Raw genomic sequence first — 72089 nt, 5'->3', positions numbered from 1 at the left:
CTTTCATTAACTGGAATCAGTGGTGGGTCAGACTTTTGGATAAATCAAGAAGTTTTGAACACTTTTTGGAAATTTATATCATCTTATTAAAAAAAAATGGGATAAACAAGATTTGAACAGAAACCTTACTGGAAGTTACCCTTTACTGCAAATACATAGTCTTTTTGTCTAATGTCACATACTATGAAGATAAGAACTTTCTAGTATGGATTTGTGCTACTGGAATGCAAGAACCAACCACCACTAATGATTTAAAACCTAATCTAAAAATAGAAAAAAAAATCTAATACATCTGCAAATAAGATAAAGGTCTCTAAGAGAGAAACATGCTATTCTAACAGGTCTGAGTTTATTGTTAACTGTTGGTAGGACTATGTCCTATTTTTGAGATAGAGGAGATAATACAATATCCTGTGCAAGTGCATGCTGCCATGTACTAATTTAGATTTAAAGGATTTACTTGATATGCTGACCTCTCAGAAATGTGCTGTCATTCCTGTTTGTTTAGGTGTATTTTGAAAATGGTTAAAATCCTATTGAATAATAGCTTGAACCACCTCCTCTTAAAATATTTCATGACTGCTTATTTTTTCCCAGTTTTCACTCAACAAATACACAAATATATGCATTAAAAAGTAGTTGCTATTTTATATATATATTTATTCATTGAATATGAACTTATGTCTTATAAATCTTAAGTAAATGTCTTATAAATTATGTCTTATGTCTTATAAATCTTAAACATAAGGCTGTTATGAAAGCCATTCCACTTGGTGTTCTATTGTGTATTTCTTGGAGTGGAGATTTGAACCAGAGTATCCTGTAAACAACACAAATCTAGTCCCTTTTGTTATCCCGTACTGATCTGTGAGAAAGTTTTCCATCATCTTCAGTAATTCCTAGCTTACTCACTGCTATTATACGAAAAATGGTGGTGACTCCCAGGATATTGCTGTGTCCACATCTGTTTTAAACTCTTCTCATCGTTCTTTCTTCCATGTGCCCTTCTTCAGAGAAAGAAAGGTTTTTTATATGAATGTTTGTGGTTAATTGTGAGGAGGACTGGAACCACCTCATACATTTGTATAATTAATAGTTTTGACGTAACCGTGACTTCCAAAGTGCTTTGTGATTTTTGAGCCTGCTCAAGAACGCAACTTATTTAGCAGACTCCAGCCACAAAACCACCCTCACACACACTGAACTACTGTTACCTGTATTCTGCCATCATAGGCAATGGGATGGTCAGTGCTCTTCAACCTAAATGCATGTTAGCGCTCTTTATAAGGTCTAGGAGAAGGTGGCAAAAATGACGCTCTGGACCTGTGTCAATAACTAAGCATTAATGGCAGTTAAGAAAACCCCAAACAACAAAAACCAGAAAAGGGACTGCCAAAGAACTGATAAAGAAGGCAACAAAAATTTCCAAAATTTCATGTATAAGAAGCGCACTAAAACCAGCTTGCTCATACTTTCAACCAGGAATGGCAACCTATAAACAAAAACGTTTAGAGACAATTTAACGTTACAAAATGTGTGAAAGCACATTGAAATAATCAATGTTATCCAGTAGTCATCATCTCAGAACAACTTCTCATCAGCACAGGTACAGCAGCACGTGGTGCGGTTCTTCCATCAGTACCTCCCATCCCCTTTATCATGCCTTTTATACATGGGTGCTGTTGCACAGCGTAACTTGGGAAACTACAGCAGCTATTTTTACACCAGGCAGAAATAACAACAATATATGTTCTGCTGCCTTTACTGCTGGATAAACAGGTGACAGAATGTGACATATATGCTGACGGTAGCAGTTAAATGCAATTTTGAGTCCATTTGCAAGACTGTTGTCACTCTCTTCCATCCACTTTCTGTGGCTGGAGCTGCAGGCGTATGGAGGGAGCAGGACTAAAGCCATCCCAAGGGCTTGGTGTGTGCCTGGTTGTGACTCGTCTGTTTTGGACGGATTGGATACCAGTGCAGGTGAGCAGGCTGCCTGCGACACAGCTTGCTTCTGTCAGACCATGGTGTGGGCACTGGTACCCCAACATACAGCCTGAGCTATAACCTGTTGCATAGATAGGTGGTTTTTAATTTCACTTTTATGTGTGTTCTTCACGCCGCATTATAGACCAGCCAGCGTTGGTTAGCTCGCTGCCAAGTGCCCTTGGATTTCCAGCAGTTCTAAGGTGTCAGCCTGGCTGAAATGAATTTCTGTGTAAAGTGAGTATATTGCTGCTTTGCAAAGCAGGTGGGCAAGGTCCAAGGGATTGGCCTTTAAAAGGTGAGCATTGACTCTCAGAGCCAGTGTTTGTTACGCTTCCCTCTCCCTCTCTCTTCTCCCTTCCTACTCACCCTCACATTTTGACTAGTTTATGCTGAATCTATTGATCTGCTAAGTCATGGTATACCTAGTCTTCTAGGATTTCAAGGAGAGGGAAAAGGAGTGCGTGTATTTCTGTATTAAATAATGTAGTAATCAGAATTAAACATTTTGGAACCTTCAGGAATGTCTTGTGATAGGTTAAATGCTGTTTTTGAGTGAAGGAAGATAACGTCAGATTATACCTGCAAGTATTTTTACCTAATCTAATAGTTTCTTAGAGATTTATCCTAAAATTGAACAGGATTTTGAGCCATAAAATGGCAGTGTTAGTTCCTTGAGTGTGGCACAGGCAATCACAATGAGAAGGAGCTCTGTTTCTTTCTTTCTCCCTTCGTCTATTTTTCACTCTGTCATATCACATTACAGCAGTACACAGGAGAACTTATTCAGACTCTGTTCCAGCTTCTTTGGCCACTTGAATACTCCAAATATATTTTACCATTGGTGAGTCCGAGTAGTAAAAGTATTTGATTTCACCTACTTTGCACTTCAAATCCAGTTGAATAGGGGACTAGAAGAATACAGACATTAAAAAAATCGGCCGTTTAGATCCAAATCCTCTGTTCTGAGATTGGTACAGGTTACTTTTTAAATTCACTTTTTTCATCAGATATTTTTACAACCTGTTCAGACACACTTTAAATACCATCAGTCAATCTATGTACTTGGTAAGTGTTTAACTAACACCATGCAGTTAGCATGCTGTGCTGGTGTTTAACGTGCCAAAAATCACCTCTTTGCCATCCTACCAGATCCTGATCAGTCATTAGAATAGACAATGTAGGAAACAAGAATAGAATGAACCAAAAAAAAAAAATCCATATGAGAAGAGACCACATGCAAATAAGCTAATAGCAAGTTTGCCTTCTGTTTTCTAGCGTGCATCTTCCACGCGTTACACACGTGTGTTAAAACTGTTATAATATTTCAGGCTTGGTCTCCTCTCTTTATGTTAAGGAGGCGTTATCAGAGAGTGATTCTGTGCTTCAGCTCTCTCCATGCACAGCTTAGTCTGAGCACCGGTCATTGTTGTCCTCCTCTGGGAACAGAAGTCAGAGATTCTGGATGACAAGTAGGGAAAGAGACTCCTCCGTAAGCAGCATCTGGCTCTTTGGCAGATTTGTCAAGCACTTCTGCTAATGGGTTTGGATTTGCCCAGGGGTCTTTTATGTGGTTACACTGCAGATGGTCTGTCTGTTCTATCTTCTCCTTTTGAATGCTTTTATTAAAAAAAAAAAAAAAAAAAAAGGCAAAAAACTTTCATCTGATTCTCAGAATTTACACACTCCTTTCCAGCTGATAAGGTTCTTTATGAGTCTCATAAGATGCCTGTGCAGGCTCCGTTCTTTTAGAAATCGCAAAGCCTTCCATATATCCAAATGTGTTTCTTGAGTTTTGTTGGCAATTCTGGACTTAGTTCTCCAGGTTAGCTGCCAAGTGATATAATTTACCGTGACCTGAGTCCATATTATTGTCAAATTTCTTTGGGAATTACTTTATGTCATTTGTAGAGCACAGGTAACTTTACCTCCCCTTGAAGCATAAAATACACTTGCCTTCCACTAGGCCTCCACCTTTGATAACCAAAGTTCAAATCTGGATTTGTTTAAATGTGAAAATGAGTATGATGGTCTCAGTCTAATTCATCGGGGATTCTTGTCTGCCATTTAAGAGAGGCCCAGGACTGAAGCAGCAAGTCTGTGGGAAGGTATGTTTGGCAGACCTATAGAGAAAGGCGTACACGGTGTCCAAATGAGTAAAGCAATTCCACAGATCAACTTTTTCACAGAATTATTTATTGTGTGGCACAAGCACAGAAGAGGGAGGAGAGGGAGAACGTCCTGTTTGATTAATTTAATTTTAGTTCCGTTTCGATTTACAGCTGAATCTCTGTCACTTTAATTTTTAAGGGTTCTGGGGATTTTGTTTGCTTTTCAGTGTAGAAGTAATTGGCAGGTGACTAGATGTAAGATCATGTTTTATTCGTGTGTTATTTCAGGCTTATGTCTTATTTTCCTTCTAATTATGTAGATTAAATTAAACAAAAAAACCCCGCTGTGCTCTCAAATATGCAGTGCTTTTTGTGACTGTCTCAAAACAGTGCTAGAGAAGGATATTCATCCCCCTTAGCGTTTTATTATTATACTGTATTTCACAACAGTAATATTTTAAAATTTGCTGAGAAACAAAAAGGATTGGTTTATAAAAAGCAGTCGTTATCATTAACATCTCCCACCTTAGCACCCTGTCTCACAAACCAGGTTCCTAAGCCCTGGGGAACCCGTGCTAAATGCGGTGAAGTTTCAGCCTTAAGACTACAACGTAGACATGTGTGAACTTAAAAACCGGCGACGCTTTAGGGTTTGTTTCCTCCTGCCCTGCTTTTTCCTCAGGACTTTGGAGGAAGTGGATATTTGATGATTTTTAAAGGCTCGGTGGTCTGTCAGAAGTCAGAGCGAGGTCAGATTGTTTGCTTTAAGCTGGGCTGTTAGCAGGGGGAGCTATAAAGGAGAGTTTCCACCAGCGAGACAGGTTCCCAGTGCTGCCATGTGCATGCGGGGGGCAGCGAGGGGCTGGAGCCACGGCTCTGCCCGTGCCCCCCTTCCAGGCAGATATCCCCCCGCCGCAGCTGGGGTGTCAGCACGCAGCCTGGGCTGGGACTGGAGGTGTGACAGGTTTGCAGCTGGTACCTGTCCCTTCTTGTGGCTCGAGGGGATATTTCAGTGGGGATTGTGCCCTAGAGTCCTCAGTGACACGTTATTTATTGACTCTTAGAAAAATCACCTACTTCACCCCAAATTAAAACGGTACGTAAAAACCGGTGTGTATGCTTTAAGTCTCAAATTATAAAATGACTCGGGGAAATCAAAGAGCGAAGCAAAATGAAATGTAATCACTTGATACCAGTTGTAAAGGTCGGCCAGCACGAGCACATTTATCAGGGCATCATTCTCTCTGTTGCTCAGAATAATAGAAATTGTTCTGAATGTACTCATTATTAAAAGTAAATGCAATAATCTCCCTGTTCTTTCAGGTGTACAGGTAATAAGGTCTCCTGGACAAAACGAAAAGGGATGTGTGTGACACATCCAACGTCCCTTGCATAACCAGAATGGTTGTGCCCAGCTGCACCTTATTACTTAACAGGAATGATCAGATGCTGAAGCAGTTAAAGCATCAGGCAGTCAGAAAGTTGCATATATTTATTTTATATTTTAAACCTAGCTCGTTGTTGTGACTGCGATTAGAGAGCAGAAATAATTGCTTTTGACACAAACTGTTTTGGAGCCAAACATAATGTGCTCCACATGAGGTAAACTACAGAATATTTGTCTTGGGAGCCAAAGTTCAGATCAGGTTTAACTTTTAAGGGGAACTTCGCTGTTAAAAGTGAGATGCGTTAATGTTTCCCATGTTAAGACTGATTGCCAGTAACTCTCTGTATTTTATATTTACAAAAAAAAAAAAAATCCAACAAACCACAACCAAAAAAAACAACAGAGAAAAGTCAGAATGTTTGCATTAAAACACAAAGTTTGAATGGAGCATGGGCTACAAGTTTTTGGCAACTCCTATATTCTGCCCAGTCTGTCATCATAGCTTAGCTCATCCTTTCTGGAGATGGATGAAGTTCTTGCAGGCCCCTATACTGGTGGCTAAAGAAATTACATTGAGATGAGGTATGATTACTCTAATACAGCACACCTGAAAGAGCTTATTTTCTCTTGGGCAATCCCTGACGAAGAAGAACCACGTTTCAATAAATAATTTCAAGTTTAACAGACATTTCGATTCAGAATAAGTCAGACACAACGCACCCTCTGCTCCCTTGTTATGAAAATGTGAATTCGTACTTACATCACGAAGTCTGGACTCCCTTGAAGCCAACAGCAAAATTCCCAGCTTTTCATCCTTGATTTCCCAGTTTTCGGTTTGCTTAAATATTGCCTTACATGAATAAAGTTGGCATTATTAAATTACGATTAATAATGTTATTACTATATGGAAATTAATAAATGCAGATGCAGATCAAGCACCAATGTCTGGTCCCAGTTGTCCCATCTCCACTGGTGGTGGTGTTTATGGAGCAGGTCAAGGGAATGAAATACATTCTGCCTTGGTGAAAATTAACCTCTACCTATTGCACAGATATGCCCAGAATGAAGGGTACTGGAAAGGTCTGTCAGATCTAAAGGTAAGAGCTCCTCCATTGCAAAAGCAGGTCTCCAGCATGCTAGAAAAGAGTATGAGGAATTATATCACTTTCTCTCTGAACAAGGTGGTTGGAAGATAAGATAGTGATGAAGTTATCCCTAGAAACTCCTCTTTCTCAGGTGTGGGTGAGTACCAGGGATTTGGAGGACCTTCTGTGCTTTGATGCTTCTTTCTATCTGAGCCTGCTGTAAACATGTGGTTTGGAAGAGAGCATTTCCTCCCGTTCAAGGGCAAAGGTGCTAGAGCACCCCAAACTCATTGTCCATAGGAAGTCAGGGTTTCAAACAGCCCTTTCAAAAATCCTCGCATCATTCCACTTAAAATCATGCCATGGGGAACACTGCTTTGTGTTTCCCCGGAGATGCTTTGAAATTCTGTGCAGTAAGAAGCGTGTCTTTGAAGGCTGCGTCTTACAAAGGACAGATTAGCAACAGGCTAGTAACTGGCAGAGCTGATCATCTCCACGTTCCTCTGTATATGGGAGAAATAGTCTTTGCTGCTCAAATTAGGCTTAAAAACACCAAAGACAGATTTAGATTCTCCAGTCATTGGATATGATACCTGTTCCTTACCTCTGACCAGGTTGCCTGTCAGAGATGCAGAAAGGACTCTGAAATTCCCAGCAGATTTTTCGTCTGGGACTCTGACCAGTTGTTCTGCAGAAGTTGTGGCGTGGGAGGGAAAGGCTGCAGGCTGGCTGTTGGCATTTCAGCCATCTCCACAGAAGTGTTTGTTATTTGTTTATGACACAGCTCATCATGTTGTAAGAACCACAGGCTTTGCAAGTGCTGATCACATCTGGAAGTGATCAGAAGTGGAAATGGGAGCAGTTGGGTGAACTACTCTTGGAAAATGTGGCCCTGTGATCCAAAGACCTGCATTTAGATCTTACGTATCTGTGAAGCAGTAGTCTGTATTTCATGTAAGTTGGATTCTTGACAGCTCCCCGTGGAACTGCAGTGTCATTATCGCTTTTGATTTATTTAAACACTCACATAATGACTTCAAAACCTCTTTAGTCACCTTTTTTTAAGTAGCAGCTTAAACACGAGTTTAACCTCCTGCGTACCTTTACGTGTTTTCTGTTCACACCAGGACTAGGAACCACGTACCGCAGGACTGCTGGGCTTGTGGCAGCGTGTGAAACATGCCCCTGCCAGAGCTGGAGCCACGGCACGGGATCGCTGCTGCCCTTGGCTCTGTGCTAGCCACGGGCTTGGTGCGTGCCAGTTGGCGCTGAGCCCTCCTCATGGACAGCCCAGGTGCAGGATGGGCCAGAGAGAATGGAGCTCCCCACCGTTCTCTCTGCTATTCCATCAGTCCCTAGTCCTCGCTGCTTATTACTTTAGATGGTTCCTGGAGTGGTTTTCTCCAACCAGTTTCCTTTTTCTTTGAGAAGATGGGAAATAATCAGTTCAGACACCACATCACCTGTTTCCAGAGACTTCCTCCAGTGCCTGGAGCATAGACCCTGAGCTAAAATCCTATCACATCGAACCTGTGGCTGTCACATTCAGATAGCCCAGAAAAGAGACCTCAAAGGCTGGGATCCAGCTGGCCAGAAGGTATCGCTCTGCCTGGCTTTGCTTTTTGTGTGTGCATCCATTTATTACATCAATATAATAGTTTCCCATATAAAACTATCATTTGCCTTTGTGAAATCAAACCGACCCCAAACTGCAGGATGGAGAGGTGAGGTGGAAGGGGAGCCATATGGAAAAAAAGGCTTCCTGTTATCTACCTTTCCAGTGACAGCCTGCCCGTCTCACTAGTGTAGACCGGTGTTTTGTAACTGAAGAAATCTCCTGAGCATAGAGAGGGTGAGCTGGAAGTTTATGCTGAAGTAAATAATTTAATAAGTTCCTCTCTTACCCCTCCCTCACCCCAATTTGTCTTGATTTTTATCAATTCATTTTAATACTTTCAGCTTTGGACAGACGGGCTACATGTCCAACAGACAAATCCAGAAACGGTTCCTAGAAATTATTCTGTGTTTTATCCGCAAGCGTGGAAGTCCAAATTAATTTTACACAATTAAAAAATTGTGTCAGGGAAATGACATTCATTCCTAATAAAAGTCAGAAAGCAATGCGAAAGTAACTTAATGTGAATTCGTGGCCGACTGAACTGCATTAGAATAGACAGTTTTCTGTGGTTTTCTGGAAACCACATTAAATGACATTAAACTGAAATAAAATGTCTCAGTCAGTCAGAAACCAGGGAAACCATACAGTTACTGACTTTTAAGCAAATAATAGTTTTCAGCAATTATACAGCTCAACAATCCAAGACTTCTAAATTCATTGCTGTGTTGAGTCATCACCAGAGCAAACCTAACCTTTTCACCTTCATTTTATTCCTCAGGCAGGAAAAGAAAACGTCGGGTTTTCTTTTCCAACAAAAATAAACTTGAATTTGTAAGCAATTATTTTTCACAGTATTTAGTCATATTTTCTCACTAGACCCATAATATCCCTTTCAGTAAGGCAATACCTGCTTATTGTTATAGCAATAGCCGTATGCTGGATTAACAAAAGTTAGGGCCTTTGCCATTTGCTCATGCAGTGAGAAAAGAGAGAAGCAGACATTTAACGAAGACAAAATGGTCTGACACTTGTTAGGAAGCACAGAGAATCTCAAGGTGGCACAGAGTCGAAAAGGGAGGGCGATAGCAGAAGTTTACCTGGGGAAAAGAGAGGTGGGGGCTTGGGCAGAAGCTGCAGTGCTGTTAAAAGAGACATCCTTTTTCTCTAGCTGTGAGCGGCGCGGGGAGCCCCAGTACAATGCTGGCCTTTGTCACCCAACCTGTTTGCTCAGGTTCTCAGCCCAGCCCTGTGCGGCCCCAGCGCAGCCCCAGCACTGACACTGGCTGCCTGTCAGACAGCTCCTGTAAAGTAATCCTGTCTCTGCATGAGGGTTTTTTCTCCTGGAATTAGAGCTTGAATGGCCAAGAGAAAGACAATAGACATGGAAGCAAAACTAGGATACGATCACAACCGGTGCCGCTTCATGCCCTTAAGCATCACCTGAGGAGTCCCATCCTCTGCGAGATAAGCAGTATTGTTGAGATCGAAAAGGCATATTAAACAAAATCAGGCAGTTTTGAGTTATCCTTAAGTTATTGTCACTGTGTACTAGAAGGATCCTCTCCACAGGGCAGTTATTGCAGTCCCTGGGTAGAGGTTATTTCCCTGTGAGCTTGAACTCGTACACTGGGGAGCTGCTTGATGATGCACAAGATTGTAGTGAATCATCCGTGTTCATAAGGAGTCTACTACTGTCTTTACTGTACACTTACAGTTCTAAAAAACTGAACCTCATGATGTTTTTATTATTTATTACCTATGTGGTATTTTTAACATGATAGAAAAACTTCAGTGTTTTAATTCCTTGTTTCACTAAGGTTCCTTGCCTTTGATACCATCTGACATTGGATGTAGATTGACAGAGGAGAAGTATTTTTTGGGAACATCAATGTGGCATTAGTTTTGTGTCTTTCTCTTTTTTAATATGAGAGTTGACACCTTACTTACAAAACCATGAGAAATAGAAATTATACAGCTAGAATCCACCTTCCATCCCCAAATGGTTGCAAAAAGTTTAGCACTCGTTTTCTGAGTTGTTTAAAAAAAAAGTAATAAAAAAAAACCCTGAAGAGCATTTGCTGGTTTTATCCCTATAACATTACATTTTTTACTGCTCCTTAGCACTGTATCAGATCACTTTACAAGTTAAGAAATGAGGCCTCAAGGAGATTGAAAAGGAGGTCTTGCTAGTGTCCAGCAGTAGTATTTGGGTTTAACTCTCCGACAAGCTCCAGGACTCGCATGACGGAGGGGTATGCCTTTGCGAGATTGCGCATGATCCAGAATCCGTCTCTGTCCACCTTCTTTCTTACTGCCCACTGTGGTCTTTGAGGACTTCTAAAGGACTGATGTAACTGCTTTTTAATTGTACTATTTACAGTTTGTGTAGGTGTAAGTAAACATGAATAATCCTGGGCTTAACTGTGAATGTAATGTGTAAGACAGTTTTCTAACGAAAATAGAAAAACTTCTATAAATATGATATATCTCTTGTTATTGATTATTTTAAACTTTGTTGCAGATTTTATTGGACTAATGACATTTGTGTATGTGCATCCATCCTGAATTTTTTGTCGCAGTGAAAGGCTTGTATGAGCTAGTTCAGACTGCATATGGAAAAGAGGTGGGTTCGCTAGTCATGTCCAGAACATGGCTGAAAGATCTGGCTAAAAAAATTTCTGCGGGAAATGGAAGAAAAAACACCCCACTTTTCTTTAAAACTGTGTAGTTGGTCAGAGAGCTGAACTGACAGCAGTGGGAAACAGAATTAGCTGAGTCTGAACAGATCTGTTACTCAACTTTCATATTGCTCTCAACGTTAATTTTAAATAAAGGGAAATTCCCTGTTCATTTAATTTCAGAAGCTCCAAGGTAGCTAACATCTTAATTGAACAAGACTCCAGGTTTCTGTTGGAAGGTCTGGGATATGTAAGAACTGGGATAACAACAGGAGGGATGTAAGAAAAGCCAGGGAAAACTAACTAAACAAAATCCCAGATAATGTGGATTTTTGCCACAGTGAAGTTTAGTAAAGATTCTGCTAGGGAAAATTATGTAGAGAATTTCCTTCTAAATAATTTTAAAAAGAAAAATCCTTTAAAGAACTTTGTTCTGATTAATTTATAAACCAAATGAAATTATTCCATTCATGTCTGTGTTCCGCAGGGCTCAGTGTTGGGGCCTGTTCTCTTTAACATCTTTATCAATGATCTGGATGAGGGGATCGAGTGCATCCTCAGCAAGTTTGCAGATGACACTAAATTGAGAGGTCGTGTTGATCTGCCTGAGGGTCGGGAGGCTCTGCAGAGGGACCTGGACAGACTGGATCAATGGGCCGAGGCCAACTGTATGAAATTCAACAAGACCAAGTGCTGGGTCCTGCACTTGGGCCACAACAACCCCCTGCAGCGTTCCAGTCTTGGGGAAGTGTGGCTGGAAAGCTGCACAGCAGAGAAGGACCTGGGGGTGCTGGTCGACAGCCGATTGAACATGAGCCAGCAGTGTGCCCAAGCAGCCAAGAAAGCCAACAAAATCCTGGCATGGATCAGAAACAGTGTGGCCAGCAGGAGCAGGGAAGTGATTGTCCCCCTGTACTCAGCACTGGTGAGGCCACACCTGAGTACTGTGTCCAGTTTTGGGCCCCTCACTTCAAGAAGGACGTTGAGGTGCTGGAGCGGGTTCAGAGAAGAACAATGAAACTAGCAAAGGGTTTAGAGAACTTGTCCTATGAGGAGCGGCTGAGGGAGCTGGGACTGTTTAGTCTGGAGAAGAGGAGGCTCAGGGGGGACCTTATCGCTCTCTACAATTAACTGAAAGAAAGTTGCAGGGAAATGGGGGTTGGTCTCTTCTCCCACATTAGGAATGACAGGACGAGAGGGAATGGCCTCAAGTTACGCCAGGGGAAGTTTAGGTTAGATATCAGGGAAAATGTCTTTAGAGAGAGGGTTGTGAAGTATTGGAACAGGCTGCCCAGGGAGGTGGTGGAGTCCCCATCCCTGCAGGTGTTTAAAAAACGTGTGGATTTGGTGTTGAGGAACATGGTTTAGGGACCCTGACAGTGCAGGATGAATGGTTGGACTCGATGAACTTGAGGGTCTCTTCCAACCAAATGATTCTATGATTCTAATTTTAAACAAATTTAGCCAGTCCTTTCAATTCCCTTTTTTTTTAGATTTGTTGCAAATGCTGCACAGTGAGAAATCAGTATTTGTAAAAAGTTCTCTTTAGACTAGGATTTAAAGTACTTAGTTTTCACATTAGAATATTTTTTTAATAAATCTTTAATAAATGATTTCATACTTTCAAACTTGTTAGTAAAAAAGGTTGAAATATAGTAAAAGTAGATAATGTAGCAAAAAGATAACGTTTTAAAACATGATCTCTTTAAACAAGGAAATTATCTAAATATGACCTACTTATAGAATTCATGAATACTCAATGGAGTTTTGAGTTCTGGAAGGACCTACCTCTTAGTCCACATTTATAGTATTTTAATTAGAAAGGTTAACCCTTGAAAAGATGTCGCTTCAAGCCAGGGAACAAAATGTGAAAGGCCCAGGATTCACACACAGCCATTTTTTTGGTACAAACCTGCTTCAGTTTGTTGGGGTTGTCCGCATCCAGGTTGGAGTTGAAGCCCACGAGGATCTGGGAGGCTGTTCTGTGCAAATGGGATGTTTTAAAGACTTTTCCAGTAAGCCTCTAAAATGATCCACTAAGCATGTGCAAATACCAATTTTCAAAGACTTAAAGCATAGCCAAAGCAGAATAAAAGACAAATCTATCTTGCCAGGTTTCAGGTTTTCACTCAGGACCTTGGAATCACACTAACATTCTTGAAACAGTCAAGAGAAAATTAAAAGATCTTCTTCCCAAGTATTATATAAAAATTATGATACATATGATTTATATGATATAAAAGATCTTCCCTCAGAATTTGTATTTTGATACAATTTAGCACTTTATTTATTCTAAAAGGTAGCTCGAGACAATGCAAGAGGGGGAAGATTAAAGCTCAAATAGATATGTGCTTGGCAGAGAAACTAAAAAATGGAAAATAAAGTGTTATGACAGTTTTTTAAGCAGCTTTAACAACAGGCTTTATTCTGTCTAAATCAAAACACACTGCATTTACTAGAAAACAGTCTTTAGTAAGTAACTGCATAAACTTAGAAGTATTAATTGGTCCTTCAGAGATCACTCTTTTTTACTTTTTTTAGTGCAGGAAAACACATACTGAATGCAAACCTGCTTCTAATTAAGTCAGTGAAAGCAGGACTCTGATAAACATTTAGTTTGACAAAATGAATTCAAGATGTTGGAATTATTTCATCCATTTTATTAAGCATTTTTCCTGAATCCTCCATTCACTGAAATGGCAAGATTTTAGTAGGTCTGTTAAATCTTCCAGATAATTCTTTAGGCTAAAGGTAAAATAAATGCATCCAGAAAGGTGAATTGAATGACATCTGTTACACAGAAGCTAACACGTGCTCTTGAATAAACATATCACATAGGGATATATTAAAATAATCCCTTTACTTGTTCACACAGGGTAGAGCACCCAGGATAAGTATAATGCATACACATGGTTTTGTGGAACTTTTTATTGGTTTGGTTATCCTTTTTATCCTTAATAGACTATCAATAAGTGCAATATGTCTTTTACTCACCAAAAGAAAATGTCTATTTGTAAACGTACTACTTTTGAAATAGTATTAGTGAAATAGCTTGTTGCCATGTCTGTGGACCAGGATGCTGTTTGCTATAGAAAACAAATATAAAGCAAATATAATACTGTTCTGCACAAAAGATTTCATACTTGCATGGATCAAAACCTACTTCTTTTACAAAGTCAGATTGTTTATATTCTTTCCCAAGCAAAGCAAAAGCAGTGGACTTAGATATCTGATTAAGAAAATCTGGTTCAGTTGAATGTGAAAAGTACTTAAGATGGATACTTCTTAAATACACCAGGTAAATCAATGATTTTGCTTATGAAATATCGCAGAAGCATTTACATCTATGGCCATGATACATGCCTGTGTGAAACAAAATTATTGCAATATTTATGAAAAAAAAAAAAGCACACGTGAACTGTGTAATCTAGAACTGCCCACTAAGTGTCTCTGGGCTGATCGTGCTTGAACAGGAGATCATGACACTTAAACTGCTAAGTGAACACATGGGGAGTGTTACACTGTATGATGCAATGAAACATACGTTGTTTATTTTGCATGGCATTCCCCGGCTCCCTTAAACACATACAAGATGGAAACTTAGACTTTTTTAACCTTTAGCTTCTATCCTTGTAGAGAAACTGCTAAGCAAAAACGATGGACTAGTAATCCACTTGAGTTCGTTTTATTTCGTCTTAACACCGATCACATTTCCAGTAGACAGTAAATATAATGCGCTGCTGATGGATGTGTGGATATGTATATACAATTAGATGATGAAATCCGGGTCACGGCAATTCAAATCTCAGTTTATGCCTTTGCATTTCCTTGAATATGGCTATAAAATTCTTACCTGCTGATGCATGGCCTCCTGCCATATCAGCTTTCCTCTGCTCATCCAGACTGCTGCTGGGAAGGCTGCCCTGCCAGTGGAGTATTGGTGCATCTCAGGCTTGATGTGAGCATTTGCTGGAGTAAATTAACATTCTTTGCCTGGGCTTCATGTGCCTTTGGGTGAGGTGCATTTTCTCAGTTGATATGTAGTACTTCCCACATTTCCTGGAAGATAGATATTCAAGACATGAAGGCTCTAAATCTGTGTCTTGGGTTAAATGAATGCAATGAGTGGCAAGCTAAAGCATCGAGGACATCAATGGAGTTAGGAGTACGAAACTGGAGACATTTTTGTTCTGTGGGGTTTTATTTTCTTTCCCTTTTCTTGAAGAAAAAAAATGGGAGCAGACCGATATTTGATGGAAAGATGATGGGGTTTTTTTCAGGCTTTTTTTTCCACCAGAGGAGGATGCGTGGAGCACAGAAGATAGGCGATTTCAAAGTGAAACTTGCTATAAATACGATGCTGGGTGTTGCCGTAACAATTTACCACTGATTTTCCTGGTCAGAATATGAATATATGGAAGTGGTTATTCTCACTGAACTATCTCAACTGGTCATCTCTTTCCTAGCCATATCAGTCTTCTACAATGTAATTGGACTTTTACAGCTCTATAATCGTTCTGTTGGCCTTTGTAGTACACATATGGTAAATGATTCTCCTGTCACAGATGGGCTGGCAACTTTGCTTATACATAGCAAAAATGTTTCTTTGGGGGAAAAGTCTGTGTAATTAATTTATAAATGAAGCAAGGAAAAGGCGAGCACACACTGCAAATAGGATTGCAATTACTGGTCTAACAAGAAATGCTACTTGTCTTCATTGTCTACTTTGTCTGAGGAAGGCAAATCTGTTGTCACTGAATGAAAACTGTCCACAGTCCCCCAGTGTAGCTGTGACACAGTTACATTTAGACGTTGCAGTCTAAATCCACTTGAAATTTTGCAAGTTTCCTAGAAATGACTCAGAAGAAAAAAAAGTACCAAGTGAGCTAGTAAGAATATATGCATTTGTAAGAGTGAAGAATCTTCCAGATGTATGTGAAAGTTCTGTTCATTCACCTGTATGTTCTGTTCCTATGATTTAGTGTGGATGCAGTGACTGCTGGTGGTTGGAATACAGATAATGGGAGGCAGAAGATCCTGTTCTGACTTTTTGTGTAATTACTGCCTTTTCACTTAATTTCTCTGTTTTATTCTGAGAAATACCTATATATGTGCATTTACTTATCCATTTATCCCTCCATCTGTGCATTCCCTCATGCTCATCTTCTACAAGCTCTTTGAGCAGTTTCATAAGCCAATGTCATTTACTTCGTAACGCCTAAAGGAAAAGTGAAAAATACTGGCCTTGTTGCTGTTCACATCAAATTATTAGCTGCTTTCTTAGTTTTGGTAAAAAGCAAAGACAACCTTGAAGGAACCTGTATTGATTTGTTAATCTGGATGCATTACAAACTCTCCATGTAAAAAAAGTTATTATAGAAAAAGCAGATTATTACAGATAGCACCACAATGCATTTAAATACTGTCATCTTCTTCTTTAATAGGTCTATGGAAATGCAAGATCTAGCCAGTCCTCATAATATTGTTGGAAGTAGTGATGCGCCGGGTAGTTCCAAACTGGATAAACCTAATCTCAGTAGCACATCAGTTACAACAAATGGAACAGGAGGTAAGTATAAAACACTGCTGGCACATAGAGAGCTTTGGCTAGCTTTTGGTCATACGCATTTTTTAACATAATTTCAAGGATGACCATAAACCCATTTATAAATCCCTTTATAAACTTAGCAAGAATTATGAAAAAACGGCAGTTGTACCAGTATAAATCTACTAATTCCAACAGCACTTCTTCGATTTGCACCAATTGAAGTAAGAGGCAGAACTGTGCGAAAGTGAAACAAGGAGAATCTCAGAATGGTTGATTTGAACAAAGTGTTGAAGGTTTGGTTATACCTGTTGATAACTTGAAATAGATTGCATTTTCTGCATCATACTTCATTGCTGAGTAATAATTTACTCTCATACACTGAGCTACACACACTTAGGTTAATTTAAAATCTCTGTCGAAAGAAGTGCATCAAAATTAGGCTTACTTAACTTTTTTACATGATGAACATGCTAATTCTATTTTTGCCATAAAGAGATTTTTAGATTTTCCTCAAAAGTAACTGGTGATTACTGCTGTATCTATTACTGTAGAGACAGCACTACAACACAGATCTTTCAGTGTTTTCAGATAATAGATTTTGCCATAGCTGAATTGGAGCAGTGGGAGGCAGGGTACCCCATTCTGAGATGGAGTCTTGCTCCCATTAGTGGCCATGAGAGTGACACCATGGATATAAGTCCAGCTACAGTTTCAGTCTTCTTTTTTGACATCAAGAAATTTTTTTTGGTTTGTTCTTTCTAGCCTCAATATAAAGTATTTTATTTGCTTATCCCTATTTAAAAAAAAATCTGTCAATGTCAATAAAAGGTGTACATGTCCATGTGGGTAACACAGCTCTGCAGAGAAGAGTTGAACCCCTTAAGGTTCATCCTATTTGTATTTTTAAATAGAATCCTTATTCCAGCATAAAGAGAAGGGAAAACTTTAAGCATACTATTAAAGAACACTAATAACTAGATGACTCTGTTATACTTGCATGAATAAACCAGTTAAAATACTACTCAGAAAAACAATACAATGCAGTAAAGAGACTTGGCTCAAAGTGCAAAAACACTTACTTGCCTTGAAGATGATTCAGGTACGCTGAACAGACACTGGGAGAATGAACCATTATACCATTCCTGTTCTCAGGAGACAACATGACGGTGTTAAATACTGCAGACTGGTTGCTGAGTTGCAGTACTCCCTCTTCTGCAACAAGTATGAGAGACCCTGGTACAGTGCATGTGTGTGGTGGTGTGTCTCCGTGACTGCTGTGTAACATCTCTCTTGGTTTGCTCTGTTCTTTTGTCATGCGGTTTGAACATTTTCATGGGGTTTTTTTCCACTCCTTTTTTTCCACCCCTTTCAGAGGCCTTTCCCACAGCTGGAAAACTGATAGGAAGTTGCAATAAGTAGTTATCTTAACATACTTTGAAAATCATTTGATGAACAAAGAGAATTTAACCCACTTAAAATTAGCTTAACTATCTACATGCTCGTCGAGACTGGGAGAGCCCGGTGGTGACCAGCATTGCTGGGAACTGCCAGTAGTCAGCATTGCTGAAGTCAGACCAATGGATTTTCCACAGAATGCCCTTTTGTTTTTCTTTTATTTTTAGATACAACATTGCATGATTAGCTGAGCACAAGTTGAGGTTGACGTTATTGTTACTACTTCTACTACTATTTTTATTATTAATTAAAGCTTATGTCTAATGTGCAACTACATGTAATCTGCCACTTTACAAACTTTTGGCCAAATTTTCCAAGCTGTTGTTTTCATTTAAGAGTTTCCTCTCATGTATTATTAATTCTTATAAGTTGTAATGATTAATAATACTTGTAGATGTGACACTGTTGCAGTACATATGAGATTTCATAGGTGTAAACATGTCAGCATGACTCTCTACAAGCCATTACACAGATGCTTAAGCTGTGCAGGTTTGGACTAAAGTTAGGAAGATCTCAAAAGCTTTCCTTTTAAAAAAAAACTCTTAGAATTAGCTTGCCACTTGTAAGCAACATATCCAGAGAGAAGTTACCAAAATAAGTTCAGCCTTGAGCACAAAAACTCCTGCTCAGTTGCAAGAAATTAAGTTTAAGGAAGGACTGAGCTAACTTAGTCTGTCACCTCAGTTAACTGTTCAGCATGTTCAAATTAATGTAGAAGGTAATAATTTAAGTGCTAATTATTGATAGTGAGGAAATATAATGTGAAAGTCCTTGCATTACTTGCATTAAAACTGATTTTCCATAGGCAGTAGAACATTTAGATATGTGCTTATAGTTGAGTATATTCCCAGGAAAGCCCTTAATGCTTACTAAAAGAAAAAGGAAAATCATTGCTATGACAAGCTGTGTGGCTTGTTGTTTTACGTGAGCTTTTAGTCAGACTCGTTTGCTCTAATAGCTGTTGCACTTGCTTGTCCTGCTTCATGAATTGTAGTAGCATCTCTTGCCTCTAAAACTCTGTTTATTTTCAGTCCTTAATGCAGAGACATTCTTTAAGGAAAAAAAAAAGAGGTTGGCAGAGTAATAGTCAAGTTGGTCTACTAAGTCCTTTCATCAAGTAAAGAATTTATGTTGTAGAAGCTGCTGCCTGTTGGGAGCTATAGAATAAGTTTGGAAGGGATTCCCGGAGGTCAGCTGGGCCAACCTCTGCTCAGAGCAGAGCCAGCTTTGCTCTTAGATCATGTTGCTCGACGCAGCATCTAGTTGAGCGTTGAGTATGTCCAAGGTGGAGGTGCCACAGCCTCTCTGGGCGCCTATCCTAGGGCCTGATTACTCTAACAGCAAAGAATTTTCCTTTTACATCAAATTGGATTTTTCCCTTGCTGCAGCTTGTGCCTGTTGCCTCCTGTCATTTCACAGGGCACCTTTTGAGAAGAGTGTGCCTTTGTTCTTTGTCATCTTTGCACCTTCCCATTAGATAGCTGCAGGCAGCAATTAATTCTCTCCTCAGCCTTCTCTTCCTAGGACAGAACAAGCCCAGCTTCTTCTGTCTGTCCTTGCACATCCTATGCCCCAGCCCCTGATGCTCATGGTAGCTCTGCTCTGTTAGAATGTGCAGTCTTGACTGTTAGCAACAGTCAAATGTATTGCCAGCTTTTCATTTTATTCTTACTCTTTCGATATGCAAAAAAAGAAAATTAAAACTAATCCACACTTCAAAAAAATAGAATATTAAATGTGTAGTTTTTAAAGTATTCATCCAAAATGCTGGTTCAAACTCTTATTCTTTGCATTATGTCTAGAGCAGTTGCCATAGTAGTATTAGCACCATGCTTTATCTCACGTAGAAAAACATAGAGATGATTCTGTGATTTTAATTGATGTCGGCTTTTATTTTGATTTCAGCTTTAAATGTTCCTGGATTTTTGAACTGATGTTAGAATCCTTTTCTAACTTTTTTCTGCTTTTTCGCCTCCTGGTTTAATGTCATGCAGCATAAAGAAAGAAAGATAATAGTCAAAATCTCTAGCTACACTGAGGAAAGACCTTGATGAATTCCTTAGTGTGATAAAATCTGAATGTAACAAAAGTAGAAATATTTAAAATCAAGCATGTATAAAAATACTTTCTGCATGTATTTTTCAACAAAACACGGTGCCAATATGATGTTTTTCCTCAAGTTAAGTACATGAGAGAATTTCTTTTGGTTTCAATCCATTTCTGCTTGACAGGAAGAGAAAAAGATGGTGTCTGTGGGTGCCGATGGAAGTGCACTGCAGCTGGCATTAAACAGAACTAGACACAACTCTAAAGTAAACATTTCAATTCATTACTGAAGTTTTTGTTAAATAAAACAGTTAGGCACATACTGGCGTGTCTTTCTGGATGCAATACTGAACATAGGTTTGTAGCTCTGTATGGGCGATAGTGGAATATGTTCTTGAATAGAAAGAGAAAAAGGTACCAAAAAGTAGGTTTTTTCATGTAGGTGATATTCTTACTCTGAAGAGAAAAGAGACATGCATCTTATAAAGTAAAATATGACCAAAGATCTTCAGAGGGGAAAATACAGATCTTTCCAAATTAGTATGTCTTTTCATTCTCCTATGGAAGTACATGCAAACATCTTTATCTAGTAATCAGAAAACAAATTATTTAGTTTTCATGCTTCAGGCAACACCACATGTTCCACATGACTGAGAGGCCTGAAGTTCAGTGTAGGCAATTATTTTGTGACAAATGACCCTTAAGCTTTCTCATTATGTGTATTTTATTGATCTTATGAAAATAAAATCACGTTTTTCTCATCTAAATAGAGAAATGGGAATGGTTGATTACTCTTATGAATGAGTTTGTTCATTTTGTGTAATGTTTGTCACAGCCTTTTTTTTTTTTCTAAATGAGAAGATAACAGCCAGCAAAATAACTAAGATTGCACGACAGCTTGAAAAAATGTGGCTAAAATTTTTCCCTGATGATTTCATGTTGAATTAATATCCTCCTGCTTGCAGGGAGAGTAGATGGGTGTGGCAGCTTTATTAAAGAGAAATGATAATAAAAATAAATTTACGTTTAAAAGACACACATTCAAGTATTTTTTAATCTTGCACAGTAAATGGGAAGATGCAGCGGTGCAACTTGTGTAAGAAGGTGCTAGTTGGTTCAGCTGGCACCGGGGCACCAATGGCAGTGCAGGGCACTCTCCCTGCCACAGAGACAAATACCTCTCGATTTCTCAAATGTTCCCTGCCTGATCTAAGCACTCTTACTGAAGTAAGACCCGTGACTGGTAGTGATAGGACAAGGGGCAATGGATTTAAACTGAAAGAGGGCAGATTTAGATTGGATATAAGGAAGAAATTTTTCACTCAGAGGGTGGTGAGGCAGTGGAACAGGTTGCCCAGAGAAGTTGTAGATGCCTCATCCCTGGAAGTGTTCAAGGCCAGGTTGGATGAGGCTTTGGGCAACCTGGTGTAGTGGAGGATGTCCCTGCCCAGGGCAAGGGGGTTGGAACTAGATGATCTCTGAGGTCCCTTCCAACCCTAACCATTCTATGATTCTATGATTCTGTGAAATTGGAGAGGAAATACTCACGCAGGGCCCATCACAGGCAGCTGTCCCAGTGGCTGCACAGTTCCCAGTGAGCTCCTCCTCATGCTCACAGGCACAGGGAGGAATAGCAGAATGGCTCTGTGGGTGTTGTTCTGGACATTTTTCCGCTGAGGAAACCAAAGCCTTTATTTAGCTCATCCGCTACCTTTTCTTCTACAGACTGTAAGAGGGATGGTGAACTCGAGGGCAGCTCAGGCTGTACTTGGACTGAATCACCCTCTGGAAGTACCTCTCTTTCTCCACTGAACATAAAGGGATGTCAGTATGCACCTTTTTATGCCTAAGTTAGACGGCTTGAATCTGAGCCATAGTTTGTAAATACGTTGCCAGCTCAGAACATGAAATTCCCCACCTCCCCTTACTATTGCCAGTGCAGTCAAACGTGGATGCAGTGATGTTGACAGACGAGAGCTTTGGTCAGCTTAGCTGGTGCTCCTCAGAGGCATCAGGTAACTAGCTGGCAGAAAATGCCTTTGCTTGGCATATGTTAGACCTGCTGAGGGGGCTCTGCCAGCCCGGCTGTCACAACAAAGGCTTCTTGACAAATCCCAGGCTGTGTCCTTGGAATTTCGATACCTGGCGTACGACCACGGTACTGGTCCGCGCAGGTCCTCACTGTCACTTCACTCTGCATCCCCGAGCAGCGACCGATCCTGTGGTGTCTATAAGCAAGTTGTTGATACATATATGATAAATGCTCACACACACCACCTAAATGACCTTCCCAAAGCAGTTGTGATAATACGTTGAGGGTTTCCATGTTTACCAGTCAAACGTCTAATAAAAGCTGCAGTGTATTCTGCACCACTGTTTCTTACCACATCAATTAGAAGGGTGGTTCCCAAACTCCCGTTACAAAAGACCATGCCAGGTCGTCTATTCAGGTAACATATTAAACTATAAAATCTAGATTGCCTCTGTGGTGCTTTCAGTTATAGTTTGGATGGTAAGAGTGCATGATGATCTGTAAGAAATAATTTGAGTTCAGGTGGACCCAAATGTTTGGTAACCTCTGAGTTAGAAGCTGAATTGTCATGGCTGTCGTTTGTGTCCTACTCTAGTTCTTTTGCCTTTTTTTTTTTTCATTTTAAACTTCTCTCTTCATGTATTGAAAATTGCTTGCTCGTGACCTAGCTCGAAAAGCCCCCCACAGACTGTAAAAGGGGAAGTGGAAAGGCAGAATGCTGTCACTGTGAAAGTAATTTGCTTCTATGTGAGCATGAAGCCGTATTATTATTGTTCCACTTCTCAGGAAAAACTGGTTTTGGTATGTGCTACATCCCTTGACAGCTAATGTTTCCTTCCTCTCTGCTACTCTCAGGGAATTGTTAGAATCAATTAGATTTAGGTTCAAATCTCCCCAAAAGATATTCCAGTTGCTAAAACCAATAGATAGACGAATGCACAGATAAAAAGCCATGTAGATGCATGACCTCTCTGGACAGAGCAAGTGTAGATTGTCTCAATACGGTGGTAGAGTGAAGGTCAAAGCTGTTGCACTGCATGCTTGTTCTAGCTGGACTACAGCTAGTGAGACTGGCATGAGTACTCCAGTGTAAATTTAGAAGTAAAATCTCATGTCTACTTATTCTTCTATGTAGTGTCTCTTCTTGCAGTCAAAACAGAACCCATGAACAGCAGTGAAACAGCAACAACAACTGGAGATGGATCGCTTGACACTTTTACTGGGTCAGGTAAAGCCATAATAAGATCACGTATTGTTAGATGCACATTAATATAGCATTTAATAACCTTCACTAATGAACGTTTCACTGCATGGAAGCAATCTTTAAAAAACTGCAACAAAGTAACATTGTAATAATAATAATAACAACTTTTTCATTTTTGTAAATGAAAATCTACAATTTTCATGAGCTATGATCTTAAAGAAGCTTTAATGATGCCTAAGACAATTACTGTATGCAAAAATCTTGTAGTAATAATGTTATTACTGTACTGTAGATTATCAGTGTCTTGTACGATCTTAGGAAGAAAAAAACGAATTGTGTTTGTAATAGCCGTTCTAGTTTTCAAAATTTTAAATTTTAAGCGTTATATTTCATTGCTAATATTTTTATTCATATGAACAGTGTGCTAGTTTAAACACTGACCAGATGGGCATAAACTACTTTCTTTCCATGAAAAAAAGTCTGTTTTACTTTAAATAATCATAACTTTCAGTTACTTTTTCTTAAAAAATTCAAACAAACAGCAATTTTTAAGTAGATTCCTAGAAATTATTAAAAGGTGTTGAACTGTGGAGAAGTACAGATAACCTGCCTTCTAATCATTAAACTGAATCCTGCTAATAATAATATTGTTAACAAGAAGAGAGGGGAGAATAAATTTTGCATCTGATAATACTAGTTCATTGATGGCCCAACTGAAATGTTACTGAAGCCAGGAGTCACCACTCCGCACTGATGCTACTATTACTTTGGTGGACTTAGGTAGTCAAGCCCTATTTAAAATATTTTGGAAATCACTATGTTTCTGTGTAATGAAAATGTTTTAAAAATTAAGTATGTATTTCTGGAATTGTTTTATTAGGCATCAATAAATGCAGATATACTCCAAAGAGGGTTATTCAGAAAAGTATTTATAACAAATTTAGGGCCTGAAGAAAAGGTCTTTTGTGAGATGTAAAGCAAGCATATACTATTTTTGTTTAGAAAAAATTAAAACATTGTCTTCATTATGATTATCGTGAAAGGAACCCCATCAACTTTAACGAGTTTCATAAAAGAATTAATAGTCTTGGCTAAAAATTAACTTTTCTTTTTCGCTCTGCTCTTACTTTATCCTAAAATTTTGTTAGCAGTGATTACAGATTATAAAATGTCCAACCATATATATGATTTTGTCGTTGTTGGTGAAATTTCATCAGCTTCTGCCAAGTATTTAGGACATCTGAGTTGGATTCTATGCGTAAAAAATGGCTGAGGCAACATTTTCGTGAAGGGGTGCCAAAAATTGCAACCTCCAGTTCAGGTTTAGATAGCTAAGTAAGAGCTTGATTTCCCCAGGTGCCAATCACCCATTCGCTTCCACTGACTTCAAAAGAAGCGTTGAGATCTCTACACTTCAGAGATTTGGAAACAATCAGTGACTCCAAAAAAAGGCAGGAATTTGAGCCTTACACAATCATTTTTGTCTGTTAGCCACCTGCATTCCCAAAAGAAACATGAACCTGATTCTCAGTTTAGGCCACAAACTCCAGTATTAAATGAGTGTGGTCATTCACAGTGAGAAATCAATAGTCTGCCTGTCTGGGTGATGTGCAGTTCTCATCATCAGAGTGAGACACAGAGTGGTCTTGATAACACACTGAGCCTTTCATAAAGAGTAAATCCATTACTTTCACTCTTGCCTTTTACTGGTACTTGCAAATTGGACAATTTGGTTGGGTCAGTTTTGTGGAAGAAGTGCTAAAGAACAATAAAACTGACCAAAAAGTATTTCTCTGACTTTTTAACCTAATTAGTTATTTGAGAAGTTTAATGGGTTGCCAAAGAGAATAAATAATGACTAGTGGAAAGATGTCATTTCAGACAAACCAGCTGCAATTGAAAAAAATGCATAACAAAGCCCGACACTGACGTTTGTTTTTTCCAAATAATCAATTACATATGAGTGTTATTCCCAACTATGACAAAGTGATAATGCTAGTACTTTCCCGCAGCTTTCAGAGCACTTGTGAGCTCATGGTGTGAGGATGCCTAGACACATAGGCCACTAGCAGGGATATCACCTACTCTGTCTTATACAAGCACAGGTCAGAAGGACTCACACATCCTTTGTTGAATAGGGAAGGATTTAGATATGTTATTAAATGTTTTAGGAAATGAGACATGGGTGAAAAGAGAACTCCTGGTGCTGAGACCCATTTGAGAGTCTGCCATGCAGAAATCCTTTCCTTCAAATATTCTACCCATTAAAATTGATTTCCATGCTCCAAGAGCAGTCAAAACCCATGACATGTCCTGGAGCTGAACAGAAGGTTGAACAAGCCCTCTGGGTATAAAGTAGCCAGCTCTGTCCCTAATGACCAGCTGTAACACAGAAAGTGATGGTCAAACAGACTGTGCAGTGTTGAGTAGGAGAGACACATTGGGCATCATAGGTAGCTGTGATGAACTCCAATTTTTGGTTGAAAAGTTGAAAAGCAAAGCACATAGATCTCTTGAATTTAGAGTCACAGTTGCCACAGTGGCCTTGCCCAGGCCACTGGGTAAGCTCCTGCTCAGGGCTGCAGCTCACGTGCTGCAGCTCACGCTCAGGGCTACGGTTCTGCAGAGCTGTCCCTGGGAGAAGCTGTGCCTCTTAGCAAGGGTTAGCCAGGTGGAGGGTCACGTTACGCAGCCCTCTTCCTCCTCCTTTTTCTTCAAAGAATGACGGTTGGTAATTAATATCGGTATACGGGGTTTGAAGCTTTGTGGTCCTGCAGCAGACTCCCGTTGGGGTGGGTATTCGCAGGATGTGGAGAGCTGAACAGCCTTGAACTGAGCATTGTCACACTCTGAATTTGCTGCAGTGAGTGCGTGCATTCTTGCGTTTATATTGCTTGCAGTACTGGATTAACTGGAGAACCGTTTATCATTTTAATGGAGCAGAGAGAGAGACTTTTTAACTTCATAGATTTCGTAGATTTCTGGGTTTGAAAAGACCTTAGAGATCATCCAGTCCAACCGTCCCTAATCCCCCATTAAACCATATCCCTAAGTAGTTCATCCACCCTTAAACTTCTCATCATCCTTTTTATTTAGTGTTTATTACACACAAAAAAGATACAGAAACAGTTTCTGAAGCCTGTAAAGGCAAAGTTAGGAAGCACCACTGCCATATATACAGCCTACATTTGATCCCCTTCTGCGTAGACCTTGTGATTTAAACGAGATCCTTTTAACCTAACCTCTTTGCACAGAGGTTTCATTCCAGGTTTGGAATGAAAAATTACAAAATTCCAGCCTGTGTTAGTATACTGAACACAAGACATGCTATCAGAACAGTTTACAGTCATTTAAATTCTACACAGCCACCTTGGCCAGTTGAGCTAACAGGGTTACTGGTAAGGGGTGGCTGTCAGCTTCTTGTTCCCTCTGTGAATCAGCGTTAGTGGGGACTGGAGTGTGACCTCAGCACTGTAGAGAGACTTGAGAACTTGAGGGTCTTATACCTGCCCTGAAGAGCATTCCTCTGGTAAATTCAAGTAGTGAAGTCTTAGAAATATTAAAGTTCTTCAGAGAAGAAACAGTTTTTATTTTTTTTAATGTAAGCAGCATAAAACAGTATTTAGCCCCGTTCATAGAAATGGCTATATACAGCGGTGCAGTTACAAAAACCATAACAACCTGCCTCCACCATCTCCTTCGTCACCAACAGTCCTCATAAGTAAGGTTAGGAGGCTATCCAACAGTGAAAGTTGTTTGATAACCTTTAGAATTACCAATCTGATGTATGAGATATAGGTGTAGTCCACAGGCTCTACTCAGTCTTAATGTTCTGTTATGGCAGATCTTATACCCCGTGTTTCTCAAACATCTCAGTCTAAAACGTAGTGCACAAATCAATGGGACAAGCTACCAGAGAAAGAGTGAAAGGAACAGACTTTTTAGTTTAAAAGGTATACAATTTACTTTGGGGGCATTTGACTTTTTCTCTCTCTTCCCTACAAGTGATAGTATCATCAAGGAAATTGGGGGGGAGGGGGCTGGGGGTAATTAAAAATAGACACATTCAAAAAGTATTTTATTTTCTTGTCTGATTTTATAAAATAAGATATATGCAGAAGGAATAAAAAAGCAGGCAGGACAGTTCTTGCTGAAAAACATTAGGTTTTGATAGCTCAAGTGATTTAAACGAACAGTAATTCATTTTTTGTAGTTTGCATCGGGTGTGGTGAAATAGTAAATGTGCTTTAATCAAACTGATTAATCAATTGAGCTGTCATCCAGCAAATGATCAGACAAAAAGTGGAGCAATAGGGGGAAAAAAGATCTGATAAGCTGATAATGGATCACGAAAGTTCCTTGCCCTGAGAATCACCAAGGTCACTCTGTTGGCTATTGCTTGTCTTTAGAAAGGTCATAGGGATACAACAGGGAAGACTAATTATTCTTCAAGCCTTAAATAACTAAGAGCATACTTTAGAGTTCTGGGGACCAATTGTGTTGATATATACAGCTATAGGTTCATCTAACTCTGAGAATAGCTGTATGCACACACGTAGTGGATCACTCCGTGGATTGAGCTTAAACCACAGAAAAGCATTCGCAAGAACAAAAAAAGAAAAAAGAATATCCATACAAAATTAATTTCAGGAGATTTCCATCACAGGCAGACCCTCAGTATCTTTTCAATCAGCAACTCTTTTATGAAATCTGGTGGCAGATTTCCAAATGTTCCAAAAGTTATTATCCAATTCTTCTTTATTTTCAAGCCATTCTCAGCAGCACATTTAAAAAAGAAGGTAATTGGTTTTCTTCTACTGTATTTTCCTTTTAACTTTGACATGTTCTAAATGCATTTAAACTAGCTTTAAAAACATGAAGTTCTGCATATGCTCAAAGCAATAGATCTCAAAGACGTTAATTAGGCCTGGATGTAGAAATATATCATGTCTCATAAAATAGTTAGGAATCTAAACCTATTTGTCACTTATATAATTCTGAAAGTTCATTTCTACTACCATTACAAACAACTCAGGAAGAGAGTACACTTTGAAGTACAACTATGATTGATTAGACTAAAGAAATTCCAGTGCTACGTTTTGTACTACTTTAATCTTTTGCAAAGTGAATGAACAGCAGATGGCCTAATAAAGACACTCTGTATTTTTGCCCAGTATGGATTTGCTCTGAAGGGATTGGTTCAACACTTTGGAGTACGTATATTTGGAATACATCTGTCTTGGTCAAGACAGATGGCTAAAGGAAAGAGAAACTTCCAAACACTTGGAATTAATCCAGCGTGAGCACCGCTTCTGAATGAAATTTTAATGGGATATGACTATTGTGCTGTTAGCTTTCTTGGAAGAATGCAGCTGTGAATGTAATAGACATACCCAATTTTGATGGCTACTGGACAGGACTGTTTACGCTTATTTTGAAAGAAAAATATTGTCGTTAGTGAATATGTTCTGATCAGCCTGTTGATAAGGAATGGCATTCATTTTCTAGTAGTCAATCCAGTATCTTCCATCACCTAAGCTGACTGAAATTAACCACATCCATGTAAAGCGTAGTTTTCCTATCCAGTATTAAAATTAAACTTGTTGATGTGAGACTTTAAAAGTACATGTGTGCTGTTTCAATTCCGTGCAATACCATATGTTAAATGGCAAGATTATTTTTAACTACCGATTTTAATACAGCTTGCAAATTTGAAAGATCTGTGGTGTGTGGATCACAAATGATGTATGAAATATATGCCTCTGCAATTTACTCAGAAACATGTCAGTCAAGCTGAAAAAGCACAGCACACCCATACCAACTGAAGAGTTCTGTACAACGATGAGTGGTTCGGGAGGCTTTTAATTTTCGTATTAAGATGTTGCAGTTCAGGTGACATCTACTTTGTCGAAAAGTTGTCCACTTCAATAAGCTTCTCTGCTAATGTTACTGCATTAGTATTCAGACTGTTTGGCTGTGTTGGTCTCATGATGTTTCTAACTGGTGTACTCTTGTTTTCTGTTTTACAGTAATAACAAGTAGTGGCTACAGCCCAAGATCAGCGCACCAGTACTCTCCACAGATATATCCCTCCAAGTTAGTGTCTGCACCTCTTCTATCTTTTACAGGGAATTGACCTTGGCTGTAGGCAGCTCTGTGGTTTGTTGCAAACAAGTGTTCATCAGCAGAAGAAACAGAGAGAAAGGAAAATGCTTAAGCCTGAGTGCTGACTCCAGTATAGCTCGCTCTCCAACTTTTTTGCCCTCACGTGGCTGGGGAGTAAGGTCCTGCTCTGTGCAGTGTTGCCACACAAGAAATGCCATTGAATATCTGCACACAACAGAAGGAAAAAGTCAGAGTATTACGTTCTTAGACATCAGCATCTTAACAGTGCTGGCAATGTGTACAGGCATATTTTGAAGAGGACAGTTTATATTTAGAAATCGCAGTTGCATGTGTAAGATGCGTTCTGAGGGGTAACAGTGTCACAGACCCTCCCAGTGCCAGCGTTGCCAAATGCTTCCAAACATTCCACAGTCATGAACCACCCTTTCCTCCTCCTTGTCCGATATCATAAGATTTAAAAATCAAATAAATTGGATTAGCTTTTAATCTCTTATTTTAATTATTTTTAAGCCAATCGGTGTTGTTAGGAATAGAAATTTCATTTCTCTTTTTTTTTTTGGGGGGGGGGAAACTGAATCTTGGGCAATTGCTTGAATCCAGGAGTGGGAACTTTAGGAAAAAACACTGTAGATGTTCTATGAAACTACTGCAGTTGGCAGTCTATTAATTCGCTTGTCCTACCATTAGTGTTGTGCACAAGGGTGCTTGTTTCCAGGATGCCATCTATTTGTTTCCGTGTATTTGACGCAGCTATCAGTGTGACTGTGATACAGAGAAGGCATTGAAACTGTAGCTGATTAGGCTTTTTCAAGTTTCTTTAACAAATTTGCTTTTGTGTCATGGTAGCCAATATTTATTGATACAGAAAGTAGGTGCCTGAACTAAGAACGGCCCTCATTCCACTTTAAACAGGTTTTGGCAAACTACATCAGATACTTTTGGCCAAATACATTAGAAGGTTTAACAGAATTTTTAATCTACTGTTATAATTTATTGGCATCTAAATTAACGAGTAATCCTTTTCTGATAGTAACTGCTGCCAACTGTACTGAACTAATTAGAAAGAAAAAATAATAAAAAAAATAGAATCTGAAATTTAGTCATGGCTTTTAATGGCCAGGTTTCAGTTAGCGTAATTCTGCAGAGTGTGTTTATTCAACTCTTGGTCCATAAAGTCTTGTTTGACTTACAAAACAATCCAAGACAAATGTTTCTCTGTATGTTTTTGCAACTCTGGAGGGTAAAAATTTTAAACTTGATTTTATTCAATCTCTCAATAAAACCTCCGTCTTCAGAAATAAAAGACCATTTTTATTTCCATTCTATTTCCCTAGCCCATATTTTCCAAATGTTTAAAGCCCATCTGGTTACCAAAGTATTGCTGTCAGTATTTTTCATGCTGCTCTCAATGGGCACGATCCATCTCCTGTTGAAGCTGGAGGCTAGATGTCTGTTGAAGCAGAACCATACACAGAGAACATAATGCAGTATCTTTAAGGTTCGCCTCTGTATTTCCTTTATTCTTCTACTCCAAGTTTCCCTCCACTGGATTAAAAAAGCGTGGAGGCTTTTCTGAATTTAAGTGTGCTGATCTTGGCTGAAAGGGGTCAAATCAAAGGCGTATAGCAGTGACACAGTCCACCTAGAGCTGGACATAGTAGCTTGAGAATTAAATTGTAGTGTTGGGACAGCACAAAATATTCACCATGCCCTGGGGAATGTGAGCCGGAGTGGTTTTCAGCCTATTTCAGTGGGGGATGGAATAAATCCCGGAAGAGGAACAGCTGGCAGAATAATGAACTGCCTTTGGACATTTTTAACTTTATTGCTTGAATCAACATACAAAGTATTTGTTGCCACAGTAATGCTATTTTTCCTGATATTTAGGCCCTATCCACACATTCTTTCTACACCAGCAGCTCAAACAATGTCTGCCTATGCCGGACAAACCCAGTATTCAGGAATGCAGCAACCAGCAGTCTATACAGCCTACTCACAGACAGGACAGCCGTACAGCTTACCCACCTACGGTATTTGACTTCTTATTACTTCGTCTTACGTAGAAGTAAGAATAATGCCAACTTGAATGTTTTTGGCTTTCTTTTTTTTTTATTTTATTTTCCCAACTGTAAGAAAATGTTCTAAAGAATCAGTTGAAAATTAATTTCTTATACAGATTTGGGTGTAATGTTGCCAGGCATCAAGACGGAAAGTGGGCTCTCGCAGACCCAATCACCACTGCAGAGCGGGTGCCTCAGTTACAGCCCAGGGTTTTCCACCCCACAGCCAGGCCAAACACCCTACTCTTATCAGATGCCAGGTGAGTAGCCACCACTGTTAGGGCTCATCCCATCCCACCGCTGCCGATGGTCCCCTCTTCCCTCATATTTGTGATGTATTTTCCAATCATTTTTGTGAAGTCTATCAAGTACGCTTATCATTGGCAGCTACTTTTACCTCTGAAATTTAAAGCTGAGTATTTTTTTTCTAGTACTAATACTTGTATATATGATCATTTTGATCATCTGTTAATTTAGATCTGGTCATGCAATGCAGTCTCTATTCGCATCTTCATTTTTTTGTGGGGTGAAGTCACATGGCAGGACTGGAAGCGTTTGTTGTATTTGTTATCATATACAAGTCATTTTTCCTTGTTTCCATGTTTCTGAGTATGACATCATTTGATACTTGTTTCTCTTTGGATTAACATAATTTGTTAGAATTTCTCCTTAGTTCGGATTTATTCTTTCATTCATTATTAAATTATTAATTCACTCATTACCCTTTGATCATTGATAACCTGTTATATTTGGATATTTTTTAAGCTTCTCATACAATGGTTAATCTTTTAAACATTACAAATTACAATATGAATCATCTGACTTATGTTGAAAACAAGGACATGCCTCATTACAGATCGATTAAAAATGCCTGGATCATTAAAGCATTCTTTGAAAAGTTTTTTGTTTCATAAGTGAACGTATGCTAAAGTGTTAGAACTTAGAAACAAAGGCAAAAAAGAAAAACAATGTTTGAGGAGAGGTGAGACACTGCAATAAAATGAAAATACTTTCTCGATCAGTGTAACAACTTACTGCCAATACTTTCCTTGCATCGTGTGAAGTGGAATGTATGCCTATGTGCACGGAAGTAGCATTTCATTTCTTTTAAAGTTTCATTACAGCATTCTATTGTTTTAACAGAAAACAAAAGTTGTTCTTCTGGTTCGTCTATATTTTAACATGGAATATTGCATTTAGAAATTTATTTTGATTCACGAGCAAGTTCTCACAGTTAATTGTATTTTTAAATTTTAGGTTCTAGTTTTACACCATCATCCACTATTTATGCAAACAATTCTGTTTCAAATTCTACAAACTTCAGTAGTTCACAACAGGTATGAATATTAACATTTTTGTTTGTCAGTTACAAAAGGATTTATATAACTCCAGTGTTAGGATGTTATTTTAATTTGGATCTGTTATGTTGAATTAAATTCACTGTGGTTCAATACTATTTTCTGTGGAAAATGATCAAAACCCCAGTGGAATCCTAGCTGCATCTTTTGGCACTTAAATACTTCATCAACCTTCCTGTAGTCTTTTAGTAAATATCCTTCAATTAAAAACCATTAAATATCCTTATATTAAAAAAAAAAAATCTAAACTAAACCCCCAAAACTCTTGCAGAAGTCGTATGATTGCACACTTAGAAATACTTAATGGAAAAATCACTCGTTACTCTACTTAATTAAGTACTCTGCTGCATTTTCTCTTTTAGGATTATCCATCATACACAGCTTTTGGCCAAAATCAATATGCACAGTATTACTCAGCATCAACATATGGTGCATATATGACCTCAAACAACACGGCTGATGGCACTTCATCATCATCATCAACCTACCAGTTACAGGACTCTCTCTCTGGCCTGACTAGTCAACCAGGTACAGATCTACATTCAGGTGAAAACAATTTTTGTATTTTGTTCTGTACTTGTGCAAGGACAAGATTTCCATATGCACCTTGTTTGAATATTGACATTTTTAAGCGCATGCCTTTCAGAAAACTTTATCATGCAAACCAGTCAAAATAAGCTTTTTTGTTGTTGTTTAGTTAGGAAACCTGTCTTGTTCATTTGTTAGTTAAATAAAGCTCCTTGCAGACTGAGATGATTGTCTGTGGAAGGAGAAGGCCTGAAAAAAGTTACAACAGTCTGGTAGGGATCTGTTAGTACTGAAAACAACCATACGGTAGCAAATTTTACTTGAGTAAATTTTGAAATAAAAATTCAATGAGCTCTCCTGTTACTGACAGTGGAACATTCCTGTATCCACCTGCATGTTCTGGGGTATTGCTGTAAAGGATTTAAAACAAGATGCTGTCGTTCATTTAATGATGCCAAATCATGCTCGCAAGAGTACATGGGATTTATTCAAATGTATGCAAGCTGTGCTTACTAATTCACCAATTTAGGTAACTAAGAGTAGAGCAATCGGCTATTAGCACGAGCCTCTTTAGAAAGATAACGTTGAAGTAGTTGAGGTTGGGAAAAGAAAGTTCTCAGAAGACATCGGGAGGCTCCATTTGCCAGCCCAGCTCTGCCCCCTTGTGCACACCCACCACAGCCTCGGATTTTGTCGCACAGTTCTGTTCTTAGGGCACCGCTGCTGGGTGACGGCAGCTCCTCGTTTTTTCTCGTTATTGTTATAAGCCAGTTCACAGTCATTTACCTACCCCAGTCTGTGCGTTCTGCAAACACCAATGTTAAGATGGATTGATTTCTTCTTTTTTTTTTTTTCATGCTAGATTTCTAAGTTCCTGAACATCTCACCGATTTGTTTTCCCTCAATATAAATGGGATGAAAGCAAAGAAAAGTTAAAACTATGTGTTTGAAATTATGCATAGTATAGTGCAGAGCTATAAAGATATTGGTGTGCTAGTTTAGGAATTCACAGCTACTGTCAGACAAGTGTGATATCCTTGCTGGGAACAGAGCCTGCTTTTTCACGCTCACTTTCTTGTACTGTTTCTGTTATACAGGAAATTCTTACAGACCTAGCATAGCATTACATCACATACTCATAACCTAAGTAGCCTAAGGCTGTGTGTAGCATCTATGGGAAGGGTTATCAATTGCCAGCTTCCTGGCTCGGCGTTGCCGGAGCAATCTCTTCCAGGGACACTGGCTTCACTCATGCAGCGTGGGTAGCGTCTGCCTTGCCCACAGATTGTGAGCAGTTTTAAAAAGATGAGCAAACTGTGTTTTGGATTACACTCCGAAAAGGAGGGAAATGGGCTTTAATCACAAAATCCACTCATTCCTGATTGTCATCCTAACAAGTGCAATATCTCACTGAAAAGTGTAGTAGAAAAACTAAGGTATTATAATAATGAATTTGTACAAAAGAAGAGTAATACTGTGTAGAAAAGTATAAGCAAGGCCTCATACTTCATATAAGCTGCTTAAATTTACTGAAAACGTTGGAATTCTAATTGCATCAGTTGAGATTTTTTCCTTACCAGCTGTTTTCCTCAGGCTGATTTTTAAAGAGTGTGTGTCTGTGCATGTGCACACACGTTTGTGGTAGAGCATGATATGGAATGGATATGGGCAGATACACATTCCTGTGGTTTTCGATGAAAGTGTAAAAAGTTATTCAGTAGTCTCAGAATGCAAATTTAGAAAGAAAAAGCTAAGAGGTACCTTGAAATCGAGTGAATTTTCAGCAGTTGCAGGACATGTAACAGACACAAATCATATGTAAAGTGTTTTCAAAAGAGTGTGAAGAGTACTCACAGCTGATGTTTTGATAATTGTGCGTGTTCTGTGTACTTCTCTGTGTTCCTTTGTTATTCCTACATATTTTTATTGGAGAAAATCGGACCGTGTTTCCCATATTGTCTCTCCCTTGTGTATTTATGTTTCCTAGAAATGCTATATAAATTTGCCAGGTGTTGCAAAGTCCCTTAGTTTTGAATAGCACTGATGAAAGAAAGGAATCTTACATACCTTGCACAGGTTGAAAAAATATTGAAGGTTTCACATTTATGAAACAGTAAGGGTTTTTCTTGTTTGTGGATAGTTTAAGCATACGAACTTGTTTCCCTGTTAAGTAGGTTGTGCATCTGAACTTACAAATCTACCCACACACTCCTTATTTCTGTGAAGTGTTGCACTGATCATGCGACCCTCTGCTGAGAGTGCAACACCCACTTTGCGAATACATGACATGCCTGTGCCCTTCCGTGTCACGGTAAAAATAAATTTCCATCAGTGAGGTGCAGTGCCTTGGAGATCACTTCAGAGACAGCAGATCCTACTGCAGAGCTGCTGCCCTCACCATGTTCAGTTGCTGTCTAACAGCCTTTATTGCTTGGTCCTTAAGACTTACTCCAACTAAAATCTAAGATCAAACACAGTGAGGCACTCCACTCTTCTGACGTGTCTGCTAGCTGTTAATTCAAGTAATTAACCAAAGCCTCTAGTATTCTCCACACATTCTTGTTTTCATCATGAAGCCCCATCAGATCAAGAGTTAATATCAGTTGCAATTTCATTTATTGACCAAGTAAAGAAAATGACATGAAAACTGAAATAAACTTTACTCTTTCAGCTACTCATAACAAGCAATAAGACATTACAAGCCAGGGGAAAAAAAAAAAATAAAAGTTTCTAATGTTGAAGCCATTGACTGATTGCTCTTTCTGATAAGAATATGTGACAAAAGTCAATCTATAAGGAGAGTACAAAGGGGCTCAGAAGTTCTTCCGTCCCACATCTCTGTAAGGCTCAGCTCCTTATCCTTCCCATGCACTTCTCTACTGTGTTTGTATTGTGCCTGCCCTACAGTAAGATTTTTCTAAGTGCACTCATTACCACAGAGTATCTGTGAGACAAATAGTTATCTCCAGGGGCACTTCATCTCGTATTGGGATGTCAGGAGAATCCTTAAGAGATTCTACCCCAGGATGTTAGTACATTTGAGTGTATTTGATGAGCACATGAGTACATTTAATCTAGGGCAGATAAAATTCTAGGAGAGGAAATAGGTGTGTAGGGAGCCTGGGTGAAAGCTTCATGTTTAGGTACCTTACTTTCATGTTTAGTACCTTACTTTCATATGTCCGGAGTTAGGTGAGGTGAATCACTTCTAGGATATTAGCTCCAGTTTGGTTACTGAGATGTGGCAGAGCTTGATCTCCCTTAATTTGGTACCCACAGTGAAGTCACCATTTGCAGCTTCTCTGGGAGATGGCACTATGTAAACCGGCACAAAGGTCTATGTGCAGACTGTGCCCACACCTCTTTTCTCTTGCTTAAGTGGCTCAACTGTGTTTTAACAGGGAAGAGTGGATGTTGACACCAAACTAGAGGTAGGAAACAGTGTTCTAGATATGAAAGACCACCTCCATTTGTAACAGTGGTGCTGTAGCTCCCTGTCCGCTAACTGAGGCTGCTGCATGGTCTCCATGGCATGGAAAGCTTCATGCTGGACATGAACCAGTGTGTGAGTACGTGTGTGAGCATCTGTGATAAAGCAGTCATTCCATGTTCTGGTTTTAACATTTTCCTCTTGTTTTATTGGATCTCTGATGCTGCTCATAGTTCCAGTGGGAGGAAGCTATGAGATATATTTATTAGGCACGTGTTGAATATTGGAAAAGCTAAAAAAATTCAAACATTGCTATAAAAATTTCTGTCGAATATAAGCTGCAGTAGGAACTCCTCATGAGGGTAAGGTTTTCAGTGGTACTAGAATTTCTCACATTCTTTTATGTTCCATGGCTGAATTTTTAGTAAGTTTTCCTTTTATCAGCATCAAACTCATTTCTAAAGCAAACGGAGGAAAGAAAACGCAGTTGCTCCTTCAGCCTGCTGTCGGTAAAAAGCAAATCAAGCAATTAAGCCTACAGTTGTTGAAAAAAACATGCACTACCGACTTCTGCAGTTCTAAAATAGGTGCATACCTTCGTTCAAGTAAGAGACAGCTGCTCATTCTGATTTAGAGATTAGCGTAATGAAATGAAGTTGGCTTTAAATACCTAGAACCTACAAGGTGCAGTGATTGGTTACAGTACTGATTAATGGATAATTATGCAATCATGTACAGTGTCGACCCAAGCAGAAGCCTGGGACAACTGGTAATGGCTAATGCTAAATGAAAACTGAAGTTATTTATTTCAGTTGTTGCATACTTTCAGAGAAGATTTAGAATAGGGCTCTTTTTCATATTTTGGGTTTGGTAGATTAGAGTAAACACAGTCATTGAGAACAGATGTTTTCATACATTACGGTAGAGATGAGTCATGACTTTGTTGTAAAATGTTGAAATGTTATAAATATGAAGACTTTTGTGGTAAGAATGTAAACATTCATCTTCACTTATTTAATTTTTTGCCTATTCATTTCTGGGGTTTTGGTTTTCGGATATTTTTTCCACTTGGTCAGAAAAATCTAGGAAATTATATTTTCATACAGAACTCTTGAACACTCAGAATTTCTTTTAAAGCCAGTGTAGGCTTTTGCTACATTAGAGTTCTGGTTATGAAGCATCTTTTTGTGCATTTCTACATTTACCAAAGTATATTTTGCTGTTCTTCTTATGGAGAAAGAGCCAAGATAATGTGACCTTATTGATCGCTCCACTGCCTGCAGTGTCCTTACTGACATCAACACCGTGCTGGGAATAGAAATGATTAGTCAAAAAGAACTGTCTCTCCATTCTGTAGGGAAAAAGTTAAAACAGCATGAGAACATTATTCATTAGATATCATTATTGCTGCCTAACTTTCCTGCCATTTCTTGACAAATAAGAGTTTTAGCTGAAAGAGAAAATAATATAGAATGCATATTATATGCATATATCCAAATTAGGACAGACCTACCTAAAATGATAAAATGAATAAATTCTTAAAATGCAGTTCTGAAAATCTCTTCTTAGCTGCTGCCTGAAAGTTTGACTCTTTCCTGCTCAAGCAGAGAAGCACATTGGTTTTGCGATGTTGAACTAGTCATCACTGAGTTTGAGAAAAAAGTAGTAATATCTTCTTCCAGGTGATAGTAGAATAATTTGAGTACTTTCCCAGGAAGTGAGAGGGACAGAGTTGATTTCCTTTTGTTTCATGGAGGATTCATCACCTTCCACTTAGGGATACAGGGATGTGGATTCTGGGTCAGAAAAATATGTCTTTATATTTCATCTATATCAGTCATTCAGTCAAATAAACCAGTGTGCCCTGGAGAAAGCAGTGGAACATAGATGTGTCCTTCTCCAGGTAAATATCCTGAACAGTAGACTCGGGAACTAACTTTCTTCTTGTTCTTTTCTTTCCTTAAATCTTGAATTCTTTCCTTACAATGTCTAGAGCTCCCATTCAGGAATGTGACATTATGGGCTTACATCTTATTCTTCCAAGAAATACAACAGTATTTTTCCAGTCAAGATATATAAATATCTCTTCCTAGTGTATTTATTTTAATAATTTTCTGTATATGGTTCACTGTAAGTATAAATAAATGATGGAAGAGATTAAGAATTTAACTATTGTGTTACATTACACACAGACTCTTACTTGAAACTGCAGTGTGTTTTTTCTTCTTCGAGCCTGCTAGGCTAGAATTGTTTTTTCCTTTGTTGTGGAGGGAGAATGAGGTGAGTGACTCAGGGAAGATCACAGAAACATTCAATCGTTCACATTGGAAGGGGCCTCTGCGGGTCTTTTGGTCCAGCCTGCTCATGGACGAGCCAGCTTAGATCAAGGTGCTCAGGGCTGTGTCCAATTCTCCAAGGGCGGAGAATGCTCAGCCTCTCTGGACACCTGTCCCAGAGCCTGACCACTCTCACAGTGAAGGATTTTAATCTTGTATCTAACAGGGATATACCTTGCTGTGATTTCTGTCTATTGCTTCTTGTCCTTTCTCTGTATACCTCTCTGAAGAGTCACTCAGCTTTTCCTTCTATGTGCCCAGCCTCTTATCTGTCTTGGGAGCTCTCACCTGGACTAACTCCAGTTTTTCAATCTCTCTCTTGTATTTGGGGACCAAAAACAAGACATTTGCCTCTTATCTGTCTTGGGAGCTCTCACCTGGACTAACTCCAGTTTTTCAATCTCTCTCTTGTATTTGGGGACCCAAAACAAGACATTTTTCCAGACGTGGTCTTGGAAGTTCAGAACGGAGCAGAAAAATCACTCTCCTTGGTCCGCTAGCCACTTTCTCTGTTGCCTGGAGGACTTTGGTGACCTTAGCGATGCTCTTTTGTAAAAATGAATGATGTTCAGATTCCAGCTCAAAATCAGATGCATCATAGATGCTTCTTGGGAAATGTTTGTACCAAGTGTTACTTTATTCTGCAGATGTGCCATCATGAGCACTTTTAACAAACATTACCAAAGTGGCCCAGAAATGCACATTTACATGCAGCACAAGGACTCTCTTGAATCAAATTCTATAACAGGTGTCAGATCTAAGCTGTACTCTTTCCTTCTTTAACGGAGAAAATTCAAATCATTAATAGGATAGATGATGAAGGAGAATTTGTGTCATTTAACACTCAGGAACCTAGCCAAATTGCATTTATTGCTAGCAATTCTAAAAGGGCACTGAAGGTCCTGTGTTATGAAGAAAAGGATATTTTCCATTTACTGAGCTGCAGCATAAAATTACTTTGTGAGGGGAGGTCCCATGCAGTCTGTCTGTCTTACATGGCTACTGATTTGTGATCACCTCTAAAGCCCTTCGTTGCCAGCAGAGGCCAAGTAGATTAATGGGTAAGTAAGTCTGGGATAAGCCTGAGTATTAAGAGCAACTATGCCATGTGAGATCCAAGATCCTTCTAGCACATCTTCTCTTTGACAGCAGACAACAGCTGATACTTGAAGATGATCAGAATAAAACAAGTATGACTTCACTCTGTTTCTGGTAGTCACTGGAATATTGCATGTAATATTATGACTTTCCTCTGCCAATTTATGGGCAGAGGTAAGGTGGAAAAAAAGGTGAACTCTACTAAAGAGCAGGTGACGTGGGAGGAGGACATGAAGCAGGAAGCTGACTGACTTTTCTGTTGAGTGGACAAGTGCCAAAGGGTGTTCTGGTAAAATTAACACAAGACTTGGCAATAAGTCTAGCTGGGCTCCAAACATGGGAAATTAACTACTTTAACTAAAAGGCATTTCATGGTTTTAGAAGTCATTAGTGTGACTTTTAAAATACATCTTCCTTGGATATATCAATATTTTACATGGGATCATGTGTATTTGTATATATGTCTGCTCATGCGTATGTGTCATCTTAGTATTTCTCTTACTCTGCTAAGGTTTATAATGTTTTCTTGATAGAAGTGTATGTGGCATCTGCAGATTCCATCTACATAAGACGAACCATGTTATCACTCATTTTATGTAACTTTTTTAGGTGCATCTTGTGGTTGAGTTTGCATACAGACCTGTCTAGCTATGAGAAAAAAAGTTTCTTATTTAAAAATCCAGCACTAATTTTGCCATGAATGGTTGACTTTACAGGGGAGTTTGACACAGTGCAGAGCCCCTCCACACCAATCAAAGATCTTGATGAGAGAACATGTAGGAGTTCTGGGTCAAAGTCTCGGGGTAGAGGGCGGAAGAATAATCCATCACCCCCTCCGGACAGTGACTTGGAGGTATGCCTGCGGTAATTGATGAACGGTAATGTGGAGGTTTCTTCTGATGAAAAGTAAATTCTGCAAAGTACAGCTGTGGAAATAGCTTAAAGCATTTTAGAAAACATGACAGACTCAGTCTCACTAACAATATAGCAGATAGATGTTAGTTGCTATTTTAGCATACATCTACAATGAGGTGTTAGTGTTCTGTATGACAAAGTTAGGCAGAATAGCAAATCTCGAGTATATTGTTCAGCTTAATTACGTGTATTTATGAACGCAGTGTAAATATGTGGGATCATCTGGCCGTAGCCTTTCAAATACGTAAGGACAGGTTTTTCCTCGTAAGCAATGTCGTGGATTTCCGTCAGGCAGCTTTGTGTCAGTGAAGTTATGGCTGTACTTAAGTATGTGCAAGATCAGTGCCTTACAGAAGAAATACATCTGCCTAATATATGGGGTGACGATTTAAAACACAGGTCACCTCTTAGCAACGGAGTAATTATAGTCTTATTACTCCTGTGTTACCAGCGCGCTGCCTCACAGTGACAGGAGGAGGAGGAGGGGTAGGAAGCGAAGTGCCTGTGTGTGTATGAAACACTCCAGCTCTGCATCAGGGGAACATGCTGCCTGCGGCACGCTGTGTCCCCTCCTGCCACCAGACCAGCACTGGGAGCCAGCAGCCCTGGCCAGCCCCGCTGCTGTGCCTTCACCGACCAGCTCCGGGTACAGCAGAAGACGAGACTGTTGCTGGGACTCGACTGGCCACACAGTGGATCCCGGGTTGGCAGGGTGGGCTGCAGTGCTAGGCACTGGATGTAAATCCCATTGCTTTTATTCAGGCACTTACAGATTTTTTACTTTTCAAAGGATTTAACTTTTACAGTGATAGGACTCTAATTCCTTACATTTCAGCTTTTCTTCTGTTCTATAGTTTACCAGTAAAAATGAACCCCTTATCAATATAAGGAGTTTCTTTCCTTTTTTTTTTTTTTTGAGTTACAATAATCTGTTTTATCCTACTATATTATTTAAATTCTGTATGGCATTGTATGTGGCATATAGCACTTTTACCCAAGATTTAATTTTAGCTATACAGTACAAATAAAGAAGAATCAATAGGTCTTGCAGAGAATTATCTTAGAGTACTGTTTATCCTGAAGTTAATTTAACAATTGTGTTTGACCCCCATCATGTTTCTGAAATCTGTGTTATACAGCTTTTTTGAAAAGCTTTTTAGAGGACAAATAAATGGTTGAAGAGTTCAGAAGTTACTCTCTTTCTGACTTTTTACCATGCATGATACACTGTTCTTGCTGATTTTCAGAGAAAAATGCTTGGTTCAGTGATTGGTTAAACTTTAGGACTCATTTGACATTTAGTCCCCCTGGGTGGGATGATGGTGGGACTTTGGTGTTATTTGTTTAATAATATTATCCTCGCTTCTGTTTTCAGCGTGTATTTGTTTGGGATTTGGATGAAACAATCATAGTTTTTCATTCGCTGCTTACAGGATCCTACGCACAGAAGTATGGCAAGGTATGTGAGCCATGAATTCTGCCTCAATTCACTGTATCAGAGCTGTCTGCCCTGCACATGTATGTGTTTTTCACCTTCCGTGTTCATCATGGCTTGGGTGGAGTTAGAGTGAAAGTATACAGTAAACCCCATTTTCAGAGGGCTAATGGGAAAAAGTCAAGGAGAGAGATGAGACATAGACCCTAAGCACAGTATGAGGCAGGGCTGAAGCAGGTGCTGCGAACGAGGGAAGAGTTTATAGAGGAACAAGGATGATGTTCCTGAGGCACATTGGAAGAGATGTTGCAGGGAGATAACAGATGTCATGGGCAAATGGAATTAACTGACAGTATCTGGATGCACAGAGGAAGAAATAAGAAATAAACTGGAGCGATGAGTGAATTTACAGAGAAATTAATGATCAGGATGAGTAAGTAAGAGACTGACCTGTTTCGGCGCCAGCTGCAGATGTTATTCTTTGACTCCCCAGCTCTTCCATTGAATCTTTGGTTCCCTTGGCTGGCTCTGGGGTGAGTAATGCTGGGGAGTGAATCCTGTGAATCCTTCTCCCAAGCAGACAGTTGTACGCATCCTCTCCCCTCTGAGGAGATCCAAAAGGAGTTCAGGTCATAGAGCAGCGAGCAGGAGAGCAGGAGGAAGAGTGAGGGAGGCAGAGAGAGGCAGTGGCAACCTGCAGGAGCAGGAGCTCATCTGCTGAGTCAGCAGCGAGCTTCACGGGGCTGGTGGTGGGAGCCCAGGAGATGGCTGCTTGAGCAAGGGGAGAAGGGAAGACCAGTGTGTAGCAGCAGGAGCAGACTGCTGGTAGAGGTAGAGCTAAAGGGCTGGATAAAACAAACAATTAGGGTAAATGTATGAAAGGAAGAAAATGAACATGGGGAATGTTGGTATGTATGTATGTGGTTTTCTAGGTGTTGTGCCATTCAAGTGAAATTAATGCAAGGTATTTCTTTTTAAGAACATAGCCGTGCCCATACTATGTCAGATGAAAGGCTTGTTTAGCATGTTTCCTGTCTCTTTATCCCAGCCAGAATCACATTCAGAAAAGAATGTGAGAAACAGTACATTAGAGAAATGCTTTCCACACCCACCTCCCCATCCAATGGGTTAGAAATGTCCTAAGCTGTAACCTGTGAATTGCAACCACAGATGGGCCAGTTCTCCGTGTTTTGAGACAGCTTTTTCTGATTAGTAAAAGAGAAAGCTGGTAGGAAAGCTCACAGGCCCAAACCAAAATCAGAATTTCTGGAATGCCGAGATAAGGATGGTTATTCATGTCTTGTAGAAAACAGCCTTGCTTGTTTTGCAGCTTCACAGTGCCAAATCAGTGCATGTTTCAGTACTCTGTCAAAAACTCCTCTTCTGCTGTTTTTCAAACACTGCAACAACAGTGACTTTGTTGGAACCATTTCTAACTTATAGTTATCAAGACAAGAGAGAAACCTAGCTGAACATGAACATCAATATCACTTTGAGTGTAGCCCATAGACTGCCACAGAACTTGCTGAATTGCCCCAGTGATGAAGTCATTCATAGAATCATAGAATGGTTTGGGTTGGAAGGGACCTCAAAGATCATCTAGTTCCAACCCCCCTGCCATGGGCAGGGAAACCCTCCACTACACCAGGTTGCCCAAAGCCTCATCCAACCTGGCCTTGAACACCTCCAGGGATGGGGCATCTACAGCTTCTCTGGGCAACCTGTTCCAGTGCCTCACCACCCTCAGAGTGAAGAATTTCTTCCTTATATCCAATCTAAATCTTTCCTCTTTCAGTTTAAATCCATTGCCACTTGTCCTATCACTACATGCCCTTGTAAAAAGTCCCTCTCCAGCTTTCCTGTAGGCCCCCTTTAAGTACTGGAAGGCTGCAATAAGATCACCCCAGAGGGGTGAATGATTCATAGAATCATTCCTTTCGTCCTTTTTAGCTTGTGCCCTTAGCATGTTTACATTGCATGTGCCATCTCACATAATATGTGAGTAAAGTCTAAGTCAACTTTAATACAAAAGTTTTAAAAAGCAGAGCACAGACTGTAGCTCACAAACATCTATGGATAACTTTGTCTTAGAGGCAGCAACAGAAATGTAATTCCTCTTGGTTTCCCCCTTTGTTACGAGGAGGGATATTTGAAAAAATTTCAGTACCACTGTTCTTTAAGAACACATCTGCTGCTAAAATTGACTCTCCCAACAGAGTCCTTGGAAAGACTAATGGCATATTAACAGCCAGTAGTACTGACAGCAGATAAAAGTTGGCTTGTATAAACCAAGAGTATCTCAAGGGCAAGTGAAATTCGTGTAGTTATACTGCTGAGATCAGCATCAGTAAACAAATGTCGTGAACAACTGTGAAGCAAAAGGAGAGGAATTCTTAAGTAAAATCCTTTTTTTTTTTTTTTTGGTCCTGATTGATAGGTGGCATCCACACAAGTAGGGAAATGTGTTTGTTGCCAGACGCATATAATAAAAGACTTTTTCCTTCCTGCAGTGACTACCTTTGCCAGATTTATAGAGAACTTGTTGAGAAGGTAATGAGTAATTACCAATGAAGCACAAATGTGTATATCGCTGACTGCAAGGATCCTAGGGAATATGTGATGAGCTTATCATGAGTAGGCTTTAACTCTTGCATGTCATTGAAGTGTTGCCTACACTCAAGGTGAGACATGCCTCAGCCTAAGTGCCTAAGAGGTTAGACATGGGAGAAGGGAAAGATAGCAGAGCTGGACCCCAGTCAGTCTCTGGTCCATGACCTCTTTAGCAGATGTGTCCCTTATCTTTTCTACATGTGATTTCCATCTGTAAACAAGGTCTTAATCCAGACTGAAGTCTGGATTGTTATGAGAAATGAGTTGCTATGAGAGTAAATAGTCCATGAATTGTGAGGTTCTCAGCAGAAGTCTTGTGAGCACACACGTCATTCAAAAGTGTTGAGAGAGCTGTTTATCCTGGAAAGCTGGTATAAAATTGTTAATTCACAATGAAAAAAGAATTCAGGGTAAAATAATGGGGATACATTGTGGTAATTTTACTATCTGATTTTAAAAATAAAGGCGTGTAATGTCACACAGATGGCCAGCTGTATGTACTGTGTTCTTCCATATTTTTTGTGAGCCAATTTTCTGTAACATTATCAGATTACTCCCAAAAAAGAAATCACAAAAAAGAACCCTCACAGGAAATGCAGAGTTTTCTCCTTCCCCCATATTTATATATTCTAAATGAGATTAGTGAGTCTTTAATGTGAGCATTGCTTTAATGGAAGGCATCTTATACCACGTGTGCTCACTTCATACTGTCAAGGAGTGAGATGCTGCATTTAGAGCTAGTGTGAATATACAGACAGGCAAGGATATTCACCTTCAGTTCTTTCCCATCTACTCCTTGACATATAAACTTTCATTCCCCTTTTTCACTAGCTCTTTACCCTGTTTGTTGCAGTAACCAGGCAAAACCAAAACATTCGGAATTTACTCTTTTAAAAAATCTCTCTGCTCTGCTGCAAATCAGGCTGCACAAGGAATGCAGCGAGGGAAGATGCAGCACCTGGAGGTGGCCATCACGCTTCTATGGCCAGGCAGAGGGACCAACATGTGACTGTAGAAGCACTTGAGAGCTGCAGTTCTACCAGGAGACAAAAAGTTTCTCTTTCAAAAGATTTCTACAGTTTAACAAGTGGTTGGAGTAGAAGAGAAAAAGGAAGGACAAACCAACATTCCCATAGGCAATGGGGGCACTCGTTGGCAGGGGTTACGTGGGAAGGCCTGGATCCAGGGGGCAAGTTTCAGGTCATATATTTGTCAAGAGAACAACAGATTTCTCACTTATGCCTGAGGATTTCTGAAGTTGTGCAGCCTTTGCAAGGTGTGATTATTATTTGATTTCAGAATTATATAGGGCAGTTATAATAACCATGTTAAAAACAAAACTAGTAATTTGCTGAAAGATTTAACTTGTTGGATGCAGCTGTAAGCATCTCATTTAAAACACAGGGCAATTTGCTGCTTCTTATCCGGGCACCAGTAGAGTATAGCTTTAAACTCCACTGAAGTGGGAGAGATTTGGCCAGAGGTTGGTCAATGCACCACTTTGATATTTACAATATAAAACTTACCCAGAGAAATATTCTGTGGTTTGCTGTTTTCTGCCTGTAGGTGTTTCTGTCTGACTTTTGGTATAGTAGTTATTTTATTGGGCTGGTCAGAGCTAAAATAGAGAATAAAAACTACGCTACACCTCTGTTAGGTTCCAGGGAAACTGTGCTGCCTCCCAGCAGTAAGAGTACCTCTTGTTCAGCTCATTTGCTCATCTGCTTCGTACTTCATAAAACTAGTACATTTCTATTTTTAATTATTTACTGCAGTAGCAAATTATGAACATATGAGCTGTTACATTGTGACTTGTGCGGCTGATGATGGTTTTTGCAGCTGAGCACCAGTTGGCAGATACAGTTTTCTACAATGCTGAGCTCTTAAGTGAGGATTTGTTGATGTGACAGGACATGTGTTAGGAGATGTCATCATCTGTTAAAAGTTTATGAGGTACATTCTTACTCTCTGTGAACAGTGTGTATTCTTTGTTCCATTGCATTCCAGTTATTCTTGCTGATTTAAGGCTGATTAAGCTGGAGTTTTGCCTACCTCCGAGCATTTATGTTTCATTCATTTCTCCCAGGTCAATCCAGAGGGCAAGGATGCCCAAATAAATGCTGTAACTCAAGGTGCAACTGTTTAAAAAAGAATGAAAGTCCCTTGTGACCTTAGAAGGGAGAGAATGTGATTTCCAAGTGCAAAAATCAAAACAAATCCACACTTGATCACATTTTGACATTTTTTGATAGCATTGCCAGTGACAGAATGTTGTCGGGAGGCTACTTTAACCTTGTACACTTCTCTGGTAAGGGCTCAGAAGCTTTTTCTTGCTCATTCTCTGCTTGTCTGGTCATTAAACAGAAAAACTTTTTTACCATTAGCACCTATGATGAAATTTCCAAATTCACTCATAAATGTACTTTTATCCGCCTGTATTAATAGTGTATCTCTCATGACCTCCGGTTGTCCTCTCCATTCACTCCCTCATTGTCTGAGACCTCTGAGTCAGTTTTCCTACTGCTTTCTACAGAGCATGGAACAGAAACTCCCTATGGAGTATGTGAGTTTTCCTTCATCGGCCACTAGAAATGGTTATTAAGAAGAGATGTATTGTCTTCCTCCATTGCCACCCACAGGAAGCTTTCCTGGGAACAAGTGTCCCCTCTGAGAGAGTGAGAGCTGAACTTCAAGCTAAAAATAGTGGTGCTTAACTTAAGCGTTTCCACTTTTTCATGAGGTTGATTTTGTTGTCAGTCTGTTCAGGACAGCCACCCATTGAAAATCTATTCTTAAAATATTATTCATATATTCTGCTTGTTTTCTTGCTTATTTTTAAGGCTTCATGCATACAAATTCCTGTCACAATGAATCTACTTAACATTCTATCTATTTGTTTTCTGAGATTTTATAAAAAAGATTTTGCCGTGTTTGTATTATTTTTCCATTTAATTAAATTATTTTGAATGTCTTGTGCTGAAACCTGACCTTCCAAGACAATATAAAATAGGTTTTTTTCCACTAATGGGCACTGAGCTTTTGGGGCTTTATCCAGTCACTTTCGTCTTGGTCAAAACATTTAAATATTGGTCCTCCCAGGATATTTTTACCTAGTATCCCAGGAGGCATTCCAGTGGATGGACCGGTCTGGTACAGAAGTCCACAGACAGACAGTCTGGCTCCAGTTTAGTGCCTTCATACTAACATAACTAAAGTCATTTGTATTTTGGTATACAGAAGTGCTGTAGCTGGTCTTGATTCTTTTGCACGCTAATGATATCTGGCTAAAATCATGCCTCTGAGGGCCAAAGAGTTGTGCTTCTTTATTCTGCAAATTATCTGGGGAAAACTTCCAGATTTTTTTTTGTATTACTGTTTCCTCTTTGTGTATGCTTGTGCAGAGTAGCACAAAATACCTTTTGGCAGAAGTTCAGTCTGCCTTTTATTCGGTTTCTCAATTTGCTGTGCCCAAATCTGTATCAGCTGCACATGTTTCTTGCTTTCTTTTCAACACTCAGTTCTTTGTGCCACTTGAGTCAGTCTGCAACTTCTGCTTCAAGTTGAAAGACAGTAAAACGATGATTGGGATGTTCCTCCGTGTTGTGCAAACATTATAAAACCACAAGACCCTGACAAATTTGCTCTCTCTGTCTATTTTTGTATGTGAAGTAATGAACTTAGCATGGCAAGAGCTGGAACGTGATGTTTAATCCTTATTAAACAGTTGCAGTGCAAGTTTCAGCCAATTTATTAAAGGAAGAATTGTTCATATCTTGAGAGTTCAGTTCCAGTGACTGTTCTTAGCAGAAGTTGTTACGGGGAGATCCCAGACTGATTTCATGCTAAGCTGAAATGAATTATCTTTGCTTAATTTTGTTTTACATGTAGTACCTAGCAATATCCTACACATGCCTTTGTCAAAACAGGAACATAGGAAATCTCATTTTAACAGTAATAAAGTCAGGCATAGTTGGTTACAAAAATACTACTAATAAGAAAATCATAAAAGCCTTGTCACGTTTACATCTTTCAAGTATACTAGGCAGGGCAGGAAATTGTGATACATAGGTGGTAGTTTTCATAAAAATAGATTGGATTATAATGGAATATGTTATAGCAAATTTCTGCATTTAAGTCTGCTTCTACACAGGAAGGGGAAGAAAGAGGCTGAGAATCAAAAGTCTGAGATTCCAGTCTTGGAAGCACTCCAGTGAATAACTTAACTCACATAAATAATAATGAGTTACCACCTGTGCATAAAGTTATGCACATGCTTTAGTATTTGTAGGATTGAGGTAAAGCAGCATATTGCAGATACTCTTTATTATATTGTATCTAGGAAGAAAAATTTGTAATTTACTGTGCACAGAAAAAAAAACGCAAGAGAAAGGAGAGAGAAACACATGTTTGTATGTGATGACATTTTGATAAAAGCATTATGGCTTGATGAGGAATCTTATGAGTCCAGAGTATTTCGATGATTTGTGTTCGAAGTATCTTACATGAGTTTTTGCAAATCTGTTAACGTGTGTTCCTTAATCATCCCCTTGGAAAACTGACCTTTGCACTTGCTGCTGCCTTCAGCCACGTGACGTTCAGATCCAGTGAACATGCCTGCAGAAGACGTAGGGGATAAAGTCATGTTACTAAGCACTGCATTTGGTTTCTACTTCTGAAAGGTAGTCTAGACCAGTTCAAGGGTCAACATAAAAATATTTCCTTTCACTGCCAGAGAATTGGATCTTACTTTGGATCATTACAATTTCTTGTACACTATTCCTTCCTTCAAGTCTGACTTTTTCATGAGCAAGGGTCAAAATATGTCTATGTTTCAGATTTTACTATTAGTTTTTAAGTGCTTGAGGGCAGAAGCCATCTTTTATTCTGTCGTTGCAAAGCCCTTGCATAGCAGATGTCTGATCCTGATTGGGAAGCCTTTGATGCTAATACTAACAAATGATCATTTGAAGTTTTGTGTGATTTTGTTGCCAGATGCTGGTAAACTTTTAGACTTTTAATCTCAAGGTATTTAAGAAAGGATTTCTGAAAACTCGCTAGCGTCAATCAGAGTTTAAATCGTGAAATACAGATTTTTTTTTCTTATTTTAATGAGAAAAGGATCACATCTATTTTAAAATAAGTCCATTGCAGTAGATTAAGTGTAGAAAAGTTTACTGAACCCTACAAGCTCAAACAGATGATTAAGGCAGTGATAAAACTAGTTACCAAGTGTCAGCTAAGCATCAGGAACTGTCTGTGTGCATTCTCATTGTAAAGCAAATGTACAGTAATGCAAATTGGCTTAACCTCTTTCCTAGCAAGCCTAGTGAGGTGTAATTAATTATCTCGTGTTTACTGTACACTGAATGCTCTCAGACCAGCTGCTATTGCAGAGTGGCAGATTTGCAGTATCTTGCTGAGGTAGAGTGATTTGATAGTGTGGAAGCTGACGTACGAGCAGATGCAACATTTTGAATGGATGTCATCCAGGGACAGGAATCCTGTATTTCATCAGAGAACAAACTTACATATGCTTTCCCATTCCTGGGGATCGCCTGAAGAATTGTGCTACAGATCGTAGGCACACTGAAGAACACTTAGAACACTTACAGGAACATTGTTGAATGAATACAAGCAATAAATCATAAAAGAGAGCCTGGAAATTCATCAGTGAGTGCCTGCATGGAAAAAGGGTAAATATTGAGATCAAGGATCAATAAATAATGAGATGGAGAAGGACCAAGTGCAAGGTTTGAGTATACATACTGGAGCAGCAGAAATTGTGGGAGATGAGTAATATAGGCCTAAGTATAGGCAAGGCAGTGATGATTTATCCGAAGTGAAACTCAGTTTGGGGAAGTGGGCTTAGGTTCAGACTACCTTTTGTGTCTCTGTACAGCGGAGACATCAGAAATCAAAGAGGCCTCTTAAATCACAGTGCAGGATAATTGCTTACAAAGTAATCATTTGGTAGAGATGATTACCTTTCCTAGTCCAGTTTAGCATGACCTTGCTGAGGACTTCTGTGTGCCCAAAAGTTGGGAGGAAAAGCCAAGAGATCAGAAGAATTGTGCAGTGCACTGGGTGTCACGTGGAATAATTTCATTCCTACCTCAGCTGCTGACTCAGTGCATTGGGTCAGAAGAATTAGTTGCTGCTCCATCACTCAGCTTTTTTCTGCCCACAAATTGACAGGCAAGATACATATTTTTATAAAAGACTCAGGGATTAAAAATGTTGTGTATTCTTATTACAATAAATATTGGGTTTCTTACATACATCTTTTGTGATAAGTTCCTTCTTTATGCAGGTTTACATATGACCACCAGGTTTTCCCTGTCCCTATAGCCAGGTCGCAACTGCCTTGACTTTCAAAAAACTCAGTGTTTCAGCATCCCCAGCTCCCCAAATGTTCTCACACAGGTTCAGCAGTCTCTTCTTTCTGTGTTATGTTAAAATAGCTTAATATTTAACACTTTGTATTTAGCAGTTTTAAAGTTATTCTGGTATAACTTAAAGGTATTTAAGTAGTTAACCTTGCTTTCTGTTTTTTAAGGATCCACCAATGGCAGTGACCCTTGGACTGCGAATGGAAGAAATGATTTTTAATCTTGCTGACACACATTTATTTTTTAATGATTTAGAGGTAAGAATCAAAGGAACATAAACACCATTACACCTGGGTTTTTAACATAGTGGTTTTGTTGTGCTTTAGCGTTTGTTGTGTGTGACATTTTCTGCCTAGCTGGACTTTAGGTTTCTCATACTTTAATCAGAGAGAAGTTAGCCAGGTGGCAGTGACTTTACATGGCACCAGAACCCTTCCACGAAACTGAGAGGGAATCTGCAAACTACCCTTTCCTCCCTTAGTCCTATGGCCATCTTTTCAGTTTCCATGGATTTGGAGCTGTCTGCAGTCATTTACAGGAGGGGGACATAAGTGCCTCCCATTCTTTCTGTGAAGTTCTCTACATTCGCTTTCAGTGGGTGCCATCATCTGACCACAAGAGTCTGTGTTCTTCTCTTCACATACCTGAGTAGCCTTTTGACCACAGGACCCCCTTTCTTACTCAAAGGCAGAATATTCTTCATTTACCTCAAAGACTGCAGCATCAAAGAGCTGGAATTACGATAGATGTACTCATCAGTGATGTCTCTTCCTGAGATAATCAGGCGACCACAAGGCTTGTCACGATGTACCCTGAGTGTGCAAGAGAGAGACCTCGTCCTAGGGACTGATGGCTGTGGACCACTCACCTGTCAGATGCACACAGATGGATCGCCACAGAGGCAGTGGTCTGGGAAGCAGGCCTGTCAGCTGGGCTTCATAGACTTCATTTCACTCCGGGAGCCCAGATCTGTTAACGTGGAAAGTGACAGTCTGACAACCATATGTGTCAAGAGACGGGGTGAAAAACAATTCTCAAATTAAATGATGGGCTTTTCAGACCTTCCCCTGGTCTAAATCAGTTGTTTTCTTACTCAGAGTTGATCCCATAGTTCCCTCCATGGACAGGAATTTTGCCACTAATGGCAGTTGGGAGACTGAGGTTTTTTTTTAAAATGCCAGAGAAAGGTCTCTGGTGAGTGAACAGAAAAAATGAGGATAAATGAGATTTTTCCATTCACTCGGACATTGATTTTTCTAGCGTGCACTTCTTTTGTTCCTTCATCGACTGCAGGCAATAAGCAGAAAGTACCAGGCTGTGGTTGTCTTTGTCATCCCTTGCAGACCTTATTTATTCTTAGCTCTTTTTAAATCAAGAAACTGGGATCTACTTCACCCTGTACCTCAGCTGCACTTTCTTCTTCCAGCAGCAGAAACGTTTAGAGTAAAACCCTGGCCATACCTTTGCCAGTGAATGTTCTATTGCAGACCTAGTGAGTCATGGCTTGACAATGCAAGTGCATTCAGTGAATGTTCTCCTTCTGGTGCTCTGCACCAGGGATAGATTCCAAACCAATTTTTCAAAGCATTGCTTACATTTCCTCTTAGCAGACCTTTGCCCCTGTGTGTTCAGATTTCATGTGGCACCCAATGAACTTTAAGCTGTTCAGTAGCATATGCCCAGAGTTCCTCAATCTTGTGCTGAGTTCGAGTGGAAGAGTTTAGCAAAATGGAGCCTTGTCCTCTTTCCATACCTCTGTTTTCTTGCTCATGGCCGTTGAAGCTTCATTCTTTTCTCTCGTTATTTATTTTCTTTGTAGATCTCAGATTCAGCTGTCATAAGTGGATCATCATATTTTGTATATTCTTCATAGGGTGGTTTTAATATCCTGTTCAAAAATTCATACTCTGGTTCATTCCAGAGCTTGAACAGTATCCAAACAGTTTTCAGTTTTAGATAAATCAAAAAACACTACTTGCGGACTCTCTTGGAGAATCTCATAACTCAATGAATTTGATTTGATTAAAACCAATTTCTATATGCAATTAAGTATTTTCTAGCCCAGAATTCATCTTTGTTTCAAAACCAACTCTCTTATTAGATTACCAAAATTCCAAACGTCTTGTTCTGAAATGAGCTCTATGCACATATTCTGGCATATGCAAGAAGTCCAACAATTTTCTGTCTTCTTAGCAATAAGATAGAATTGCATGGCATCCTGTGCCAAAGTACATAGAGGCATCCTTTAATATGTAGGTGAATAAATCTGTCTGTTTATTTAAATATGTTTGCAGAGCACATGACCGTTACTGAATATTGCGGTGCATCTGCGTTATGAATGTGTAATGAATTCTGAAAATTCCCCAATTCGGACTTGGGGTCTCTCTCTCTCATTTCTCCCCCTCTCTCCATCTCTCTTTCTCTGTCTTTCTCTCTCCATCCTCTTCCAAGAGAGGGGAGGTGGGTGCTGAGCTGTTAATGGTTGAGACCATCAAGACACAAGACCTTAGGGCTTTTATTGGAGGAAGTGAGATAGGCCTTTATTCACTACACAGATTACTTACCCTTTCAACGTCTCACTTTTTTAATGCTGAGCCATCAGGTCCCATACCTTCTGTCTTACTTTCATCTTCATCCCACAATAAACTTCGTGGCTCCGGACATGACAGCTGAATAATACACTAATGAACATTCATAATGTACTAATGAACCTATACTCCTGGAATATTGACTCCAGTCACTATGTCCTCTAAGCTCTCTTTTTTCTGTCTTTCTTGGTTGCAACCACCACATACTAGGGTCTTGTAATAATAACCAAGTTACTGAAAGTTATCACATACAAAAATAAAGTTTTCCTTCCTCTATGCAAATCTCTCTCACTACAGTGACTGCTGATGCAGAAATTCCGATCTGCTGAGACATTCCCCGCTGACCCAGTAACCCATGTTCTAATCAGCCAAGCTGCACTTTTATTTTAGCCTAGGCTGTTCTCCAGCTATTTTATTCGCAGTGTATAAATTTTAGTTAGCTTGAGAAGTATCGCTTGGGAGGGCGGTTGGTGTTTTGCCATGAAAATAGGAGTCTGGTGCTCTAGAAAGTTCATGTGCCTAAACAATGCTTAGAGATGGGACTCAGTTCTATAATGACATCCAGACTAATGCATTCTGTTCTCAACCAGGTAAGGAATAAAATTAAGTTTTTCTCCCTATCTCAGTGTTAATTTTAAAACAGCTTTTAGAAGTGTTGGTAGGGCGTACTATGCACGCAGAAAATGCAATTCCTACAAACTGCAAGCAGGAATTTGGACTTGAATCTTGCAACTCCATTATCCCCCTCAAATCTCAGGATGATAAAGAAAAAAGTATTTATTTCAAAGAAACTTAATTACATTTCCATTTTTATGGTGATCTTACTGTATTTTAAATAACATTTTGTCATCATTTTTTCGCATTAGAAATTAAAATGAGAAATAAAAAATAGGATTTAGGTAAGTCAGCATTTGGGAGGCAGGTCAAACTAGTTTTAGGAGAGACTGAAGATATACATAAAAAGGGGTGTGCTGAGTAGCCTGAGAAAGCATAGTGCCGAATATCCTCTCAGTAATAACTTTTTTGTACTCATTGTGGTGAGTCAGTGTTTTTACTGGATAATGAAATTACTGTCCATTCCAGGAGGATAATTTTGTGGATGATTTGTTGATTCTGTACTCTCAAATTTTTAGGCTCTAAAAATTGCTCCAAAGAATTGACTGCACTCAGATATAATTTAAACTAGTATTGCTTCAAGCAAAAGCCAGTTATTGTACCTAGATTCCTTTCCTGTACTCTCAGTAACAGGAAATATATTTTATCTTTCTTAGTTCTGACCTTGCACTGACAGTGCTGTGACTTGAGCGTAGTCAGTACTGTAGCTGATGTGAAAAGTATTTTACCTTAACATTTAAAGTGGCAGAGAGCTTGCTTGCTTTTCTTCCTCTCCACAACTGTTTGGTATCTTTTACAAGCAAACTCAGATGTAGTGTTGTGCCAACTGTTGTGCCTTTTTTGGGAAAAGAAGATCTGCTCAAACTATCTGCTTTTTCTTTTTTCCCCGGAAAGTTTTTTCACACCATCTAAGTGAATTTGTGAAATGTGAACATTTTAGTTGAAGTAGATAAGCAAATGGGAAAACAAAGTAAAAAAAAGCAAGGAGTGGTGGGCACATGAGTTTGTTGTTGGTCAGCAAATGTGAATTGCCAGTATGGTGAGGAGGTGAGCTGTAGATCCAAGAGGAGAACAGGAAGAGGGGAAAGGAAGAGGCTGGAGAGTGCTGTTGGATTTGATCCTCTTATGGGACTGGAAACTTAACAACCTTCTTGCAGGGACAAGGGACACGTAATCAGAAAACTGCGTGTTCCCCTCATCTCCTGTTCCTGGAGTCAATGAACAAACTGTGAAGGACAAAAATGTACGTAGACAGCTGAGCCTTTGCCACCCACTCATATTTAACTTAATAATGAAATTATCAGCAGAACAGTTACCTGGAGTTTTCAAGGCTAGAACAATGTAGCTGAAAGGCTTAACAAAACCTAAACAGCAGCAGAGACTCCTTCTTATCCATTGAGGCTTCCGTGTGCCCTCCACTTACTTCGTACACCTTTGAATCCACAGGAGTGATTTTTAAACTTTTTAAATTATCGTACGCTTTGACCAGTTCCAGGGAAATCTGTGAAGGTGATTAGGGAGCCAGATATTGCTCAGATACTGCAAAATAGAGTTAGAATTTGTCCCAGTGGGGCATTTTGACTGATTTTTGAGTTCCTGTCCTACACTGGGTGGAGTATAGTTGCATTTTTTTTCTGGAGTGTAAATAATAAATCAGAATAAATAAATTAATCTTTTATTTCAGCTGCCACTTCCCCTTTTCTTCCACATTTCATCTGCTATTTACATCCAAAAGCAGCTTCTTTAAAATATTCTACAGCTCAAGATAATCTCCTCAGACAGAACCAAAAATTTTATTTCTCCAGTGTGGAGAAGAATGCTTCGTTTCTTTTCCTTGAACGCAGCTCTTTCATGCCTGTCTTAATGGATTAAACTAGATGAGCAGAGTTTGGCCACTCATTCTTTCAGTCTTGACGCAAAATTTTCAATTACGATTGCTTGTATGATGCAATGAAACTATGTATCTGAAAATGAAATTATAGGTATGTATTTTATACAAAAAATGCTTATTTTTTAACAACTTACTTTGTGTGGGCTAACGTCTGTTAAGTTTGCATTCAGTGCAAAGTAAACAAAACAGAAAGAAGAAATGGTAATTCCTCAAATTCACACTCTAGGAACTTGTGGCAAACACATTTGGAAATCACTCGCCTGTTCAGATTTATCCTTTATCTGGACAACTTAGCACTGGTATGAGGTTGAAATTGGAAATTTAGAGCTGCGTACTCCTGCGTGTCACAGAGAGTCTGAATCAAGTGCTGCTGTCAGCAACTTTGTTTGAAGTAGATGATGTAGATGACTCCTTATTTGAGGCACAGAACTGAGTGTTTTGAAAGCTCAGTCTCGTTTTGTCTTAGTGATGAAATTAAATTATCTGAAAACATTGGCTGAGGAGTCTTTTTTTAAATATGTCCTTGAACTTTTTAATAAATAATACTAGAATTACGTTAACAACAGCTATTTTAAATATTAAAAAATTACTTACATACAGGAAAGTAAAATCTCTGGACACTGAATTTCAGGTGTGTCTTTGAGTTAAGATGTTAATTCTAGCAACTACAGAAAACACTAATACGATGCCTGTTCATATTTACCGTTGCATGGTGGCTTGAGTTATTTATTTATTTGTGCTTCCCCCACATTTTCCTATCTTTCTGCCATAACCACTGTGCAGAAAAGGATATTTAATAGCTTTCCAATTATAAAACCAGCTTGGAGAGGATTTCAGTTTTCCAGTGTACCTCAGTTCCCTGGTGTTGCTTCCATCTCTTCCAAAACCAGGAAATTCTCCAGGACTGCTTGATTATCTGTGATTTTCCAGCCAGAGGCATTTGGATACATCAAGACAAGAATCTGATAAGCATCCAACTCCTAGAGACTTAACAGAAATTACATGCCTGTCGAGGTTCATCATCATTAGCTTTTAGGAAGTGGGGAAATAAGGTTTAGGTGATTTTGGAATAATGGTATGCTAGAGAGACTATAAATGAGACTTGTAATTGTGGTTTTTTCAATTAAAATAATTTTTAACCTAAGATCACACTAAAATTACATATCGCTTTTCTAAAGACCTGTTTTAACTAATAATTCAGTGTCAGTGTAGGAGTTGAAGGTTGCGCTATTTTAAATTGGTGGAAATAGGGAGCTGTCCGTGTACGTACGCTGCCATCTCCTGGCGCACTTAGTGGGCTGCACTCATTTCTTCAACATCTGAACATCCTCTCTTGTAAGAAAATTTATCACTCGATTTTTTTTTCCAACAGGAGTGTGATCAAGTTCATATAGATGATGTTTCTTCTGATGATAATGGACAAGACCTAAGGTAAGATAGAGTATTTGTTTCTTTTTTTGTTTTTCTTCAAAGATTAAATAAATTGAGCATTTACAGGAATACATTGTATTTATTTTTACTGTATTTTGGGTGTTTGCAGTACCTACAGTTTTGCAACTGATGGCTTCCATGCAGCTGCAAGTAGTGCAAACCTTTGTCTGCCAACAGGTGTAAGAGGAGGGGTGGACTGGATGAGGAAGCTGGCTTTCCGTTACAGAAGAGTAAAAGAGTTGTATAATACTTACAAGAACAACATAGGAGGTGAGTTTAATTGTCAAAACCAATTTAGAATGCTGATCAGGTTAAACTACATGGCGATGAGCTCCCACCGGGGGATTGTGCCTCGGAAGCCACGGAGTGAATGGGAGGTGATGTGACTGGACCTTGGGCTATTGAAAGCTACTGACTGTAATGGCAGAGCCAACATTGTGCTATTGTGCAGGAGAACCAGAGATGGGCAAACAGATCAGGCTTCCACAGAGCCCATTTTTCTCCTTCAGACCCAGCTTGGCTATACCTACTTTACTGGTTGGGTGAGCCACTTATTCTACCTCAAATACGCCGTTATCCTAGGAAAGAGGTTGTATAGTTTCCACAGCACAAACTGGTTGCGGCTGGCCTGTTCTGTCCTGCATTCCATGATCTAGTTGGGAACAACACACTGTCTGCTAAATTCTCTGCTGGGCACCCGCTAGTCTACTTTCACCAGCGGATGCAAGAAAACCTTAGCGCTGCCTCTGTCGCTTACGCAGTTAATTGTGTCAGCAAGAAATCTGAGTCTCATTGGGGCTGAGAGCTTTCCTGTTACTGTTGTCATTCATGGACTCACTCATGTCAATGCCAGCAGGCTTGTAGGAAATTGAGCAGTAGAACCTTAAGAATCTGTTCTGGAGAGTCCTGTGTGACTTGCAGAGGCAGACAGCCCTCTTCTGAGGAGGGGAATATGTCAGTTGACTCCCTCAAGAAGAGTCTTCAAGAACAGGGAATACTTACAAGCCTTCAGGCGTTGCTACAGCCGCAATTGAGGCCAAGATGAGGCCAGCCCAACCAGGAAGGAGTCCAAGTGAACACTCTCCCATTCTATACCATGGACTTTTTCAACTCATCTGACATTTATTTCAAAGGAACTTGAAATTCAAAGTAAAGCTCATCTTCAGCAAAAACAGTTTGATGTTCAATTCCTACAGTCTCTCAAAAACGGGAAACAGTACTACTGATATAGAGAGTGAAATAGTTGTTACCTTAATCATTTTCTAAACCTGAAATATATATTTTCTCTTAGAAGTTCAGAGCCTTTACTTGCCACAGGATGAAGCAATAAGAATGATTGTAATGAATGAGTTGAATGGAAAGGGTGATAGTAAATTATTGGCTTTCACTTGCCCTCCCTTGCCCTCTATTGGTGTTCTGAATGGTGTTTTTGTATATTAAGAATATTTGAAACAGTATTATCCCAACGTTTACTGGGTTTTCTTATATCTTCTAATGCATCTAAGATTCTAAAGGTGTAATATTTGTAAAACGTTTAACATTAGTAAGAACTTAAGCCCAAGAGCATAGCATAGGGAAACACAGTAAGAGGAACAATCATTGCAAAGGCAGAGAGCAAATATGTGGTGCATTGTATTGAAGTTTTTATTCTTTCCCACAAATCCTGCTTCTGAAATATACTCCATCCTTAGTGGTCATCCATCCTCTACTTCTTAGCTTTTTAAATAATCTTTTCATCGCATATGTATCTATTTATTTCAAAATAGCTGTTAAAAGGCAACAGAAGGCTAGATCAAACTAGGTATTTTTAGGGTGCTTCATTTCAGATTTTTGAAGACAGTCATCATCACTTCTTGAGAACATGAAATGTGAAAGAGAAGAAAGATACTAAAGGTCATGAAGCCTGCTTCCCTGTTCTTCCAGGACCAAATCTAAATTTAAAATAGCTTGGTTCCAAAGAACTCATGTCATTGAATAAGCTGGGTATTTTTAAAAATCTGACCATTCATAACCAAAATTAGATTTTTAAGGTGCTTTTAAGGACTGAGATATGAGAACATGAGATGTACAGCCATTTCAGGGCTGTAAATGCTATAAAAGGAGCTACCATTGCCAACTACAACAGGACACGAAGAGCAAGCCATCAGCAAACGAATGTATCTTCGTGTGCAACCTGAGGTTCACCTGTATACAGTCATGAGCAGGGAAATTTAAACATATGCAGATATTGCAAAGGCAAGTTTATTCTAAAGTCTCTTCTTTTGCGAGTGTCTCTGCCTATGATCCTGGTGGCATGGATCTCCTTGTCACTGCCTCTGACAGAATAAGATGTATGTGAGGACTTGGTTTAAAAAAAATATGTATTTCTGAAAGGTATACTTTGAAACGTAGCAAAGTAGTCTGAACAGATGAAAAAAATAAGGCAACTAATTATTAGTATCTGCGATACTCTCTGACATTGCTTGATATAGTGGAGTGCAAATAAAAAAAGAAAGCAATTTACTGAGCCTTGAAGACAATAGATTTTCTCTTTGATGTTGTTTCAAGTTCTAGTGGAATTTAAAATAGAAACAATGACCATAAAATCTATACATTCCAGCTAATGCAAAATTTAATTTGCTTTTTTTTCTTTTTTTTTTTTTGCTTTTTCACATAAAAGGACTCCTGGGTCCCGCTAAAAGAGATGCATGGTTGCAATTAAGAGCAGAGATTGAAGCTCTAACAGATTCCTGGCTAACAAATGCACTTAAATCATTATCAATTATCAGCACAAGGTATGTATTTGAGTCTAGAACAATAATGTTACTAGTTTTCAACTTGTAATGGCTATTTTTTGACATTTTAAGTTACAATAAATTAGTGCCTTCAAAAAACAGAACAAGTTTAATGCGACTTTTAAATAGGACATAGGAAAAATTCCATCGAAAGTGATTTCATTTTCAGTGATTCCAGTATTTAACTAAAGATTGTATGTAGTGTCTTCTAAACTGTGATAAACATCCCTGTGTACATTGAAAGGGTATTGTAGAATTCTGAGCCAGGCTTTAATTTGTTATCTTCTGAGCAGCATCCTCTGAATTCCACATGTCTCTGTTCTGTCCTTCAATGTTTGTGCCTATTCATAGTGCTACCTAAATACTGTATAGATCTCAGAACACAAAAGCGTTTTCCTTTTGTCCTTCCAGACAAATTGGTATGCTTAAGCATATATCTAAGTTTTCAGATAAAAAAATTTCAGCAAAAATCAGTTTTAACTGAGTTCTAGGTTCTCAGTAACGAAACATCAAATGTATTGTTCCTTTGAAATAATAAAACTGTGTACCTATATGGTACTGAAAGGAAATTGAAATACGTGAAGGCAGAAGTAGTAGCCTAAGGTTTTCTTGGAATGTGTGGAAGAACCAGGAGGAAAAATCACAGCTATGTGCTCTCAGCTCCATGTTCACACCATGGTCACGCGCGTGTTCCAGCCTGTCAGTGCCGAAAGTAGCCTGGCTCTGAGTTTTCTGTTGTGTAACTGCTAGCACGACTTCTCCATTCAAGTTTTCATCCTCACCACTCGATGATAGCTCATTAACAGGATTATTTTTACCTCTCCCTCTTCTCAGAAATATTCTTACTCTTGAAGCATTAAGAAAGTGATGTCATTGTGCAGAAATGGGTATTGGCTGTTTATTTCCTCTCAAGACAGGAGTAACAAATTATGCCTTTGCATTCTTCTAACTCTTTTATTTCGCTGGTAGCTACTGCCAATTAATTGCCAGCATGAAAATGATGTTTTCAAAGCATTCGCATACCTATTTTCAGAGATAGTTGGTGATCTTCAATGTCGGTATTTTAGTGGACCCATCTTCAAGGACCTGTTTTTTATAAACCAGTGTGGAATATTTCCTACAAATCAGGCCTGCATATTTTTTTTAATTATTTTGCTATAAGTGTTATGTACATTTTTTCTGGAAATGCTGATGCTGAGCAGCACTGCTGCGTGAGTGAAAGTAATTGTTGAGGAATCCTGACTATGCTCTCCACAGCTGGTTCACCTCTGTCAGCATTTGGGTAATGGTTTTAAACTGTTTAAACTTAAACTATTTCTCTTATTTTAGGAGTAACTGTGTAAATGTGTTGGTAACAACAACCCAGCTTATCCCAGCACTTGCAAAAGTTCTACTATACAGCTTAGGAGGAGCTTTTCCTATTGAAAATATTTACAGTGCAACCAAAATAGGTAAGAAAATTATTCTTTCATCCATTCTGACTACGCTGCATTACCAATATTTTTTTTTGCCAGTAATGGATGGATTCCAAGCCACTTCCCTGACACTTACAGTGTAAGTTATAAGATTTAGGCATTGCATATGTTCAGATGTGTTTATGTCAATAAATTCCAAATTCACTTTATTTTCAATGATGCCTGAAGCAATAAATGTCCCTGTACTGATTAAAAACCTCAGAAACTCCTAAGTATGGTGCAGAAAACAAAAAATACGCAGAAAAGAATGAATAAAAGTGGTTTGTGAATTCAAATCTAAGCAGAACTTCTGTTAAAGTAATGTCTGCTCTGACATTCAGCTCTATGTAAGCGAGGCCACTGCTTCACAGGCTTTTTCTGGAAGCATAGTACGTCAGTGATGGTAATGACAACTGTTAAGAACAGAAGCTCTGACGGTGGATGCCACAAGGGCCCTTCCCTATTCTGTTGATAACTCAGTTATTACAGTAACTGAGTGATTAGTCAGTTACTACAGTTTGGAAATCTGTGGTTTTTCGAAATTGCATCCAAAATTTTCCCGTAAACCAAGAAAAGTTATCATTCCTGTGAAACGTGGAACAGCCTACAGTGACTGATAATTTTGGCAGATTTCATGATTTACCAATTATTAATTCAGGAATGCTTAATTTCTATACCTATGATGCTTTATATAACATGGAGTGTGACACTTCATTGACAAAAGCATTATAACGCGTTTCCTAAATCATTTTCACAAGTGAAAAAACAATGCATATTCTAAGTGTCAGCAAAAACTATTACCTCAGTCATCCTTTAATCAGCTGTAGCTGTCCTCTAGACAGAAATGCCTCAAATGCTTTAAAAACTTAAGTCAAGGCGCGAAGTGTCCCAAATACCACATGGTGCTGAGCAGCCTCTGGAATGGGTGTCATCTGTCATACAGCCTGTACATGCTGGATTCAGGCACTGAGATTGCACTTGGACCAAAGGAAGGAGCATTAAGAAATAGTGCCGATGGCACAGAAGGGAGCGGTGAAGTGAAGCGCAATCTCTGGAGGCTCTGTCGAAGTAATTCTGCACCAGGAATTCCTTCTGGGAACAGTGTGGCTGCTCTTACACCCCTGTCGGGTACAAGATCTCCCTCCGTTTTTCATCTCAGTCATCTCTGCACTGTGCTGAGCATGGGACCGTAATTGCAACTGTTGCTTGCACACACTGAAATCTGGTCCTTGCTCAACAGTTAGTGCACAAGGTGCTTTTTCTAATCATGAGTTCTTTTTACGTGGGGCAACTGAAAAAAAAAGCAAGAGGAGAGCAGTAAGAACCGGAGATCTAGAAATCATGAGCTTGTGAGAAGAGCCTGAAAAAAATAGAATGGGGACAGACATAATAGCAAACAAGGTAAAAGCTATTGCAGAGAGCAAAGAAATAATCTTTCTCTATGTTGATGGGGGGTATGACAATAGGTGATGATTTCTTGGCAATAGGGCATATGTAGGTTGCATGTCAAAGAGAAACTTCCTAATGGAAAGGGTTAATTAAATATGGAGATCACCTGTGGAAACAGTGAAATCATCGTATTAGGACAGTGTTAGGAGCGACAGCACAAGCATTTGTTGCTAAAACTGAACCCTGAGTACAGTAAGATCAATAGATGACTTCACTTAGTCCATTTCAATCCTGTGTATTGTTGCTACTGGCTTAGCCTGCTTGCTTCCTGCTTTTCTCCAAAAGAGCCAAATGCTTCATGGAAGTTCTCCCAGGAAGCTTGTGTCTAATTCTAGTGCCCTGAACATTTTTTGCATTGCTATGTCATTCATTGTTGCAGATACATCAGAATTAAAATTACTGCTTTTCTTTAAAAAAAAAAAATGAATTATTATTACAATAATAGGGAAACATTTAAATTAAATTATTAATTCACTGACCTTTTCATTCTTGCAGTACCGCTAGTTCCTTTCTCTTAGTGGCTTTCCTGTAGCTCTTAAGAAAGAGATTTAGTTTTATCTGGAGCAGATTAATGTCACTAAGAGAATTAGTTGCTTCTCACCAGTTTTAGCTCTAAATGCCAAGGCTGGGAACTTTAAAAAAGTAGTAGTAACAATGTCTTACCACTGCAATTATCCTTTGTAGGGCTTCATCATAATTGACTTGATAGCTTGAATAAGTAGTGCATTGTTTTTCAGGCAAAGAAAGCTGTTTTGAGCGTATAGTGTCCAGATTTGGCACTAACATAACTTATGTTGTGATTGGAGATGGCCGAGATGAGGAACATGCAGCTAATCAGGTAACTTCACTCTGAACTCTTATCTCATTTATCTTCCAGGAAAAGAAAGTTGCTTTGAACGAATAATGCAAAGGTTTGGCAGAAAAGTAGTATATGTTGTAATTGGGGATGGTGTAGAAGAAGAACAGGCAGCAAAAAAGGTAACCTGTCTCCTGAAATGTTGGTGTGATACATAGCTACTAATGCAAGCCTTTCTGTTTGCATTTCTGTCAGTGTTGCACAATGACAGAATGATAAATAATTTCAGTCCACAGATGCAAGGAAACAAGAGCATGATGAGATCAAAATTTAGAGTAAAATGAACCATTTGGATTCTAGCATTTGTTTCATATCAGTTTGGAAATTAAAAAAAATGCAAAATTACTTAAAAATAAGTGAAAAAATGATTACAGCAAAAATGTCTGACTAGGTCCAAGCAAATTAAAGATAAGCAGAAGAGACGGAAAGGGCTATGACATGAAGATTGGGTGGTGATTTTCTTTAAATGGTGAAATCGGGGAGGTTTCAAGAGAAGTGTTGCAGAGAATGTGCAAAAACATCTAAAGGACTGTGCAAGTTTTTTGCTAACATAAATGAAGATCTGTAGTTTACTGGAGCAAATATGATGAACATATAGTTTGTTTCAAGAAAGACATATCTGTAAAAGGAAAAGGAGTACAACATAGAGGTTGTGCACCAAATCTGTGTTTCTGAAAAAGAACTGTTGCTTTAGAAATATTTAATTTTCTCACAATAATAATTCAAGTCTAAATTTCATCAGATAAGTTTTCAATGTTCAGAAATGGATCAAATTACTAATTTGCACCATACCTCCCAGTATAACTTTGGAAATGTGCAGAAACTGAAAATTTTTTGCCTCATGATGTCTGCCCAGGAGAGATGATGTAAATATCGTTGTACTAGGAGTAGCAAAATCAAGTGCCCTTTTAGTGTTGTAGCTGGAATGGAAACAAAATGAAAATAATCAAAATGCTTATTCCAAATGGTTCCTTGATATAGGTACAGTGCTGGTGATGGGTCTTTTATAGTTTGTGCTAAACAAAGGTGTTTGGATTGTGTACTTTCCAGTTTGGCATGCTTTTTTCTTAACGTTGGCTAAATTGCATGGATAGATACAGAATTCAGAGGGATGGATGAATATAGCACATTGCAAATAGATCTGAACACAACATGGAAGTATGGATTTTTTTCTATTCTGATGAATTGCTAAAGGAGAGTAGTAGATATATCTGCATCTCTCACAGGCATTGATGCTTTCTGCAACACAAATTATCTATTTTTAAACCAGAAATGTGTTATTTTCTTCTCCAAATAGATTTCTTTTTTTCCCCCTAGATGGAGAAAAATGTAATTCAGCTCTGTTTCAAAGCGTTGTGTGTTAAGCCTTTTTAAATGAAAGTCTTATAGCCCTTTAAATGATCACTCGATGTTTTCCAAAGTCTAGTCAGTGGCACAGAAAGGGATTTCCTATTAATTCTGCTTTAGATGGGTTTGCATTCTAACAATAAGTCAGTAGCCCTTATTAAATAACGGGCTCTTTCCAAAGAAATTATTAAGAAAGGCTATCTAATTATTTTAACTTCACTTGAACTATTAAGCTCAGATCTATTTTGGTCTGATTTTTGTCAGTAATTTACTAGCAAAAATCAATCCAGAAACACAGCGGTGTAAAATACGTGGTGGTAATCTGACTAGCCTCGTGTGTCATGTACCTCCCTGTGTCACAGTGTTCATCTTTCCTGACCTTCTCCCCCCTCTAACTAACACAGCACAACATGCCTTTCTGGAGGATATCCAGTCATTCGGACCTCTTGGCTCTCCATCAAGCACTGGAACTAGAGTATTTGTAACTGTGTTCTAAAGTTGGCGATCCTTTTTTTTTTATATATCTATTTCAAGTACACTGAATTTTTATGTGTGATTCAATGCCTCTGGCTTTACACATATGAATTGTCTTAAGAAGGAAAGAAATATTTGGAATTAAAAATTCCAAATTGAAGAATTCAGATTGCTGAATGGAGTTAAAACGTTAGTGCTACGTAAGGAAGCTCTATGGTCTTATATATGCAACGTTTTTAAATGAATTAAAACTGTGGAGGTTGCTGGTACACACCAAGTGAGCCCTGACAGGAGTGAACAAAGGACTCGAACTGGCAAAGCACCAACACGCGTTTTCCAGCCGACAAGGTGGTGTTCAACAACATTCCTCAAAATGGGATATATTCTCAGCACTGAGGTTTGAACCAGACTTTAGCCTACCTAACCCACAAAATCTGAATTGGAATGCACTCAGACTGTATAATGACAATCCTGTCTAGACCTGTAATTTGTGTAAATTATTGATGAAAATAATTTACTGTGACTTTATTAGCAGCTGATTTTGGAAGTGGATGCAATTTTTCTTTCTTTTGGGAGGGGCAGGGGAGGGAGAGGGTTATATAATATTGTCTCTTTTATAAGTTTGGCAAACAGAATGTGCATAATGATGTGTTGTGCCTTAAAGAGAAGACTGTGTTCGTGTGTTATAATGTAATTTTGGTTAAAAACTATGTAGATAAACAAAAAAAAAAAAAACCCTTTGTGATAATTTTTGACATGACCAAATTTGAAATTCAAAGAAATCACAGAGCAGGGCTGCACCAAAGCATTCAAGTATTTGTTGCAGTAAGTAAAAATAATAAAGGAAAGTTTGTGTTTTTATTTGGATCCTGAATAATTCCACTGATTGTTTGAGGAAAGTTAAGAGTATGTTGGGAGGTTGATACTGGGGACCGCTACCTGAAAGCTAAAAAAAAAAGTGTTTTAACACCTTCAGCATCATTTCTTGATTCTCCGACAAGAGAACTAAGAGCCATATTCACGAATTACTTAGTCCACTGAAAGCCATACAGTGAGTGCATCTGCTCTGTATAAAAGGAAAAATTCCCACTCAGCAGACAAAGTGTGCAGGTGGCATTACTGGAAGGTGAAAATGTGGAGTTAAACCCAAATGGGGAATAAAACACAAATTCATTAGGAATGAAAAATTACTAAAGAATCTCTCACCAGTCAGATGCACAAATGTTTAGCATGTTCAAGATCAGCACAAGCTGCTGAAATTACTGGCATGATGACATTGGCTGTTTCAGGAGCACAGTCCACTTTGCTGAATATAACAGTGTTTTGGTAGCTTTTCCATTCTGTTCCACATTTATGTGTCTTCTGTTTTGGGTCAACATGATTTTCCTCACCCATTTTTGATTGCACAACAATATTCCACAGAAGCAACCCTAAATGTTTTAGAATCAGAAATTTAAATAGCATGTCAGGCATCCGAGGAGAGGATAAGGAGGAGATTTTTATGAAGAAATATTGAGAAATGTATTAACCTTAATTTTCATCATTTCTATTAAAAATTACAGTACACACAGTGATAATTACCTTGCAAGTTTTGTACATACTACCTTTCAGCTTTGGAAAATGAGCAAGGTCCATACTGCACACAGGGTCCCTAGCGCTCCATGTGCAGCTTGAGCACTCTGAAGCAACAGCAAATGGTTCATCTCTCATGGCAGAAGATCGAAACTGCTTTTTGATTTTTAACACTGTATATGGAGAGGTTGTCTGTGCTCTGACTGTGCAGAGGTGTGTGCAAGAGAAGACCTTAAATGTAAACTCCAGGATGCCTCCACAAGCACTGAGGTGAACATCTTACCTCTGTGCTGTGAAGCCACCATATGTCTAGTTGCCAGGTAGGAAGGAATCTTGTTGATTTAAACTTTGTAGGTTATATGAAAGTTAGTTGGTAGGTGAAAGCCTGGAGCCACTAAAAGTCCAAGGCAAAACTCCTCTATAAATTCATAAAAATGGGATTTCTTTGCTGTGTTGGAATTGGATGTACAAGTCACCACACAACAAACTAATGACCATTTGTTACCACTGGACAGTTTAAAGCCATCACATGAGACTTGCCACATATGAAATCATTATACACTAGCTGTTTGGGTGATAGATTTGTGTGTCCAAAAAGTAAAAGTGATGCATACCTTCTTTATATTTACAGTACTTGTGTAGTCAAATTTGGCCTGAAGTGCATTTTTCTTAAAAAGCTGCAGTTGTGGTTTTTTGGGTGGGGAAAAAAGTGTCTCTACTGGAACAGGAAAAAATTCAAACAAAGCCTTTCTCAAGTTCCAGCATTATAACATTGCATGAGAATCTCAACGTAAAAGTGTTTATAAAACAAAAAATTGGTATGGTAAAGTAGCTTTTTCTTTTTCTTTTTTTTTGGACAAGTCATAGTGTTATTTAAATGCATGAAGCGATATTATTTCTCAAGTGATTTGTTCAGCTTTTCAGTGTTCTTTTCCTAATCAGATGTAAGAAGAAAAAATAGCCCAGCAACAACCATTGGTTCTTATAAAAGGTTTGCAGTGACTTCATTGGAGTTGTGCTTAGCTCTCTGTGACAGGTATGGCTCAATTAATGTACTGGACTTCTAGAGAGGAGAAGGAGGCAAAAGGAGTGAAGTTTTACAGAGCATGACTAAGTTCTGATTTTAACTTGGATTCTTTGTGCTACCATAGCAGAAGTTAATTATAAAAATAAATAATCCACAGAAATGCACATCCAGAGAAAATTCAAGGAATTAGCTCAAAAGCCTTCGCAATACTAAAATTTTAAAACAAAATTTCAGAGCACAAATACTCTTTTGCTAAGCAAAAATTGTTATATATCTTTAAATAAAAGTGTGTAGTACGTGCCTGCCTTGTAGAGAGAAATTACTCTGATAGGTTTTCCTGCATGAACAATACAGAGGAGGAAATAACCAAGGCAGAGACATAGTCACGCCAGACTGTTCCAGATGGGCCTGAGTGGATTAAACGGAAGGCTGGTCCTTTTGACATGGAGTGTGTTTTAATTCAACTGCATATTAATCAGAAACTGCCTTCCCTTCAGCCTCTCTTCAACAACCAAGATTGAGCACAATGTCACGTTTGCAAGTATTTGGGGCGAATGAGGTATAGAATATAGTGCCTTTTGCTGCTACTCTAGCAGTTCTCAGTACAGAACCTGAATATTCATGAGGCATTTGAGTAGTCAGCTTGCAGAATGCAAATACGGTGTGATTGCAGTCACAAGATAGAATCTTAAATAGATACAACTCTGTGCAGTTCAGTATATCAGTAAAAGAGGACAGGAAAAACTAAAAATGATGCTTATTTTTAGATGCCTATGGTGATTGTGCACAAAGATATAGGTGGCAGCTAGCTCCCGGATCTGTTTTCGTTAGAATCCAGTGTGACCAGCAGTGTTTGCATCTAAAGCAGATGCAGAGTGTGTTCCAGTGCAAGCACTGGCAGGGGAGATGAGGCCAAATCAAAATCCTGTATACAAGCACTTCTTCTCTGGAAAGAGGAAATCCTGCAGCCAATTGGAATTGCAGAGTTGATGGAGAATATTGGCTTAGCCCACTATAGGAAGACGAGATTTTAGCTGGGAGGTTGTATCCAGATCCAGGGTTTCGGTTCAAAAGTCATCTCTGCTTTACAGGATTGACACCAGGCATATGCTCTAAATGAATATGGTATTTAGGATCTCTGAAGAGGAGCTGAAGTGACATGAGCCAAAATCCCAGCAATAGCAGCATTTTGGAGATGTAATTGAAGCCAAGGGTCTCTGTCATGTATTAGCAGATTATAGTTTATTAGGGCCTACATAATTTAAGAAAATGTAAATTAAAATTGAAAGCTTGTAAAATTATGTACATCTTTACTATTTCTCAATAAATACACTTGGAAATGTCATTTTCTGCACTACACCATGTTGTAAAATGCTTGGTTTGTGGTCGAAACCCTCCTTACACAATGTCTCTTACAGGAACTAAGTGTAGCCTCGGACTCTTTTCCAGCATATCCGTGCTGCCTTTGTGGTTCACACCTGGAGCAACACTGTGCCCGTGTGGTCTGGTAGAGACTGGCTCACCCGCATGCTGCTCGCAGGGTGCTGCCTCTAGAGAGAACCTCCCTCAGCTCTGCGCCGAGGTTTCCTCACCAAGAACTCTGGGTGCCTTCTCCAGGTGCAGTCGGAGAGACAACTGACACCTTTGTTGTGGTGTCCTTGGGACAAAATACAAATCAAACCAATTTGATGGTCTAGACATCTGGTCTATTCATTTAAATTCCCTTACCATTTGACTTACTAAAGTTATGCTAATGTCCTTCTCATGGACATGGGTTGTTCAGGAGTCTGACTGGATGACTGAAGGGAAGCAGCTGTTCCAGTCGAAGCTGAGCCCCATGAACCTTTGTAAATGGTTTTGAGAGCAGTGCTTCATGTGATCTTTGAGGTCCCTTCCAACCCCTAACCATTCTATGTCTTAACTGAGGTGCTGACCTTGGTTTGAAGGAAGCAGTCCCCCCACAGTCTGTTTGCATGGACTTGAAGGCACAAGTGGGACCGCAGGACTATCAGCACACATAGGCATGACATGATCTCAGGAACAACGTAGCAAGTGGCAGAGCCTTGATAACCACAGAGCTCCAGCTACAAGAGACAGCTTGTAAACAGTATGGGTTTTTTTCCCCCAGAAGTTAAATTAAAGCATGCCTGTTACAAAAATAACTGTTCTGTATGTAGAGAACAGAAAAAATTTTTCACTCAGAGGGTGGTGAGGTACTGGAACAGGTTGCCCAGAGAAGTTGTGGATGCCCCATCCTTGAAAGTGTTCAAGGCCAGGTTGGATGAGGCTTTGGGCATCCTGGTGTAGTGGAGGGTTTCCCTGCCCATGGCAGGGGGGTTGGAACTAGATGATCTTTGAGGTCCCTTCCAACCCAAACGATTCTATGATTCTATAAAGATTCCCAACTGATGACACAGACATCATTTTCCCTAATTGTCATGGTTTAATCCCAACCAGTAACTAAGCCCCACACAGCCCCTTGCTCACTCCCCTCACAGTGGGATGGGGGAGAGAATCAGAACAGTAAAAGTGAGAAAACTCGTGGGTTGAGATAAAGACAGTTTAATAGGTAAAGCAAAAGCCACACACGCAAGCAAAGCAAATCAAGGAATTCCTTCACTACTTCCCATGGACAGGCAGGTGTTCAGCTATCCCTGGCAAAGCAGGGCTCCATCACCCCTAACGTACTTGGGAAGACAAATGCCATCGCTCTGAACATCCCTCCCTTCCTTCTTCTTTCCCTAGCTTTGTATGCTGAGCATGATGTCATATAGCATGGAATATCCCTTTGGTCAGTTGGGGTCAGCTGTCCCAGCTGTGTCCCCTCCAAACTCCTTATTCACCCCAGCCTACTCGCTGGTGGGGTGGGGTGAGAAGCAGAATAGCCCTTGACTCTGGGTAAGCACTGCTCAGCAACAACTAAAACACCCCTATTTTGTCAACACTTTCCAGCACAAACCCAAAACACAGCCCCATACCAGCTACTATGAGGAAAACTAACTCTATCCCAGCCAAAAACAGCACACTAATAAAACTGTTCCAATGTTTAATTTTAATGGCTGTGCCTTCCCCCTGCCCATCATTAGATATGGTAAAATTTACGTCCCATTTACAGCATCGTGTAGCTGATTATGACTGTCTGGACACTGCACAGTATATTGCACAATACTGGAAGC

The 72089-nt window shown here is 39.2% G+C and overlaps 1 protein-coding gene across 2 annotated transcripts; it reads left to right on the top strand.

Moving 5' to 3' along the window:
* The first annotated feature begins 16313 nt into the window (after positions 1-16313).
* Positions 16314-66325, top strand: EYA4 (EYA transcriptional coactivator and phosphatase 4). 2 transcript variants are annotated; one of them, XM_086632066.1, is made up of 17 exons: positions 16314-16434; positions 23097-23174; positions 29180-29246; positions 30146-30148; positions 31164-31306; positions 31453-31596; positions 32594-32673; positions 33057-33240; positions 40803-40939; positions 42377-42460; positions 51603-51692; positions 57902-57960; positions 58070-58230; positions 60620-60734; positions 62064-62185; positions 64515-64615; positions 66245-66325. In XM_086632066.1, exons 1-17 carry the CDS (start codon positions 16314-16316, stop codon positions 66323-66325), a joined length of 1770 nt encoding a protein of 589 aa, XP_086488192.1. The 2 variants fall into 2 exon arrangements, with proteins under 2 accessions (XP_086488192.1, XP_086488193.1); XM_086632067.1 differs by lacking the exon at positions 30146-30148 and having other exon boundaries at positions 31474-31596.
* Positions 66326-72089: the final 5764 nt, after the last annotated feature.

The sequence above is a fragment of the Tauraco erythrolophus genome, chromosome 2 (genome assembly GCF_009769465.1).
Source record: "Tauraco erythrolophus isolate bTauEry1 chromosome 2, bTauEry1.pri, whole genome shotgun sequence".
Taxonomy (NCBI): domain Eukaryota; kingdom Metazoa; phylum Chordata; class Aves; order Musophagiformes; family Musophagidae; genus Tauraco; species Tauraco erythrolophus.
The sequence above is the reverse complement of the archived record's forward strand: the minus strand, read 5'-3'. Positions and strand labels throughout refer to the sequence as shown.

Excerpts from the sequence above, each read along its gene's own strand:
- EYA4 (XM_086632066.1), top strand. The coding sequence starts at position 16,314 with ATGGAAATGCAAGATCTAGCCAGTCCTCATAATATTGTTGGAAGTAGT. Across the intron at positions 33,241-40,802 it reads AGGTACAGATCTACATTCAG|GGGAGTTTGACACAGTGCAG; the intron begins GTGAAAACAATT and ends TTGACTTTACAG. Across the intron at positions 64,616-66,244 it reads AAGAACAGGCAGCAAAAAAG|CACAACATGCCTTTCTGGAG; the intron begins GTAACCTGTCTC and ends TAACTAACACAG.